This window comes from Manihot esculenta, chromosome 8, assembly GCF_001659605.2.
Source record: "Manihot esculenta cultivar AM560-2 chromosome 8, M.esculenta_v8, whole genome shotgun sequence".
Taxonomy (NCBI): domain Eukaryota; kingdom Viridiplantae; phylum Streptophyta; class Magnoliopsida; order Malpighiales; family Euphorbiaceae; genus Manihot; species Manihot esculenta.
In genome coordinates, this window is record NC_035168.2 from 36,186,261 (window position 1) to 36,254,127 (window position 67,867).

General features: G+C 33.3%; 12 protein-coding genes across 23 annotated transcripts; 1 reads left to right on the top strand and 11 right to left on the bottom strand.

Annotated features, from left to right (window-relative positions):
- Positions 1-10,330: 10,330 nt before the first annotated feature.
- LOC110620221 lies at positions 10,331-17,457 on the bottom strand. Of its 3 annotated transcripts, XM_021763861.2 has the most exons (12): positions 16,436-17,457; positions 15,918-16,160; positions 15,587-15,644; positions 15,402-15,502; positions 14,301-14,522; positions 14,157-14,219; positions 13,342-13,836; positions 13,184-13,252; positions 12,419-12,583; positions 11,765-11,981; positions 11,327-11,671; positions 10,331-11,043 (listed from the first exon to the last, which is right to left on the bottom strand). In XM_021763861.2, exons 1-12 carry the CDS (start codon positions 17,357-17,359, stop codon positions 10,931-10,933), a joined length of 3,015 nt encoding a protein of 1,004 aa, XP_021619553.1. In that variant the 5' UTR covers positions 17,360-17,457; the 3' UTR covers positions 10,331-10,930. The 3 variants fall into 3 exon arrangements, with proteins under 3 accessions (XP_021619553.1, XP_043815290.1, XP_021619554.1); XM_043959355.1 differs by lacking the exon at positions 15,918-16,160; XM_021763862.2 differs by lacking the exons at positions 10,331-11,043; positions 11,327-11,671 and having other exon boundaries at positions 11,776-11,977.
- Positions 17,458-20,638: 3,181 nt separating this feature from the next.
- Positions 20,639-21,544, bottom strand: LOC110620001 (uncharacterized GPI-anchored protein At3g06035). The gene is made up of 2 exons (XM_021763538.2): positions 21,321-21,544; positions 20,639-21,247 (listed from the first exon to the last, which is right to left on the bottom strand). Exons 1-2 carry the CDS (start codon positions 21,403-21,405, stop codon positions 20,757-20,759), a joined length of 576 nt encoding a protein of 191 aa, XP_021619230.1. The 5' UTR covers positions 21,406-21,544; the 3' UTR covers positions 20,639-20,756.
- A 1,729-nt stretch (positions 21,545-23,273) lies between these two features.
- LOC110621800 (uncharacterized GPI-anchored protein At3g06035) lies at positions 23,274-24,316 on the bottom strand. The gene is made up of 2 exons (XM_021766105.2): positions 24,139-24,316; positions 23,274-24,000 (listed from the first exon to the last, which is right to left on the bottom strand). The coding sequence occupies exons 1-2, from the start codon at positions 24,218-24,220 to the stop codon at positions 23,399-23,401; spliced, it is 684 nt and encodes a 227-aa protein (XP_021621797.1). The 5' UTR covers positions 24,221-24,316; the 3' UTR covers positions 23,274-23,398.
- A 1,920-nt stretch (positions 24,317-26,236) lies between these two features.
- Positions 26,237-27,892, bottom strand: LOC110621822. The gene is made up of 3 exons (XM_021766129.1): positions 27,744-27,892; positions 27,142-27,564; positions 26,237-27,068 (listed from the first exon to the last, which is right to left on the bottom strand). The coding sequence occupies exons 1-3, from the start codon at positions 27,844-27,846 to the stop codon at positions 26,452-26,454; spliced, it is 1,143 nt and encodes a 380-aa protein (XP_021621821.1). The 5' UTR covers positions 27,847-27,892; the 3' UTR covers positions 26,237-26,451.
- Positions 27,893-29,101: 1,209 nt separating this feature from the next.
- On the bottom strand, positions 29,102-29,984 carry LOC110621379 (uncharacterized GPI-anchored protein At3g06035). Its single transcript, XM_021765649.2, has 2 exons — positions 29,824-29,984; positions 29,102-29,740 (listed from the first exon to the last, which is right to left on the bottom strand). The coding sequence occupies exons 1-2, from the start codon at positions 29,894-29,896 to the stop codon at positions 29,238-29,240; spliced, it is 576 nt and encodes a 191-aa protein (XP_021621341.1). The 5' UTR covers positions 29,897-29,984; the 3' UTR covers positions 29,102-29,237.
- A 1,683-nt stretch (positions 29,985-31,667) lies between these two features.
- Positions 31,668-33,097, top strand: LOC110620147 (NADPH-dependent aldehyde reductase 1, chloroplastic). Its single transcript, XM_021763750.2, has 4 exons — positions 31,668-31,955; positions 32,038-32,414; positions 32,506-32,864; positions 32,958-33,097. Exons 1-4 carry the CDS (start codon positions 31,833-31,835, stop codon positions 32,978-32,980), a joined length of 882 nt encoding a protein of 293 aa, XP_021619442.2. The 5' UTR covers positions 31,668-31,832; the 3' UTR covers positions 32,981-33,097.
- Positions 33,098-33,223: 126 nt separating this feature from the next.
- LOC110620146 (mevalonate kinase) lies at positions 33,224-36,612 on the bottom strand. Of its 2 annotated transcripts, XM_021763749.2 has the most exons (6): positions 36,311-36,612; positions 34,893-35,136; positions 34,559-34,812; positions 33,933-34,346; positions 33,524-33,668; positions 33,224-33,395 (listed from the first exon to the last, which is right to left on the bottom strand). In XM_021763749.2, the coding sequence occupies exons 1-5, from the start codon at positions 36,438-36,440 to the stop codon at positions 33,550-33,552; spliced, it is 1,161 nt and encodes a 386-aa protein (XP_021619441.1). In that variant the 5' UTR covers positions 36,441-36,612; the 3' UTR covers positions 33,224-33,395; positions 33,524-33,549. The 2 variants fall into 2 exon arrangements, with proteins under 2 accessions (XP_021619441.1, XP_021619440.1); XM_021763748.2 differs by having other exon boundaries at positions 33,224-33,668.
- A 1,320-nt stretch (positions 36,613-37,932) lies between these two features.
- Positions 37,933-41,362, bottom strand: LOC110619991 (root phototropism protein 3). 3 transcript variants are annotated; one of them, XM_021763525.2, is made up of 5 exons: positions 40,601-40,756; positions 40,401-40,470; positions 40,148-40,230; positions 38,874-39,989; positions 37,933-38,783 (listed from the first exon to the last, which is right to left on the bottom strand). In XM_021763525.2, exons 3-5 carry the CDS (start codon positions 40,151-40,153, stop codon positions 38,412-38,414), a joined length of 1,494 nt encoding a protein of 497 aa, XP_021619217.1. In that variant the 5' UTR covers positions 40,154-40,230; positions 40,401-40,470; positions 40,601-40,756; the 3' UTR covers positions 37,933-38,411. The 3 variants fall into 3 exon arrangements, with proteins under 3 accessions (XP_021619217.1, XP_021619218.1, XP_021619216.1); XM_021763526.2 differs by having other exon boundaries at positions 40,313-40,470; positions 40,601-40,679; XM_021763524.2 differs by lacking the exon at positions 40,148-40,230 and having other exon boundaries at positions 40,601-41,362.
- A 1,044-nt stretch (positions 41,363-42,406) lies between these two features.
- Positions 42,407-45,941, bottom strand: LOC110620452 (cation/calcium exchanger 5). The gene is made up of 2 exons (XM_021764200.2): positions 44,841-45,941; positions 42,407-43,351 (listed from the first exon to the last, which is right to left on the bottom strand). The coding sequence occupies exons 1-2, from the start codon at positions 45,678-45,680 to the stop codon at positions 42,587-42,589; spliced, it is 1,605 nt and encodes a 534-aa protein (XP_021619892.1). The 5' UTR covers positions 45,681-45,941; the 3' UTR covers positions 42,407-42,586.
- Positions 45,942-46,291: 350 nt separating this feature from the next.
- On the bottom strand, positions 46,292-54,093 carry LOC110620451. Of its 6 annotated transcripts, none has more exons than XM_021764196.2 (13): positions 53,939-54,093; positions 52,933-53,288; positions 52,700-52,850; positions 51,842-52,170; positions 51,624-51,771; positions 50,154-50,494; positions 49,931-50,081; positions 48,800-49,134; positions 48,617-48,731; positions 48,026-48,351; positions 47,796-47,946; positions 47,153-47,490; positions 46,292-46,877 (listed from the first exon to the last, which is right to left on the bottom strand). In XM_021764196.2, exons 2-13 carry the CDS (start codon positions 53,263-53,265, stop codon positions 46,374-46,376), a joined length of 3,222 nt encoding a protein of 1,073 aa, XP_021619888.1. In that variant the 5' UTR covers positions 53,266-53,288; positions 53,939-54,093; the 3' UTR covers positions 46,292-46,373. The 6 variants fall into 6 exon arrangements, with proteins under 6 accessions (XP_021619888.1, XP_021619886.1, XP_021619885.1 ...); XM_021764194.2 differs by having other exon boundaries at positions 52,933-53,397; positions 53,939-54,092; XM_021764193.2 differs by having other exon boundaries at positions 52,933-53,450; positions 53,939-54,081.
- Positions 54,094-55,314: 1,221 nt separating this feature from the next.
- On the bottom strand, positions 55,315-58,656 carry LOC110620455 (signal peptidase complex subunit 3B). The gene is made up of 6 exons (XM_021764203.2): positions 58,310-58,656; positions 58,162-58,209; positions 56,659-56,721; positions 56,018-56,071; positions 55,728-55,814; positions 55,315-55,630 (listed from the first exon to the last, which is right to left on the bottom strand). The coding sequence occupies exons 1-6, from the start codon at positions 58,433-58,435 to the stop codon at positions 55,505-55,507; spliced, it is 504 nt and encodes a 167-aa protein (XP_021619895.1). The 5' UTR covers positions 58,436-58,656; the 3' UTR covers positions 55,315-55,504.
- A 3,293-nt stretch (positions 58,657-61,949) lies between these two features.
- On the bottom strand, positions 61,950-64,199 carry LOC110620453 (heavy metal-associated isoprenylated plant protein 34). 2 transcript variants are annotated; one of them, XM_021764201.2, is made up of 3 exons: positions 63,846-64,199; positions 63,595-63,679; positions 61,950-63,270 (listed from the first exon to the last, which is right to left on the bottom strand). In XM_021764201.2, exons 1-3 carry the CDS (start codon positions 63,873-63,875, stop codon positions 62,015-62,017), a joined length of 1,371 nt encoding a protein of 456 aa, XP_021619893.1. In that variant the 5' UTR covers positions 63,876-64,199; the 3' UTR covers positions 61,950-62,014. The 2 variants fall into 2 exon arrangements, with proteins under 2 accessions (XP_021619893.1, XP_021619894.1); XM_021764202.2 differs by having other exon boundaries at positions 63,595-63,676; positions 63,846-64,197.
- Positions 64,200-67,867: the final 3,668 nt, after the last annotated feature.

The window sequence follows — 67,867 nt, forward strand, 5'->3', positions numbered from 1 at the left end:
TTTTTATATTTAATACATTTATTAATTTATTTTATTTTATTTAAAAATAGAGGTGATGACTCAATTAGTTCAGTTCAAAATTAAATCGAATTAAATAAATCAAAAATTAAAATTGTAATATTTATAAAAATTAAACTGATTTTGGTTAGAAATCAAATCAAATCGAATTGATATGATTATATTCGATTCGATTCGATTTGATCGGTTTAAATTTTTAATAAATTTTTTTATTTTTTACTCTTAATTTTTAATATTTTAAAATTTAATTAAAATATTTTAACTTTAATATAATTTAATTTCTCTATATTATTAAAAATAATATACTATTATCACTAATAAGTTCGGTTTGATTTTTTCGATTTTTTTCTGATTAAAATCGAACTGAACCAAAATAATTGAAATTTTTAAAATTAAAAATCAAATCGAATCGAATCAAAATGAATAAAAAATCAAACTGAATTTTCAAATTAATTCAATTCGATCGATTTTTTTGATTTGAACTGAATACTGCTTATCTTATTTGAGAATATTTTTTTTCAATCTAGCCATTCCATTTAAGCATCTATAAATTGATATTTTGAGCAACTCTTTATATCAACATCTTTGATTGAGATCCCTCTCCAACCATTTTCTATCTCTCTCTCTTCTTTTTTTTTTAAAAAAAAAAGGAAAAAAAAGGTTAAGTAATGTGGAAACCTTCCAAATCTTCATATTTTACCCTTAACCATCGTAGGACGAGTTTCCAAAATTAAATAATAAAATATGTGTAAATGGGTTATGTGAGTAACATATTATAGAATTTAGAAAATGAGGGAGAGAGAGCTGTCATAACTTAGTCCAAAACAAGAAACAAAAACATTGTAAAATGCTAAAAATAGATACATGGGTATGCAGCCTAGCTAAACCCAAAAAGAAACATAAACATATAAAATATCAAAGATGCCTGTTTTGATTCTTCTAAAGTCAGAAACCCTAGCTGCTTACATTTTAATAATTAATACACATGCACGTATAGAAATAAGCACACAGACAAATGCCCTAGAAATCTGCATAAGCAATGACATTAGCATTTTAGACTTTACAACAAGAAACCACAAACAGTCCATGCAAGAGTCAAACCTAAGATCCTGAAATTGAGCACCCTTTTAGAGACCATATTTAACATTATATGACGTATTGATACGTTTTACAAAATTTATTAATTAATCTTTTGTTATATTTTACTATTTAATTTCTCTAATTTTAAAAAATTTTAATAATTGATCTTTCAAATTTTTAAAAAATTTATTAATTAATCTCTTCGTATCAAAAATATTTTAAATTCTTTTACAATATTTAATCGTTAAAATTTACAAAAAGACTAACTAATAGACTTTTTAAACTCGCAATAAAATTTATTAGACTTCGGCTGTATAGTCCGAGATGTTAATGGTATATTTATAGCGGCTAAAGCAGGCTATTTTTGCAGTCAGATGAAGGTTAAAAGGCAATGACTTAAAGAGTGCGGATGAGATCGAGTTCTTTTCGAATCGGATGCTCATGTTTTTATTGTATCCATTAACAATGTTTCGTTAGATGATTTATCACCTTTTGGTCTTTTGATTCAAAATTGTAAATTGCTTCTATCCAGTTATGAAGAAACAAGATATGGTTTTATTCACAGGTATGCGAATGATGTCGCTCATGTTCTAGCAATATCGACTCATTCTGAGTCAGGTCAAGGAGTTTGGGTTCATATCCCTCTTCCTCATATAGTTTCTTTGATCGCTTTGAGTTAATGATATTTCTCTCCTTTTTAATAAAAAAAAAAGACTTTTTAAAATAATATCAACGTTTTAATATATTTTTTAAAACTGTATGATTTTAACTAGTAAATTTTTTCGTATTATATAACTAAATAGTAATTTTTTTAAAAATATATTAAAAAAAAAATTGCACTCAAACTGAATTATAAAATAATTGGAAATGAATGATTGGTCAACTATTTAAAATGTTGAAATTCTATTCATGTAGGCTTATGGAAGTACAAATTTCCATAAGATATAATAGTAGATGGTATAGTATAATAGTAATTAAAGGTCACAAAGAAACATAGACAAAGCCAAGTATATATGTAACACAACAACCTCAAAACCATTTGACTATTCTTGTAATAAGACCCACTTAATTTAATTTCACCAACCTTGCTTTTCAACTTCTCCATTTCTCTCTCTCTCAAGAAGAAGAAGAAGAAGCAGCAGTAGCCATGTTTCTGTCAAAGGGGAAATTAGTGTGGTGTCTCTTGCTGATATTGATGAGCATATCAGCTTTTGAAAACGGAGCTGTGGTGGAAGCTAGCAGCAGGTCTCTGAAAGAGAAGCCAACCCAGATTCGTGGACAAGGTGCTAATGCTAGTAACGGAGGTAATGGCTTTGTTGCGACGGTGAATAGGGCAGTGCCCTCTTGCCCAGATCCTCTACACAACAAGTAGGAGTTTCAAGCAAATGCATACAGATGTAAATATCTACATACATATGATATACATGAACATGTCGTCCCTCTGAGTTTTATCTTTCTTACTTTTTTAGAGCTTACTTATTATATCTAAGACCAGAGGAAAGAGGTTGTTGTTGTTTTTGCAGCATATAATCATCTCTCTCTCTATATATATATTTAAAACTGTTGTTTTGCTTTTCAAATTTTGCTGTTCTTTCATTCTCCAAGAAGAGGAAGAACAAAAAGAAAAAGAAAGAATGCATAGCAAAGAAAAAAAAATTTCTAAACGATTATAATTGTATTCTAAATTCATAGAATATAGTTTCACCAGAAATAATTACTCTATTAATTATAATAATCTATAAAATAATTGTTATGCCTCCGAAATATTTATATATTTATCTTAATCAAATCAAAATCTAAGAAATTTTTTTCATTCATTTCTTCAATAAATAAAATAGTTAAGTTTACCGTATATTTTATATTTTTTGTGCGCCTATTAAATAAAATTAATATATATATATATAAAGAGATAATTGATATTAATACAAGAACTCTTAAAAGCTTAAAAAGTCTAAAGGTATCTTTCAATGATTTAATTTAATCTAAAAAGTCTCTCGAGATCCATTTTAAACTAAAGTCTTATTGGGATCTATTAGGAGGCATTTTTATTTTTCTTCTGAAGAATCTTTAGAACCACTGACTATCAAATGAAAGGCTAAGAGATAATTGATATTAATACAGGAACTCTTGAAAGTTTAAAAAGTCTGAGGGTGACTTTCAATAATTTAGTTTAGCCTAAAAAGTCTCTCGAGATTCATTTCAAACTAAAGTCTTATCGGTATCTATCAGGATACATTTCTATTTTTCTTTCGGAAAATCTTTAGAATTACCATTAGAATTACCACCGCTTAGCTTTCAATTCGCGTCTGACCATCAAATGAAAGGCTACCAACAAGCTATTTAAAGGATCAACCTCCAAATATATGATTTGTATGATCTTTTTTCTAAATTTATCTTGAATATTTTACTGAGATCAGAGATTTTATCCACCAAATCACTTGTACTTTTTATTATTTTAACCTCTTTATCCTTGATCCTAACCATGGATAACAACGGTGCCTAAAGTAGTCAAGAATGGAAACCTTGTTATTATCCATTTATTTTCTGCAGATGAATCCCTAATACCGGAACAACTTCTAGAGAAATTAAAGATAAGATGATATATATATTTTTTTAATTAATAGTTACGATTTTGAAATTTGAATATAAAATGCCTTTAAATTAAAAAAGTATTGTATTTCTTTAATGATTTTTCTCAATATAAAATTAAATTAATCGGATTAATGAGTTTCATATATGAAATGAGTTTAAGAAAACTGTACTATTATTATTTATTCTTTTTTTTGAAAAATATAAGGCAAAGACATGTGGTTAAAAAGCAAACACCTTTTGTAAGTTGAAAAAAGGTTAGAAACAGTGAAAATGTCATGAAAATGCTCTGTTTCTTTCATTATCTTAGTAGAACAAACACACCCCACATAATACTCACATTAAGCTTTAGGTGGGTTTTTGAAAAGATAGAAGATAATAGATGAGAAGAAAACCTATCAAAGCACAGAACAATTTTTAGAAAAATCAAAAGCATAAATACAAAAATTTCAATTATAAATAGGAAATAATGTTTTGATATTGAAAAGATTGTGGACCCTAAATTGCTTAAAACAAGAAATTAAATGCAAAATCAATTGTCATTTATTCTTGACTCTTCAACACAATAATTCAAGATACAGCTTTCTAATTAATAATTAAACCCTCAATATATATGCTTCCAAACTCTTTCAACTACATATGTAATGTGATATGTCTCCTAGGTTTCATTTTCATCATTCTAGGTTTTTACTATTTAGTAATTAATTAATTAAGTATTTCTTTTTATTTTTAATATATATAAGAATTATCTTGTTATATATTGCTTCTTTATCCCTAATTAATAATTTCCTAAAAATTTAATTTAACTAATTTTTTTAATAATTATTTTGTTCGAAATAAAAGAATTTATTTTTTTAATTTAAAAATTTTTTATTTTTAAAAAAGTTAAAATCTTTCATAATTATATAAAAATTTATTTGAATCCTTACAAAATAAATGATGTTAAATTAAAAGTATAAGTTTGTAGTACATTCAAATCAATTATGTCAAAAAGTATAAGTTTGTAATAAATTCAAATCAATTATGTCACTTCTCATATTTGAAAATAAAGTAAATAAAATAAAATTAGTTAAATATATATTTGTACTTGATGTTGCAGAGATTAGATTAATGACGTGGCCGGAATAGAGCTACATTGTACTTGGTTAGAACCCGCAAGGAAGAGAATGTGAGATGGTGGTGGATACCCACGACAACTCCTATGATGCTCAAGTCAATATACTGAAGAAGTGAATGAATGCAATGAATTGTTTAGAATTTTTGTGTGAGAAAATAGTGTAGTTTTCTCCTTTTACATTGTAAGAAGGTAGAGGTAAATATAGTATTTCTCGATAATCAGACGATAATGTGGCCGACTGCTTGATAAGAGATATCGCCAGCCAATACGTTGATAATCCTGCGATTACAAGCGTATTGAGGATATGCTGGGCTGTGTTTGATGATGGTAACTTCGTGCCGAAATTCGCCCTATCGAGGGAATGGCGAGTCCTTGATAATGAACCGGGTGTTAAGGTGTTCAGATCTTTCTTTTTTCGAGCTAGACTGCTTTTCCTACTTATCAATCCCTGCCACTGGCTCTGTCTTGTGATGATAGCTCATGACTTATTTTGGGCAATTGTTATGCAGTATCAAAGGTCTCCCCATTGGTTTTTGATTCTTCAGATTCGAAGGAGATAGCTGTTCTCGAGATCTGGAGCATGTGGCCTCCTGAGATTAGTTTAGAAAATAGTGATGTAATAGACTCAGGCAGAGGAACATGAAGATATTTCTCCCCCTATATAATCTTTTACACTTTGAATGAAAACATTTTCTTATGTCTTGTCATTATTTTCATTGAGTGTCCTTATGCCCTATGCTCGTCCACACCCCTCATTTAGAACTTTAAATATATTTCTTTCAAAAAATTGCTAACACTTGCCCATCATGGTAGTAATAAATAGCTTGAAAATCTTTGGATGATGGGGTTATCACCTGGTAATTTTTTTTTGGCAAAACCTACCTCTTGGCCCGACATAAAACCCTCGACTAGTGCGGCCCTTGCTCGTTCTTTAGGCTTGACTTATACTAGCCTTATGACCTTAGACATGTCTTAGGATTTCTTATAGGGGATTAACACCTGGTAAGACTCGCCCTGTGATCCCTTATGATTGCTTTTTAACTCATGGGACCTACGCTTAGATCATAGTCTTGGCGGTACTAATCTTGTGACCAACTTGACAGAATCTGTCTTATGGTCTTATTTAGTAGGACCAATGCTCCGGATGGTTTGGTGAAAATCGCCTTGTGATCTTATTTAGTGCGACCAACCCCCGGATGGTCTGGTAAAAATCACCTTGTGACCTTTTTTAGTGTGACCAACACCCGGATGGTCTGACGAAAACTGGTTTGTGACCTTCTCTAGTGGGATCAATGCCCACATAGTCTGGCGAAAACCATCTTGTGACCTTGTTTAGTGGGACCAACGCCCTGATGGTCTGGCGAAAATTGCTTTATGACCTTGTTTAGTGGGATTAACGCCCAAATAGTTTGGCGAAACTCGCCTTGTGACCTAGCTTGGCAAAATCTACCTTATGACCTTATTTTGTGGGTATGGTCTAGCAGAAATTGCCTTATAACCTGGTTTGGTGGAATCCGCCTTGTGGTCTTGTTTTGTGAGACCAATGCCTAGATAGTCTGGTGGAATCCGCCTTGTGACTTAGCCTGACGAAACCCGCCTTGTGGACTTTTCTTATCTCCTTTTTCCTTTTTTGGAGGAAGGCAATCCCATCGTTCCTTATTACTAAAGAACACAACATATGAAAATACTCATTAACTTTATTGACAGAAATTTCTTATGTTACAAATATATCGAGAATGGAGAATTATTCAGCCCTCCAACTTGGCCAGTTTATAAGGCACCTGGGTGAATAACTTTTGAGACTTTTCAAAAGGTCTTTTTTCAACTTACCGGACTAGCAATTATATTTGTAGTCTGTTTACCTTCCCTGATCGTCACTAGGTCGTTCTGTTATTATATATATATAACCCTTATAGACTCTCGATCAGGGGTGGTTTCAGAAGTTATTTCCTCGGGTTCAAGTCTCCTCTCTTCCCTGCCCTTCCTGGTGAATTTCCAAAGAGTATCGTCCCTTATCAGCCTCTCGATCTCATGCTTTAGTTGCCGACACTCTTCTGTTGTATGACCATGACTTTGTTCTGTCTCATTTCTCAGCTTTTTCAAGGTTGAGTTTGGGTGGTCACCTAATTTCTTTATCATTTTTCTTAATCCATATCAAAATATGAGTTTGTGAGTCATTTAATGGAGTATAATTTTTATACTTACTTTGATCATCCCTCCTTCGATAGATAGGATAACTCCTGTGATCTCCTTCATGTTCTCGCCTCTCGGACTTTTGACTTTGCTTTTGATTCGCTCTTTTATTCTCTTTCAATGCTTGAACCTCGTCATCCAACCTGATATACTTTTGAGTTTTGTCTATCAATTGTTGGTATGTCGCAACTGAATTTTTAATTAAGGAATTCATGAACTTGACGTTGTGAGTTTCTTTTTTTAATGCTTCACACACTATCTCATGATTTAATTCTTCTACTTGTGTGGCTTCAGTATTGAACCGTGAGATAAAACTCCTTAAAGATTCGCCATCTCTTTGGTAGATCTTTCACAAGTCAGAGAAAATTTTTTTAGGAGATATACAAGTAATAAATTTAGATTTAAATAGCGTAGAAAACTGTGTAAAATTTTGAATTAAACTCGAATTTAGATATTGGTATCATTTCTGAGTCAAACTTGTGAGTGTTAATGGAAACACTCGGTACAATATAAAGTTGTTGACATATTGAAACTGCATGGTCATCCTGAAGATCGCTAGGTGGCTTATGGGATTTGTTATTCCGTCATACTTGCTTAAAATAGGCAGTTTGAACTTGGTTGAAAAGGTTTCTGTTAAAATTTCTTCCGAAAGAGACAAGGCACCATCTAGGCTAAAGTCCTCCTCTTGGTCCTTTTGGTACCTTTGCACAACTTGTACTAGTTTATAATCTATGCCCTTCGGACCTTCGTTTGATTCATCTTTGGACTCAATTTTTCCTTTAGGCTGCCTCCCAGTCGTTTTTGTTCGAGCCTTTAGGGTGTCAACAGAGACTTTTTTCCTTCTTCCGGGAGCCATGTTTGATTCCTCCTCCCGAGCCTTATACTGCCCGAAGGTAGCCTGCAGCTTTTGTATGTACTGGAATATCTGTTTATTATTTAAATAATTGAAGTCTGCTTCATTGACCACTGGGGCGTGTTTTCTCTATTGTCAAAGGCGGAAGAAACGATGACACCCTCGTTGGTAGCAATATTAATGAGTAGAAGACCAGATGTAATCCAAATGAATAGAGAGGATCCAAGAGATTTTCCAGCAATAGAACTAAATGATGTTGCAAAAATTAGATTGATAACGTGGCCGAAATGGAGCTGCGCTGTGATTGGTTAGAATCTGCAAGGGAGAGAATGTGAGGTGGTGGTGAGTATCCACGACAACCCCTCCGATACTCAAGTCAATATACCTAAAAAGAGAACGAATGCACTGAATTGCTTAGAGATTTTGTGTAAGAGAATAATGTATCTCTACCTTTGTGATTCTTCTCCTTTTATACTATAAGAAGGTAGAGGTAAATATAACATTTTATGATAATCCGGCAATAATGTGACTGGCTGCTTGATAAAGGATATTGTCACCTAATAGGTTGATAATCCCGTGATTACATGCGTATTAGGGATATACTGGACTGTGTCTGATGATGGTAACTTCATGCCAGGACTCGCCTTGTCGATGGAAGGGTGAGTTTTTGATGATGAATCGGGTGTTAAAGTATCCAGGTCTTCCTTTCCTCGGACTGAACTGCGTTTCTTACTTATCAGATTCTTATTACCCGGTCCTATCTTGTGATAACAGCTCATTACTTACTTCGGACTGATTGTTATATAGCATCAATACTCTACACTATTTAAAATTAAACTATTAAAAAGCTAATTTAAAATTATAACTTATTAAACACTTAAATTTATAAACATGCCAATTAAACATAAATTAACTTTATAATTAATGACTTGTAAAAAAAATTAAAAATACTTTCTATGAAAAATATTATCGTGTAACTTTATTAATTTATAAAAAGTTAGAGCAAAATCAACTAAAATTTAGAATCAAGTCAATAAAATTTAAAGTAAAGTCAACCATATATAATTAATTTTTTTAATAAATTATTAATAATATAACTAATTTATATTTAATTATTATAACTTTTAAAAATTCAAATATTTAATAACTTATTATTTTAGCCCATATATTTGATGCATTAGTCACAACTAGTATACTCAGATAAAAAAAAAAAAAAAGAATTTCAGTATTTTAACTTACAAGAAAGAATAATTTTAAAAGAAAAACAGTAAAAATAAATGTTTAATTATATAAGAGCTAAATTCATTTATTTTTTACACTTAATTTATTTCAAACGAAACATAACAGTTGAGGTGGAGAGTGGAATCAAACTTAAAACATGTGGATTTTAATTATTTTTTTATATAATATTCTCCTTATTTCATAATTTTTGTCAATTTTATTTTTTTATATATATTAAAAAAGATATTTTTTATTAATTTTTTAATTATATCCATCTTAAAAATATTAATTTTTATTAAATATTAAAAAATTATAAAAAAATAATAATTAATGAGAGGTTATTTTGAGAATAAAATAAAATAAAATAGAATTATAATAATTAATTTATATATTACTATAATATAAAAAAATAAATAATAATTTTAGAATAATAAAAAAATAAACAAAAATTGTATAACTGAGAAGAAAAAAAAATCGTATTGATAATTGGGCTAAAGCCTACTATCTCCAACAGCAAAACGCAATAGAAAGAACCAATGATGACTTCATGGCTATTTGGATACTAATGAACATCATGGTTAGGGATTGCAAGTTCGATTTTGAATAGAGGGATTTTTTTACGTATATCCTCCTATTAACATCTCTCATCATTAAGAAGTAAAACGACTGCTATTTTTTTTTTTATAATATATATATATATATATATTTTCTCTGCTTATGTAACTAAAATTGCTTTCCCACTTCCTCAAATGATTCACCAAATGCAGCTGATTTGGTCCCGGTTCTCCTCTTAAATCAGAATTGGTGGTTCTGGCCCAAAACCGGCAGGCCTACCTCTAAGTAGTATGTTCATTCAGTGGTCATCATACCAAATTCTGTCAAGGCAGTCCATAGGAAGGCAAAAATCTCTTCATCCCATTGCTTTGTGTTTATTTATTTATTTTTTAATTTGTCTTATTTATGCAGTGGGTTTTGATTTTGAGCACTGATATCTGTTGGGTATCTTTCTAGTACTGTTAAGGCTAGCTTGGGAGTAGAGGCAGCAAAGGGAGGCCATTCTAATTCTGCATTAGCTAGAAATCATTAAATGGCTTCAAATATGTTGTTTCAGAATGTGCTCGGCCTCCCTCTTATTGATCTTCATTCCAGCAGCTGCTTTCCTCCTCTTCCTTTTTTCGTGTGGGGATTTGGCGGGGGGTGTTTGATTCTCTCTGCCAACACTTGGGACAAGTATTAGCTGGCACATACTTGAAGACATCTAATAAATTCCTCTGCAACTTTGGTTATTGCAAACAAAATATGCATTTTGCTGAAGTAAACAATGTGGTAATTTGATAGTAGAATTGCTTACAACATCACTCATAATGTAACAGGAAAAAAAGGGGCAAAGAATAGAGAGTGGGCGGATTCTGGAGAGAAGCAACCGTATACATGTCACAATCCTATCTGTTTCTAGGTATATGGGTGGTATTTGATATACCCATTTCATAAACACCACGACTCTACATCCAATTGCTATGTTACATATTCCTTGTAATGAATGGCAACCAGTAAAATATAAGAAAAAACAAAAAGAAAAAAAACAAAGAAGAAAATAAAAAGAATGAATGTGGACCTGGATTCTTCACCTGGTCACTCCCAAGTACCTATTCAGCCATTTACATCTTCAGTTTCATACTGTTAATCTGACATCCCCGAGTCCAATCCTTGTGATGCAGCTTGTGGTTTATGCCCAGGAGCCTCATCGCAAATGGTTTGTGCTCCGCAAGGCTTGTCATAAATGGCTTAAATCGATTAGATGGTTCCTCTGACAGGTAACTAGCTGCTAAAAAGATATCCAACTTATCCCAGCACTCTCATCAGCCAACATGTATGCATGGTAAATTTGGAGGTTCACTGCTAACTAAATTTGCCCATAAATTGGCGAGAGTGAGAAAGCAATGCTGTCCATTCCAGACCACTGTTTTCATCCCTGGTTCAAGGAGATCAAGACAAGACAAAAAGATATATTAATTGTCAACCTATATTATAAGCTCTAAGCGTGCATGTCAACATCTCGTACTCTGTAAAATGGCTCCAAAAGGGGCCAACAATTAGCAATTAATAAATGTATGATAAATAACATAATATCTTGGCTCATTTGGATTATGCCAACAAAACTTCAACTGCACACAATCCATAACACACACAGACGAAATAACTTCGTTCTCTGGCCTAGCCTAATCCTATGCCTAAAGAATATTTATCATGCTTACCTGGCACCATTCCGGCAGTTAAAGCAGACAGTTGACAGATAGGACCTTGTCCAGAGACAACATGATTATAAAGTGTGTGGGAATCCAGATCATGTATGTACTTAATAGATTCTAATATTGTCTTGAGACTTTCCCCATATTCAAAATCAGGTGAATTCAAAATGCCAAGCAGGGCCATTTCAAGTCCTGAACTTGACCATATTAAAGAACACTTGCTTAGAAGAGTAAATATGCCCATGGAATCTGTTGAACTTGCTAATATCCATGGCTTATAAAGTTCTGCTGACAATCGAATAACTTCAACAACTCTGTAAATTTCACCAAGGGCAAGGACATATTTCTTCCCTGCAGCCAGCCATAACATCAAGAAGGTTACACGCCAAAAAATGCATGCTATCCTTGTGAAATTTACTGTATATGAATGATGCTAACGGTTACCTTGAGGTTTAGATAATATTTGGTCATGGACATTCTCTTGTAATGACCGTTTCCAGATGAAGGCACCGTGCCTCAGTTCTTGTGCACAAACAGACAGCATTTTAGACCATGCAGAAATATAACTAGATTGCTCCTCCCTTGGTACTGAACTTAAAACTTTTAGTGTGAAGGAAACATATTTGAGGAGTTCAAGTGCTGACCTAAAATCACTCTCTGCCTATCAATGAAAAAAGGTCAGAATTCTAAGTAGAATAAAGTCAAACCACCAAACAAGCAAAATCTTCACATAAGAAAGTGGTTGTCAGCCATGTCTATAAACATGTTTCTTTTCAATGATTAACGATCAGCTATCATCTACTCTTTTTCTGGAGCCTAGATGAGCCACAGGCACAAGACTATGCACAGCATTTTTCTCTACTGCAGGAGATCTTTTAAGAAATATAGAAACAGCTTGTCTGCTACAAGGTTTTAAAATCGTAAAAAATGTAAAGTAGTACTCGAAAGCTAAATGAGGCTACATGCTGCAACAATAGATAGACAACTCCAAAGTTGAATAGCCAACTTATTGAATTACTGACAAAAGAATGACAATGCTTCCAAAATTCATGAATTGGACAATAAATGTTCCTCTCATAAAGTAAAGCACAAACTTACTAGTGACAATTTTTTTGTTAAATGACATTCTGACTCTAAATCTTGGAACTTGGGTTCATGCAAAACTTTAACAAACATATGGAGGCTTATATTTTCCTGTGAGCGACGCTCTGAGTAGGCTTCACCCGAGGAAATACTATCTTTGTGCAATTCATTAGTAAGATCCTGTAACAGAAAAGAAGAAAATGTTAAAAACCCAAATATTCTTATTCGGTGACTGCACAAGAAATCACTAGATTTCTAGGAAGCATAGTAACAGAAGCATTAGAATATTGAAATCAGATGCAAATTGGACATGGAATCAGTTTTCGTTCAGCACTATTAAAGCTATTTGGGTGGCATAAATCCAAATAAACAGATGTGAAATAAGAAGACCGACTATGGAAGGAGGAAACTGGGTGCAGAAAAAAAACGATATTAACTAAGCTATGATCCAAAAAGAGTATTGCCACATACTTATCACCAGCTACTGGGTGATAGACGCTCATGCAAATATTTTTTCAAGAAGATAGACAATCAGATTATAAACCTTTTTCTAACAATTAATCCCTCCATTTATCTGCTAGAATGCCTTATAGAACAGAAAATAAATGCAAATATTTTTCCAAGAAGATGGACAATCAGATTACAAAACTTTTTCTAACAATTAATCCCACTATTTATCTGCTAGAATGCGTTATAGAACATAAAACAAATGAGAGCATGTCTTCACAATAGTGAGAATGACAAAGAGAAGTAAACCAATTATAGTAAGTAGTAACCAACCTGTATTTCTCTATCAAGAGCTTGCACTTTTGCATCTTCACCAATGAGAGCAGCAGCACTTTGAGTTTTCTATCAGAAAGCATATTTCAAAATTTAATGCTACGAGTGATTCAATTTTCAACTGGGAAGGGGGAGGGAACGGCTGGGCAGTCAACTACCTTTAGATTTTCCAGATGGCACAGTGCAATATAGTACAATTCTTTCTTCAATTTGGAAAATAATTCAACATAATCATTTAGCTCTATTTTGGTCGAATATTTTGTATGAGACTCTTGAAGACCAATAACAGAGAACTGATCTTCAGCTCTGGCTCCTGCAGAGGCATCTTGAAATTCCCAGGAATCATAATCAAAATCATGATTAGCATTTCCCAAATTAGAGGACATCACAGTTTTGGTGGAATCTAGTCCATTTTCACTCAGACTTTGTTCCCGATTAACTGAAGTACTCTGCTCAGCTTGACTGTATAATCTTGAAATTAGATCATTGATAGGAATATTAAAATAGGGATTCTTAACGCCAACTCTTTGATCAGAGGTGAACTGAGCTGAAATGTCTTGATCGATCACAGGATCATCTGCTTCTGTTTCTTCATCACCAAAAAGGGACAGGGGCAGGGCTCCCTTGTGGTTGTCTGCCCTTACCTTGTTCCCCTGGAATAGAGAAGGAAATACATCACTGAAAGAACAAAATTTTTCATGTTTCCACCTATGAACTCCACTCTGTCAGTGTCATGCGCTAAATCTAGCATGATAAGTCAGTAAATAAGAATACATGTCCTGGTGAAGAAATTATAAGTAGGTCTCAAAATGGAAACCTACTGCATTACATCTCACGCTTGAGATGGTTAATATGCATGTTTTAGAACAGAACAATATGCATGTGTTTTGCTTGTAAATGCAAGGAACAGTTTTAGAATTTCATCTGGACTGCGTTCTATCAAAACAGTAAGCATATAAAATGGGTTATCCACCTGGACTTCATTAAATACCAATGCTTCAACAGCAAGAGAAACTTCAGCAATGTTGTGCTCTTCCTGCAAGAAAAATAAACTCTTAGTTGAAAATTCTAGCAAAGTCAATGTTGAGAAAGAAAACAAGTTATGTTAACCCATCACCTTATCCTTTGATCCAGCTTCTGGAAATGCATCCTTAAATGCCCAGGAGTTTTCATCAGAACCAACTTTGGCATCAACTTGGGGATAATGCAACTTCTTTTCAATATCATTCTCCTTATTTTTATAGCTTGAGTTGAAATCAAATCCAAAATTCGATATACCATGTACGCCATTGCCAAAACTAGATGTGTACAGTGCTCCCTCGAATTTTTCTGGCATTTTCTGATCATCATAAAAGTTACAAAATGTCAAAGACCCATATCCAAATGAAGATTCTTCAAATATTTGCCTATACATGTTCCAGTGTTCCTCATCAAGCAATTACATAGCAAAAAGAATGCAAAAAAAAAAAAGGAAGTGAACTATTTCAATGGGCATGCAAGCACCAACGCTCACCCACCCACACAGAGGAAAACATCACCTAAATGTCCCAGTCTATTATCAATTTCTGACACTCAATCTTTATACTAAAGAAGACTCTAGTCCCTCGTATACAGTGAGCAGTATAAGCTCATGCTAAAATTGGCTGCTCAGAAAATGGGGAAACCATATTATAGAAAATCAATCTTAGATGTTTTATTGCTAATTAGGCCTGAGAAACTAAATAAGACTACCTATCAGCTTCAGCTCTCAAAGATAGCACTATATCAAAATCAGTCATAGTCTTACTTTTACAAATCAAGTTATAATCTGACTTTTATACTTTTATGGAACCAACAGAAAGCAAAATAAAAATAATGCACCCTTGAAGCTCCATCAGCATCACCAGAATCCTTATTTTTGTCAGCTATGTTTGCAATAAACAATTTCTCATCTGATTTCACCCAACTTGGACTCAACCTAATGGAATCTGAACTTAGCACATCCCAGCTTAAACTAGTCCTATTAATATTAAAGGTTGGTATAGGTTCAGTCTTCATCTGGCCATCCTAAAATGATGTCATCGAATCAACAATCAGAACCAAAAAGCATAATAATACTATTGCTTATTTGTATAAATGAAAGTGTAGAAATTCAGACTCCTAATTTTTTCATGGTTTTCTAAGAACGTAAAGTTTTGTGGCCTAAAGATCAATTTAACAACATAATACCTTTTTTTACCTTATCAACTTCAACCTGAGGCTTGGAATCTGCAACCTTGAATTCCCATTCATCATCCCCATCACCATCATCAACAACTTCTCTATTTTCAGCAACCAGAACTGGATTCATAGAATTTGTACTTGAATTAATTCTATTACCATTTGAGTTCCAACCACTAAAATCGAAATTACATTCATTCCAACCTGGATTAATTCCATTAAGATTGGGTAATAGCCCATTCTCAATCTTGATTTGTTTCACCTGACTCAATAAATTTGCAAAGAAAAAGTAATTAAACCATTGCCCATGTTCAATTCCCTCAGAAAGAAGAGAAAAGCAAAAATGATTTTTAAAATCTCAAAAGACTGTTTAAAAAGCAAGCAGCATCAATAATCTTTGTTAATACCTTATCAACATAAATGTTTAAGTCATGGCGATGAAAGCAGTTTCTTTTTCCTCATTCTCTTAACAACCAAACAAGAGTAGGGACAAGAATCTTATGACCAGCCATAAACACAAGAATCACATTATTACCTTAGAGACCTCATCAGACATTAGAGTTTTGGGCCGAGCATCCTTGAACTCCCAATCATCTTCATCACCATTATCAACTGCCTTATTTTCATCAACCAGATCCGTATTTATTGAAGTTGCACTTGAATTAACTCTATTAACATTCACGTTCCACCCATTAAGATCCCAGCTCAGTTCATTCCAACATGGTTTTAATCCATTAAGATTAGGTACCGGCTCGTTCTTAGTCTTGATTTGATTTGTCTGGATTAAAATTTGCAAAAGATGAATCTTTAAACCAATGCCCACGTTCAAAATTCCACAAAAAGCAGGAGAGAAAAACACGATACTTTTTCAATTCTCAATACTGTAATAATAAGGAGCAGCGTCTAACAAACTTCGCTACCAGCTTAATTGACATCAATTTAAAGATGTAGGAACCAGAACAGTTTCTTTTCACTCTCTCAGCAACCAAACAAGAGTAGAAGTAATAACCTAGAGAGTCAAATCCTCGATCAAAATAACAATAACATTTTTACCTTGGAAAGCTCATCATCCATCGGAGTTTGTGCTTGCGAATCCTTGAACCCCCACCCATCATTATCTCCATTATCAAACCTCCCATTTTCAGCAGCCGAAACAGAATTAGCTTTATTTGTGCTTGATTTTGCCTCTCCTGTAACGGAAAATTTCCCGTCTTTGTTTGAGTTATTTATGTGTGTATTCAAATTCAATAGACTCCAATCCAAATCCAACCACTTTGAATTCAGTTTCAGCCCATTTGTACCATTCTCATGCAAATCATTCGCATTCGAATTTACCCAATTCCAACTCGAATCTGGTGGTCGTGCATTGGAACTAAGTTCAGCAACACCTAATTTCAGAGAACTTATATTCAAATCTGAATTTTTGTCGTTCTTATTTGTTTTATCTACAGAATTTGACCCGTTCAAATCCGTTATACAATCGTTTTTATGATCAATCTGTTTATATGAATTAGCAACCAAATCATTCACATTTAAACCCGATCCCTTCTTCATAGAATCAACATTTTTACTGGAGAATAAGCTGGCACCACCATCGCCAAAAGATGGATCGCCCACACCAGATTCTTCATCTTCGTCCACGTCCCCGAAGATTGAAAGAGGCAAAGCTCCTTTTAGTCTTTCCCATCGAACCATGCCCGAGTTAACCCGACCGGGTGCTGAGGCAGGCTGGTTCGATTCCGAATCTTTGTTTTCCAATTTTTTATCTGTAGAGAATCCGAAGGCATCAAGGGGATTCGAGGCTTTGGGGTGCGACAGGCCAGAGGAGTTGACAAAATCTCCCCAGTCCTCATCATCGTTGGCAGCAACAGTTGAATCTCGGCCGTTAACCGTAATGGAATTGGAAAGGACGGTCCGACTGAATGGCGCAGACTTGAAATCGCCGAAGCCCTCGTCGTCGTCGTCGTCGTCCACCATTATTGAGAAGTGGAAAATGCTGCGTTTGAGGTTTTGCGCCTTTGTTTTGTGTGTTTCCGTGCGAAGCGCGCGTTAAATTTGCGCTCGCAGTCGCATTGGTTTTGTTTAGATTTTCTTCGCGGAAAGGATCCGGTTCAGAAAATATAAAAGTATGGGTTGGATCTGCGCTGGCATGGGCTTGGACCCGGGTCCACCATTACGCTTAGGCCGCCCGCCTAATTTGAGTCCCATCACTTCTTTATCTTCTCATACGAGCTTTAAATACAAAAACAAATGCCCTAAAATCTAATCATCAATTATTGTTAATATTTCTTATATATATTTATATTTATTATATGAAATCATTTTTAAATAATTATTAGTATCATAAATAATAAAAAACAAATAATAAAATTTAGTAATTTAAATTTTTTTTGTCAAAATTATAAATTATTGATAAAAATAATTTATGTAGTGATTATTATTATTATTATTATTATTATTATTATTATTATTATTTCATATTAATAATGTCATTGAGATATATATTATTTAAAATATAAATATGTTTAATTTATTTTTAGTTCAAAAAATATTCAACTATATTTTATTGTAAAAAAATGAATTATTTAAAATTTCAATAAAAACTTTGGAAATTTAAGATATTTCATTGATATGAATTTTTTTTTTCAAATTATTATATAGCATAAACTTGTTTTTCATTCACATATTTTTATTATTTTTAGTTCATAATAATTTTTAAAATTTATAACATTTTTATTTACATAAATATTACAATTTATAACATTTTACTCAATACGTTTTATGATAATAAAATTATTAACAATTCTTTCAATTATCAAAACATACTTATTGAAATAGATAATTAATTTATCATCCTATATTTAAAAAAAAAATAATAATAATATTAAATAAATAAAGACATTTTCATTAGTTATCAAATAAAATATTACAAAAATAAATTTAAAATATATAATCATTTTGAATAATTCTAAAAAATTATATCATTTTCATTAACTATCAAATAAAATATTATAAAAATAAATTTAAAATATATAATTATTTTGAATAATTTTAAATTTTATTTTTATATTTATTTTATTATACGATATAATATATATAATAAAATTACCATCTAATTTATATTTTTATTTTAAAATTTTAATATTATTATATTATATATATATAAAATATTTAATTTAATACTTTTGTAAATATTCAAAAATTATTTTTATATTTATTTTATATTAATTTTATTATATGATATAATTTTATAATAGCCATATATATATATATATATATATATATATATATATATATTATCTTAATTTTAAAAAAATTTAATGTTTATACATCTTTTTAAAATTTTTTTAATTAATTAAAATTAATATAAAAAATAAAATTATCAACTATATAAATAATTAAATATTATTGTAAATAATTTAAAGGTATTATGACAATCTCTTATTCTACCCTCTTCCCACTATATAATAGTATGAATTTTAAAAAAATTATAACAATTTATTTAAAATACTCTTTAAATAATTCTATTTTTCATAAATTTAAATTTAAAAATTAATAAAAACATTTTAAAAAATAAATATTATTTTAAAATTCAGAAATGATATATAAAAAAATAATTTTAAAAATAGAAATAATAAAATATAACTATTCAAAACTACATACAAGTTAAAAGTCAATAGCATAGTCAAGTTTTTTTTTTCTCTACTTTTGCTTTTGTTTTATACAAATATTTTAAAAAAAATTATAATTTTACCGAAAGAATTATAATTAATTCAACCCAAATAATAAATTTTACTCCTCTAATTTTTAGAGTAGAATTGTTCTTAAATTAGCAAATTTTATTTTTAATACAGGAAATTTATTAATAAACTAATATATAAAATTTCCATTAATATACTTAAAAATAATAAATTTCAGTTAATTTCCTTAATATATAATTTACTCATATTAGTCGGTTAAAAATAAAGCTCAGGTCACAACGAACGGTGAGTGATGTGTTCTTCATGGCAATTTTCTTGAGAGTGGTGAGTAGTGTGTTCTGCGAGTGGTGTGTTTTTCATGACAATTTTTTGCTGCAATGGAGGGGCATGTTTTGTCTCCTTCACAGGTGGATTAAAGTTAATATTGACGCATTTTTAAACTCGCAACGAAATTCGCTAGATTTTGATTATATAGTCCAAGATGCTAATGGTAGATTTATGGCGGCTAAAATAAACTATTTTTGCAGTCGGACGGAAATTAAGTGTGATGAAACAATGGTTTTTTGAGAGGCATTAAATTGGATTAAAAAGTGTGGATGAAATCGCTTGCTAATCCAGTACAGATAGAAATCGATTTCTTTTCGAATTGGATGTTTAGATTCTTATTGTGTCCATTAACTATGTTTTGTTAGATAATTTATCATATTTTATTTCTTGTTGTGTCCATTAGGAATGCTTTGTTAGATCCATTAAAAATGCTTTGTTAGATGATTTATCACGTTTTGTAGAATGTTTTGTTAGATCCATTAAAAATGTTTTGTTAGATGATTTATCACTAAAATATTTTGTTAGATGATTTATCACATAAAATATTTTGTTAGATGATTTATCTAAAATTATTGTCCCTTTATTGTGTCCATTGCTTTGTTAGAAGATTTATACCGTCCATTGCTGATTTGTTAGATGATTTGTCCATTGTTTTGTTAGATGGTGATGATTTATCACCATTGTTTCGTTAGTACTCTGTCCATTGTTCCATTAGTACCGTGTCCATTAACAATGGATAATTTATCATCTTTTAATCTTAGGTAATTTATCATTATATTTCTTAATATTTATAAAAAAAAATAAATTTATTATTAGTATTCAAACTTTTAAATCAACAACCTCTGGATTTGTTTTGTAAGATCCCGACCAAATCTGACGGCCCAAGAGAATCTAACCCACGGTTCAGCAAGGTCAAAAGCTTACCAGCCACGGAGACATTCCCACTTGATTAATCATTGATCGTCTCGCATTCTTTTTGTTATTATTTCCCTCAATTAATCCTTGGATGAATTTGATTCACCGGAAAAAGTCGTAAAATCCCGCCGGATCCTCAAACTTGTTCCTTTTTAAGGCATCTACCCCGCCGAAGCTGGGTTTTTTAGTCCTATCCACTTTTTTTTTTATAGTGATACCCAATGTTTATGCCTTTGAAAATCTCTTTTTAGTCTATGGTGGACCTGTATTTGCCTGACTTGCATCAACAGACAAACTCACCCCTCTAATCAATCCACCACTCAAACTCGACTCAACCAAGAAATGGAAATTTCATTACAAATCCATTACATTACAGACTGAGAGAATGTCCAGAACAAACCTAATACAAAAAGATTGAACTTTGACGCGCTTCAATAAACTAGCACATAAACAAGCATCCCAACCAACAGAGACACCAAGCAATGACAAAAAGCAACCGACGACATCAAACTGACTGCACCGGAGAAGCTCCCGGACGAAGTGTTGGTGCTCAAAACAACCACCATCCAATCATCCTCAGACCCCAGTCCTACCCCTGTAAACCTTGAATCATTCAAGTACTTGGCATACTGGGTTCGTGTATAATTGGTAAGCACCAGAGTTGGAACCAATTTGCGCACGCAAACAGGCAAGACTGCACCATCTGTAGTGGAGTTGATTTTAATGTTACACTTCGATAGTAGTCCTGAGTAATTGTTTACTTGAACAGAGGTGGCACCAGTTCCATTACATGGTTGGTTCTCTAGTTTGTCAGCAATTTTATCTGCCAGACATCCTGCGTTTTCATTCTTGGACAGGGTTGGAAGACGCAACGATGACCTGTAACTGTTTATACCTTGAAGAACATTGTCTTCATCCTTGTCTGCAAAAGAGATTTCGAGTTTGAAGCTCTTCATAAAATAAAAACATCGGAGAGAGCTAGAATACGCACTTACCACTAGAGACCACCGGTGAAGGAAGAAAGAAAATGGCATGAAGCAGACCAAAGAGGAGAATCATCAAGAGTTTCAAGGAGGCCATCTCTATATCTTACAATCTTTGGATGCCAAAAGAACGTCTCTTTTTAGATTGATCAAGAAGATGGGCTCTTTGAAATTTGTATATATAAACCTGCAAGGCTTTGTTTGAGTTGGATACTTACTCCTTGTCTAAAATTTGCCGATGGGTCGAAGGGTTCTTATGGCCTTAGATACAGGTGCCTTTTATGTGTTTATTACACATTTCGAATGTGGTTGCTAAACCGACAGCTATAAACAGGTTCGACCTGCACGTGGCAGCCATGCAAGATTTGGCCACCTTTCATATATCTTCCTAAATTTCCAAATGTATTATTATACACAAGGTTTAGTTAATAATTAAATAATTGTATGAGTAAAAAATATAAAATTTATTTTTTAATAATTAAATATTAACCAATGATATCATTGATTATGGTGAAAATATAATTAATGATAAATTATAAAAATTTTTCAAAAATAGATGGAAAAGGAATATTGTATTTTGAGTATTTTAATGGCTAAGTAAATATTTATTTTTCATGTCAAAGGATTTATTTGTTTTTGCCTCGCTAAATATATAGTTCTATATATAATATATATTCGCAATATAATAATATTAGAGAAATAATTTATAATCAATTAAATAGAAGGATAACGGTTATTTGTATTTTAATGGATATATTTTAAATTATAAAAATTATTTAATATATTTTAAATTAATTATTTAAATTTATTTATATTCTACAATCAAATTTAACTATTAAATTTAATAAAAACACTACGTTATTATTTTAATAATGATTAAAATTAATATTTTAATATAATTATAATTATTAAAAAATTTTAAACTTTATAAATTTTAATAATTATATTTTAATTTTTTTAATAAATATATTTAAAATTAATTTAATTTAATTTTTATTTTTAATTCAATTTATTTTATAAATATATTTTTAAAAATTGATAATTCATTTTTTAATTTTTTTCATCGATAAAAAAAATATTTTATATAGTTATAGATTATAAATATTATGATAATATTAATTCTAATAAATTAAGAAACATAATTCTTTTTACTTAAAAATTAATTATATTTATTATATCTAATTAAAGTTACTAATTAATTTAATAAATTTAAAATAGTTAAATTAATTAAATAAAATATAAATTATGGTCATACAATATCTTGATTTAATATTTTGTATTAAATGAATAGATGATTAACTTTCGACTCTATTTAAATAAATATAATAAATATAATTAAATTTTTAAATAATAAAAATAATAAAAATTTCAAATAATAAAAACAGTAAAAATTGTGATTTTTAATTTATTAGCAGTATTACTATTATAATACTTATTAGAAAAAAAATTATATTTGTTAATATAAAAAAAATCAATGTAAAACAATAAAAATAAAAAAATAGTTATCAACTCTAAAAATATGCCATCAAAAACTATAAATAAATTGATTCAAAATAAAATATTAAATAAATTAAAAAATTGATCAAATTGAAAATATAATTATTGAAATTAATAAAATTTAAATTTTTTAATAATTATTTATTTAAATTATATTAAAATATTATTTTTTTAGTATTGATTAAAAAAATGACATAACATTTTTATTAAATTTAACGAATAAATTTAGATTAAACTTAATAGTAAAATATAAATAAATTTAAATTAAACTTAACAGTAGAGTTAATTTATAAAATATTATTTAATTTTATAATTTAAAATATATTTATTATTAATTCAGGTTTTTTAACCATTTTCTCTTAAATAAAGTAAATTATTAATATATATATATATATATATATATATATATATATATATATATATATATATATATATATAAAAGAAATATGGAAGGATTCCAACCAAATCAATTTCAAACAGACTAAGCCTGTGTGCCCTTTTAATTCATAATAATAAGACAGCACAACAATCGATCGATAATTATTTAATTAGTCTTTTTCATCGATCAGTAAATACCATTTTCTGGGCATTAATTAGTTCCACCAAGCCAAAGGAACTTCCGCATACAGAGCTATCCCTAACAGGAGAGACACCAAGCAATAACCAAAATCAACCTTGGAAACCAAACTATTGGCTCCGGCAATGTGCCCACCTCCTACGGTGGAAATCAGACTATGGCCTTCTGGAAAGTCCTCTCCCGTGGTCGTGCTTGAAGTGAAGCTGCTTCCTCCAATATCTGTGACGCTGCCTTCAGGGTTGTTTGTGCTTAGAACCACCACCATCCAATTATCCTCAGAGGCAATTCCTGCTCCAGTGAACTTCAAGTCTTTAATGTAGTTTGCTCTTTGTGTTTTTGTATAATCGGCAAGCACAAGATTTGGAACTAATTTGGGCACGCAAACGGGCAAAACTAGGCCATCTCTAACATGGGTAACGTCAACTCCACAGTATTGTAGGAAGTCTGGGTAGTTAGATAATTGAATAGAGTTGGCATTTGCAGAACATGGCTGGTTCTCTAGTACTCTTTCGGCAATTTTATCAGCTAGACAGGACGCCTTCTCATTATTGGCGAAGGCTGGCAACCCTGAGGATGTTCTGTAGCGGTTTAGGCCTTGAAGAACAATGTCCTCCTCACCTGCAAATGACATATAAAGCAAGAACTGTTTTCAACACAAATCGACTCCGGTAAAAGTTTTTAGTTATTTATGCCACATTCCCATTTGGGAAAACAACAAAAAAAAAAGAAGTGAAAGACATAAAAGAGAGTAATTACCATCAGAGAGCACAGCTGGGGAGAGCAAGAAAATGGCATGAAACAGCACGAAGAGGAAGAGGACGAGTTTGAGAAAGGCCATATAGCTAAGCCTACGACAATAGCTTTCGCATGAAACGAGAATCAGAGTATCATAATTAAAGAAGAAGATAGCTGTGTAACCCACGGTCTTGTTTTTCTTGAATTTGAAGGGGGCTTTATTATGTGTTACAGCTACAAACTGGTATTGGTCCTGCAAGTGGCAGCCATGCACGCATGCAAGTTTTTGTTCACCTCATATGTCGCCTATGCATGCATTCCAAATTGCACATAGACAGGGCCCAAATTACCAATAGAAAACATAGATAATTCTTGTCAAAAATTAAATAAAACCCACGTATCGGGTCTAAATATTTTTTTCCATGTTTCATATCTGTACAAATAAAAATGTTTATTATATACAAATAAATAATATAGATGGGCAGATATAGTTTGGCTGAGTGCTCCTCACCTCTACTGTGCTCCAGTTAATTTATAAATCCAATTAATTAGAAAATAAAATATTAAATAAAATTAAATATATCTTTCGAACCACACTCTTCCCATGGTTTGGTGTTCTTTTCTTTCTCCCTTCTGGTATTCTTTTTTTCCTTCTTAAATGAAATAAGTGGTTCAGTACTCTTCTATATCTCATTATTAAATGAGATTAGCGGTTCATTATTCTTCTTTTTCTCCCCTATTCTTCTTCTTTATTTCAAATGAGATGAGTGGTTTGATACTCTTCTATGTTGAATGAGATGAGTGGTTCAGTACTCTTCTATGTTAAATTAGATGAATAGTTCGATATTATTCTTTTCATCCCAATGAGTGGTTGGGTACTTTTTTTTTTTAAATTAAGATAAGTGATTCAACCCTCTGAATTCTCTTCCTCCTTTAAATAAAATGAGTGGTTCGGTACTCTACATTTTTTAAAAAAATTAAAATAAGTGATTCGGACTCTGAATTTTTTCTCTTTAAATGAGTTGAGTGGTTCGGTATTCTTCTATGTTAAATGAGTTGAGTAGTTCGGTATTCTTCTATATTAAATCTTCTATGAAATGAGATGAGTGGTTCGATATTCTTCTTTTTCTCTGATTCAGTACTCTTCTTTTTAAATTAAAAGATAACCAAATAATCGTTTTTTTTAAATTAAAAACTAAGTGATGAGTGAAATTAAAAAATAAGTGATTCGGAATTCATGAATAGTTAAGACTGTACTCTTCTTCTTGAAATGGAATGTAGCCTTGATTTGATGCTGCTTTTCTTTCTTCTCATTAAATGGAATGAATGGATCAAAATTGCACTCTTCTTCTTTAAATAGAATTTAACTTTAAATGAAATATATCCTATATTTTTAGAATCTATTTAAAGAATTTAACCTTAAATGAAATCTATCTCTATAGAAATTTAACCTTGAATGGAATCTATCCCTCCCTATCTCTATAGAAATTTAACCTTGAATGGAATCTATCCCTCCCTGAGTGATTCGATATTTTTGAAATCTATTTAAGACATTGAATCTTAAATGGAATCATTTATATTCTTAGAATCTATCCCTAAGTAAAATGAGAGATTCAAAATTCAAAATGACACTCTTTTTCTCTTTTTTTTCTGGAGTATTAAATAGAGCATTAAATATTAAATAGAGCATTAAATGGGCACTCAGATTCTTGGAGCATTAATTCCTGAAACATTTTTTCTTGGAGCAGCATTAAATGGGATGGATGGTTCAGGATTGCACCCTTCTTCCTTAAATAAATGGAATGGGATGAATAGTTCAAGACTGAACTACTCTCTTCTTCCTTAGATGGAATCGAAGGATCTGTGTAATAAAAATTTAAAAATACTTATATTTATTAAAAAAAATCTATTACACTACTATCTCATGCTAGATTATCAACCCCTATAACTAGATTGTTCAATCAGCGGTGATGAAGAATTAATATACCTTTTCATTTATAAAAATATTTTTTAATAAAAATTAAGAAATCATCAGTTAAATATTAATTAAATAATTTAAATTTAAAAAATATTAAAAATTAACAATTAAAATTTCTGTCTAATTAATTAAGTCACCAGAGACAAACACATGCATTCATTATTTATATACGTATAACTACATACATCACAAATACGTACACATATAAAATTACGTATATACATATGAACTGCTTCATATATCAAACACAGTCAGTGATAGTGCACTTTAATTCATAGTATTATTAGATAATCGACTGCCAATTCAGCGTAAATTCGCCAAATTGGTGATTCTGAGTCTTCGTCACGACCACCAGGCTAAAGCACTCCACCATAAGCAAGCATCCCCAGCAAGAAAGACATCAAGCAATGACCAAAACCAACCTTGGAAACCAAACTATTGGCTGATCCAGCTGCAAATTGCCCTTTCTTGGTCGTAACCAAAACATTGGCTAATGCAAAGTCTCCAGCTACGGTGACGTTTTGAGCAGTATTTGTGCTCAAAACGACAACCATCCAATCACCTTTAGACCCAACTCCAGCTTCAGCAAAATTCGAATCATTTATGTATTGGGCATAGTCGGTGCGTGTGTAATTAGTAAAAACTTTGGTTGGAGCCAACTGGGGCACGCAAACAGGCAATGCGACGTCGTCTTTAGTGTTGTTAATGTCGATGTTACACTTGGATAAGATTTCAGGATACTGGTCTAGTTGAAGAGGGTTGCTAGCGCTGCTGCTATTGGCCTCATTGCATGGTTGGTCTCCTAGTTTTTGAGCAAGTTCACCTGCAAAGCATCCTGTTTCTTTGTTCTCGACGAAAGTTGGGAGGTCTAAAAATGCTCTGTGACAGTTGAGTGATTTGAAAAGATCGACGGCATCACTTGCATTTCCTTGCTGCTGGCCACCTGAATCTACTGGTGCTTGTGGCATCGTATCTGAAACTTAGTCAAATAAGCTATCTGATCTAGCTACATTTTATGGACAACTTCGACAGAGTTCAAGAGCTACCATTTGAAATGAAGGTGTTTATGTCAGAGCCGAAGCTACCACCGGGGGTGTTGGTGCTCAAAATGATCACCATCCAGTTATCTTCGGTGCCGAGTCCGGCACCGGTGAACTTGGCGTCAGTCAAGTATTTGACATACTGAAGGGCATTTGTCAAATTGGAAAGCAGAAGATTTGGAACTAATTGGGGCACGCAAACCGGCAGAACTGCACCTTCTCTAGTTTGACTGACATCAACGCCACAGTAGGCTAAAACGTCAGGGTAGTTCTGCAACAGAGGAGAGTTTGAAGAACATGGTATGTCCTCTAGTATCTGGTCGGCAAATTTGTCAGCGAGGCATGCTGCATTTTCGTTAAGTGTCAAGGCTGGCAGGCTCATGGCTGTCCTGAAACTGTTCAGCCCCTGAAGAACGATTTCTTCCTCACCTGCAAAATATGCGAATTTTGTTGCCATTTCACGCATGCAAACAAGAAAACAAAAGGAAAAATCTAATTCAAGAACCATAAGATCACATTTCCATTTAAAAAAAAAGGAAAAATAATGGAAACACAACTATGTCAATCAAGTCCGAATGAAAGCAACATCTAGAAAAGCAAGAGCATACCATCAGAGAGCGCAGGCGAAGAAAGCAAGGAAATTGCAAGAAGGAGGAGAAAGAGGAAGGCCCTGATGATTTTGAGAAAGGCCATAGACATAGCTGATCTCATCTCTAACTTTCTCAACAAAGAAGAGATGAGAATGAAATTTTAATGGTTTCAGCTTGTTTAAGTGCCTGGAATTTATAGAGGGGTTATTTGTTTATATAGGTTCCAGGTGCCTGTTATGTGTTTATTACACATCCAAACTGGGATTGCCAAACCGACAGCTATAGCTGGTTGGGCCTGCAAGTGGCAGCCATGCACATGCAAATTCTTGTGCTCCTCTCGTCTAGATTGCCTGATGCATTAACGCGTTCGTCCCAAAATATGCATGAAAAGCCTCCCATTCAGGGACATAACCTAATACACAACCCTCAGGAATGTACTTTAATTCATTGATGGTAGAGTATTTTTAAGAACGAATGGTTTCGAATTCCAACACCAAGTCAAAATTAATTATAAAAAAATATATATTTCATTTTAAAACCGTTATATTTTATAATTATATATATATATATATATATATATTAAAGTGTGTATATATATTCGATTAATATTATTTTATTAATTTAAATTTAAATATACAATATATCATAATTTTATTATGGATGTGTAAGGATTTTTCATTAATTTAAATTCAAAATTCTCACTATATTCTTCTGATTGAACACATGGTTTCTTACGTCCGATTTGCCTTTCAAGTGAATGGTTATCCCAGATGCCCCAGGAACTTCATTTACCAGCATGAATTTTGGTCAAGTTTTTAGAACAATTTTCATCCAGTTTGAGATAATATCCCTCAATTACTTTTGATAGACGCCCCAAAGCTGCCGCCGGGGATCATCCCCGGAGCCAATTAATGCACCAGTGAATCAACCTCCAGTCATTAATGTAGTTGCCAGCAAACTGGAAGAAGGCATAATTGGTAAGAACCAGAGTTAGGAACCAATGTGGCTTGCGAAACAGACAAACTGCACCTTCTCTATCCCTGTCTGAAAGTAGGCCAGGTAGTACATTTTCTGTAAGAAAACTGTCTGATTATCCAATATTTTTTATTTTATTATTGAAAAGTATTTATTAGATTAGTTATTAATTTTTTCTCTTCTTAATTAATTATTAAATAGTATACTTTTTAATTAATAAAATGAAAAATATTAAATAATTATTTTAAAAAATAACTGTTGATAACATTTATCTAATTTTGGGCAATTATACACACCTTATCACCTGCATTTTTCATTATTGTTAAAGACCAACAGACCCAAAAATCATCTTAAATTGGAAAGGATGACTAATTGAAAGCAAAAAATTTAGTAGCAATTAATAAATAATTAAAAACAATAAATCCAATTTATTATTATATGCAAATTACAAGCACAACACAATCAATATAATACAAAAATCACAATTAATACATTCAAACAATTTAGCAAACTTGTTGCCATGTGGGAATTAGTTAATTACCACCAACCCAAAGGCACTTCAGCAAAAACAAGCATCCCCACCAAGAAAGAAACCAAGCAATGACCCAAACCAATCATGGAAACCAAACCGTTGGCTCCTGCAAAGTCACCTCCTGGGGTGTTTGTGCTCAAAGCCACCACCATCCAATCACCATTACTAGCAACTCCAGCTTCAGCAAACTTGGAATCATTTATGTACTTAGCGAAATAGGTTCGTGTGTAATTAGTAAACACTGCAATTAGATCCAACTTCGGCACGCAAACAGGCAACACGACACCGTCTTTAGTGTGACTAACGTTGATGTCACACTTGGATAATAGCTCAGGATGCTTGTCTAGCTCATACGGATTACTGTCTTTGGCTTCTTCACATGATTTCTTCTCTAGATTTTTAGCAACTTCATCAGCCAGACATTCTGCTTTTGTGTTCTTGGTGAAAGTTGGCAGGTCTAAGAATGCTCTGTGACAGTTGAGGCATTTAAGAAGATCATCGTCATCATCTGCAAATCAACAACACATTCAAATCAATCATATATATGTCAAGTCCTTGAGAGAGAGAAAGAGAGAGAGAGAGAGAGAGTACCGCCACACGAGCGCGCCGGAGAAGAAAGGAAGAAGATGGCAAGGAGAAAGAGGCCAAATTTGAGAGAGGCCATAGCTATTTAGGGAGATGAAACAACTGTGTTACATCTTTCTTAAGATGGAGATGAGATTATATATCAACTGTGTAGGAATTTAGGAATAAAGAAAAGATTAAGAAAATTTGAAGTTTGTATAAGTTAAGCTTCCATTGGTATCTCTCTTTTGAGTTTCTGGACTATTCTTCTTTTATTTCTTTCTACTTTCCTTCATTCGTTTATTTGCCTTGGATTTGAAGGCTTCTCCAGATGCCCCGGGGTGTGCAATCTCATGCATATACACACTCAATTTCATTAGTTTGTCTTCAAATCCAATATAAGACTTAACGACCGTTGGACCTTTTACAGTCCAGAGCAAGACTAGGCCCAATGGAGGAAGGCAAGCCTAGAATCCACGCCTTTCTTGAAGTGAGCTAGTCCAGATTGCATGTCCTAACCCGGTTGAGGAAGCAAGCCAGGCAGACCTCATATGCGGGCCCTTTTGCAAGCAGTCCAGCCTAGTAATGTGACTAAAGAAAGGAGAGCAAGTCTATTCACTTTGCAGCCCTACCCGCATGCATGCCGGAGGAATTAAATGGCCGCCTGATATAGAGAGAGACTCTAACATATCCGTACGTACGGACCCGAGTAATAAAAACAGGTGATACTATAGGAGAGAGGCAATTTGACGTTACTAGTGTATATATAAAAAAAAAAAAAGATAAAAAGGAACAAACGTCTTCCTCTCCACTCAAACTTACACAATCATTATAAACTTTTTTTATAGATTACAAAATAATTACCAGGCCATCTTGATGTTTAACCCAAATTCAGAAAGGTCTTCGAGTGAACAACATCTACCACTATTTTGGAGTCTATCTCAATATTTACTACTACTATTTTGTTTTTAACTTATTTATATATTTATGAGTAAATTAAATTTTAATAACTCGTTAAAATGCACAAAAGTTGGAGGATGAATAATAGAATTGCAAAAAATACGTAAAAGAAATAAATTATTGAATATATTTTGGAATCTTTGAATTATAAAATACTAATAAGAAATTGAAATAAGAAATTGAAATATGTGATTACTAAGAATACGTATCATAATATAATAGTTTTGTAATAAAGAATTAATTTTATGCTTTTAATTGGTCAACTATATTTAATTAATCAATATTTGATGTAAATTGTAAACAATAAAATTCTAATAAAGAATAGGAATTTTAATAGAATTTCAAAACCAAAATTTCAATAAAATTAATCCTATAAATTTACTTATATATGAAAAATTTTAATTGATTGGAATAAAATTAAAGTTTTAATGATAGTATATATGAAGGTGAAAAAAAATTATACAACGTGTCTAGTTATAAAAAATGTATTTTTTTTTAAAAAAATATTTCTTTATTTTTTAAAAAATGAAAAAAGTGTTTATTTTAATTTATTATAATTAAATTTTATAAAAAAATAGAAAATACCAAAATAATTATTTTTCATTCTTTTTTTATTATATTAAAAATTAAAAAGTATATTTTTTTTAAAATACATGCAACTTCGTATACAAATAAATAAATAAAAAAAATACAAGTTTTTGTTTGCCATGAATTCTAAATTTTACTCACATTTTACACTACAATCTATAAAAATTTCTTGCGGTAAAAAAAAAAAGGTAAAATATAATTTGTTAGTGTTCATTTTACACCACGTGTTCCCTCCTCTTGCCACGTAGTCCTACGAATTGTCATCCAAGCTATTTATCTGCCTCCTCACACCGCTCTTCTTTCTCGTCACTCCAATGCTTCGCATTGTACCCCTTCGATTTGTTTCCATTTCATCATCCAGGAGGGCCATAACCGCTGCCTTTTCATCTCTGCCTTCAACCCATACTCATCTTAGAACCTACCGGAAAACTCAGTTTCCGGCAATATTTATTTCTCTTCAGAGACCAACTTCTGCTGTATTTGTAAGAATGGCTTCCGGTGATCAGAGTTTTCCTCCTCAAAAGCAAGACAAGCAGCCTGGGAAAGAGCATGTCATGAACCCTCTTCCTCAGTATGTTAGCTCCGATTACAAGCCCTCCAATAAGCTTCAGGTACTCCCAGGTCCCCCCAGTCTCTCACTGTTAACGTACAAATTAAAGGTCGTATTACGTATGTTATATTTCTTTTTTGCAGGGGAAGGTGGCACTAGTGACTGGTGGAGACTCGGGAATAGGGCGAGCTGTGTGCTACAGCTTTGCCCTTGAAGGTGCAACAGTGGCTTTCACTTACGTGAAGTCTCAAGAAGACAAGGATGCTCAAGATACTCTCCAAATACTTAAGAAGGACAAGGCTGAAGATGCCAAAGATCCTATGGCGATACCTGCAGATCTTGGATTCGATGAGAATTGCAAGAAAGTGGTTGATCAAGTGGTAAATGCTTATGGCCGGATTGATATTCTGGTTAACAATGCTGCCGAACAATATAAAACTAAGTCGGTAGAGGAGATTGATGAAGGGTCGCTCGAGAGAGTGTTTAGAACCAATATCTTCTCCTACTTTTTCATGAGCAGGTGTGTGTATGAACATATCTTTTAAGTTTTATCCATTAATTATTTTCTGTGTGTGATTTGGTGGTGGTGGCGGTGGCGGTGGCGGTGGCAGGCATTGTCTGAGGCACATGAAAGAGGGAAGCTCAATAATCAATACGACGTCGGTGAATGCATACAAGGGACATCCTACGCTGCTTGACTATACATCAACGAAAGGAGCAATAGTAGCATTCACAAGAGCACTTGCACTTCAGATTGTGAGTAAAGGGATACGCGTCAATGGTGTTGCACCTGGACCCATCTGGACTCCATTAATACCGGCCTCCTTCGGCGAAGAGGAGGTGACCAACTTTGGGAAGAAAGTGCCAATGGGAAGAGCTGGCCAGCCAAGTGAGGTTGCACCCTGCTTTGTGTTCCTTGCTTGTAACGTCTGCTCTTCGTATATCACTGGCCAAGTACTTCACCCTAATGGTGAGTGCTTTTTTTTCTGTGGTTAATTCACAAACACTTGGTGTGTAAATTTGAATATATGATTGTAACTATAGAGATGTTGGGTTTTTGCAGGAGGCACCATCGTGAACGGCTGATGGGTACCCGTCGAGAGAAAGCGATCGATCCTTTTGTCTTTTGAAGAAGATGCAATGACGCAAGTAAACTTGTGCAGGCGTGAAGAACTTGTGTAAATCTTAGTGTTTTTGTGTGCTGTGTGTCGTATATGATGAGTATTACAAATGCATATTCTGTGGAACTCTGTTTAAGTGAAAAATGTGTGAGCATGTTGAAAGCAAAATGGGATAATATCAAGATTTTCACATCTTGGGTCAAGAACAGACATAAAACAGGATTGATCATTAGATGAACACTAAGATTATGACTATAGAAAGAGGAATAGCGTTCACAAATATCCAGAATTTTCTACAGATTTTTGTAGCCTTAGTGAATGTCCAAAAAATTGAAGATAAATATTCTCGAAACTTCAAAGACGTTCGAGGCTGACCCAAACTAGAAAGAAGAAGAAAAACAACAACAAAATAATGTACATATGAGGTTGGATAAAGAAATAAATCAGTACCAGCAAAGCCTACACATTGGATCTTATTTGAAATTTGACATTAAAGATAAGATCTTACACTAATTTATTGCTGGCCTGGTATAATCAGGATGAACCGCCAATGCAAATCTCAACACCATTCCCACCAATCCCGGAAATCAGACATTGGAATCCGCATGTCTCCAGTTCTGTAATTACTTTATCAACAACTGTTCCTGATAACACTGATTTATGCAGTCAAAGGAACACATAAAAAGAACATGAAATATAATGATATAAAACATGAACTCATTATTTCACATATCAACAAGAGCATGGCAAATTAAAACACATTATGAAAATGATTTAATGCATCTAAGTAATGTGGTCAACGCGACATTGTAGGACAATGAGAGAAATCCTAGGAAATTATCTAAAAGAGAGAATGTAATGAGTAATGAGCCATAGTGAGAAGAGATTAGGAAGAAAAATAAAGCCACAAAGGATACAGGTTGGTAGCAGAGTCAGGACACAACCCCCACCCCCTGCTCCAGTCAGCTTGGAAGCTAACTTGTATTTCAATGTTGTCCGAAGAACAGTTTCTATAGAAGCATGGCTGACCCCCATGCATTGTAGCAAGCCTTGATTCATTTCCATCAACTCTTCTAGCTTCTGTTCCTTCTCAGTTATGGACACATCATCTGGAGCAGGTGACAGGATGATGCTAGCCACCTCATTACTGATAGAATCAACGGCATTAAAAACAACACTCATGGCATTAGGGTGCCGTAGAGTTCTCTCTGAAACACCAGCAATCAGTGCTTTTGTGTTCCTCCCTACTTTTGTATTGGTAACAAGCATTTTGATTGGCATGTTGGACTTGATGCGTGTCAGATTACCAGACGTGAACTTGATCATGTTGCCTGTTAGGAAGCGCAAAAGAAATAGCGCACAGGTCAGGCAGCAAATACTGCAATATAAGGAGCTTGAACTTTTCTGATGCACATTATTATTTGTTCAATGCTTGACTACAGAGTACAAAAACCTAGTTATTATGAATTATAATACAGAGATGAAGCAGGTGGAGCATGTAGATAAAAGAAATTTGTATGTATACCTCACCAGGTTTACATACCATATGTGCTGACAGTGTTGTCTATTCCAGATGGCTTTCCATGAATTATCTTTTCACCTTCAAAAGCCCATTTGTTTAACAATTCAAGGTCAGACTCTCCAAACATTTTCCAACCCTGGTGCTGTTTGTCCACATTTACAGAGTCTGAAAGAGCAAGTAAAGCAGCTGAGAGGGCAACACAAAATGCAGCTGATGATCCGAGGCCTGAACCCAGTGGAAGCTCAGAAGTGACAGCTACAGTGGCAGGTTTAAACCTGACACATTGGAACTGACTTAGGAAAATCAAGTAGGAAAGGAAAATAGCCAACAAAATAATGCAACACTACATGCATACCCTTGAATAGAAGTATATAACCATAGAAATGCCGATACTCCGGAAGCAAGTGCAATTTTTGCCTCTGGGATATTCTTTTCTTCAACCAGAGCTGAAATTGACTTAATTGATTCTATTGAACAAGAGGTGGGCGTTGAAGAGGAAGGAGGACCTAAGTTAGATAATGCTTCTTTGATTCTACCAATTGGCCATGAAAATTCTAGTGCCATATCCTTGAGCTGAAGTTTGAGTGAATCATCATTTCCTATGGGAAAATAATGATCCATCAAAAAACCAATCGTGTAGTGATCAGTTTATCAAAAGAACTTATGACAAAGATGGGAGAGGCTACTATAGAATTATGATGAAAACAAGTGAAAATCCAACAGTGATAGATACGATGAATCCCAATTCATAGTAGATAAGAAAAGACATGGAATTGCACGTTACTAAATGTTTTACATGAACAAGAGAAATCCCAAATTTATTATATCTTTTTTTATTATGAACAATCAATCCCTTTAAACAGCAAAAATATTTTGGGAAATGTTTGATTACGCTTAGCAGTCACAGCTTGCTGGCAAGAGATTAAGTTGAAAGTGACAATTGCAGTTTTTAAATTGACCTAGAAGTGTTGCAGATTGGACAAGTATTTGGTGATGAGAAGTGATGAAAAACCTGTAATTTGGCCAATTCATAGGTAAATTTTGGCTACCATGGTGTTGGAGAACCATCCTGTCCATTTTAACCAATTACAATTCTCCATGGTTTCTTTATATCATTAATTTTAGATAACCCACAACCACCTACATGAAAAAATCTTCTTTTTGCAAGTTATAGTCCACTAACAATTAAACTGAACAGATACTAGTACAACAAGAAATTAATGTTGCAACAAAGGGAAGAGCACAGGAATTATCAGAAAAACTCAAAAAGGTTTTCCTTTGATCATATCTAAACCAAAACTCAAGAACTAAAATCCAAAAATACCCAAGGCTACAAATTTTGCTCCAAATATTTAAACAAGTCCAATCCAATAATCCTGCAGAAAATGGAAGACAACAACACTTGATTCAAAGGTTTCTATTCAGCTAATAGCTCAAAAGGGTATCATTGATCGGCAGTTCAAACAATTCCAGCAACTCAAACAATCTCTAAATGGAAACACACCAAAAAAGAGAGGAGAAGAAGAAAGACTTGGCCTTAGCATGCCTAAAACACGTTGAAAGCAAAACAAAGAAAGGACAATATACATAATCCCAAAATCTCAACAGGGTATCTTTCGATCAACATTTCAAATATCCCTAATTCAAAATAAGCTCAAAGAATCTTCGCATGATATACATATTCAGCTCGCCAGAACCAATATGTCCAGAACAACAAGCAAACAAGAACACAAAAATGAGGAGCCATTAAAGAGCGTATAATCACAAATTTACCAGCAGTGGGTATAGAAACAGTGACATTGGTGTAGAGATTAATGGATGCGGCGACAGCAGTGGATCCGTGCACCACTGCGTGTTCACCGGAGAGAATGATTTTCCCAGGAGCTCTTGCTGTCACTTCCATTGTTTTCCCGTGTGTCTCAAATCCCAATTTCCTTTGTCAAGAAATCCTTGAACGTTGAGGTCAGGTAGTTAAGTTCTCTCTGAGATTTATTGATCCGTAAATTGAGAAACTCATGATTGGGCAGCTTTCGCGGAGAAAACCAAACCAAAGCAACATATTACATATATTCTCTTTTTCCGTCGTTTTTACACAGAGCGAGAAAGTGGAGAGACAACCACGCGCACGCTCTCCCTGGTGGCGCGTAGCAAGTCACAGGGTATGGTTCGTATCCTTGTGGGACCTATTAAACTGGGCCTCTGAAGAAAGGATCGCGTGATCTAGGGAACACTTTCTTTACGGTAGGTATATGCTTTTATTTTTCACGAGTAAAATATTAATATTAAAAAAAAATAAAGCATCAATGCTACTCAATCACGTGCCACCATTAAACACTTGAGCTTATATTTAAAAAATGGGTTTAAGTATTTTTACATTTTTTCACCTAAAACTCATTTATTAATTATAATTATAAATAAATATTTAATTTAATAATTTTAAATTTATTACAATATAAATACTTATAAATTTAATATGATGATAAGTGTATCTGAATAAATATGAGCGATTTTAAATTTTACTTTTTCAATCTCTAAATCTCTATTTTAAAAAAAATAAAAAAAATGTTATTCCAATATAAGTCAATTTTATATTAGATGTTATATATATGTATATATATAATTGCATGTTTTTTATATTTATGTAAATTTTTTAAATGTGAAATAAAATTTCAATACTCACGGGTACAGATCCATATTGATTGTGATTGGACGGTGCATCACAAGGACTCCTATTATTACAAAAAAATAAAAAAATAAAAAAAAAGCCTAAGAATAAAAACAAAGTTTAGTGTTCCAAATTATATCAAATTTGCTCTCAAGTATAAAACCAAAATTAAAAATATTTTATTTTATTTTTTAATTTAAATTTACTTTTAAACTTTCGATAAAAACGAAATAAATAATAAAAATTATTATTTACTAAAATTTAAAAGTTTGAAGTCTGTTTTTCTTAGTTTTTTAGTTTTATTTGAATTTATATAACATTTCTACCAATTATCTTTTATTACCAACCAAAATTGTTGACAAAGCTATTTGTGGGCCCACTTTTTTTTTATCAAAAATAAATTGTTAATTAGTAATAAGGGAGATTTTACAATGCGAATCTTTTTGTTTAATTTTATAAAAAAATGCATTTTTTAATTAATTGTCGTATGTGCAAGTATTTTTTTTATCATAATATATAAATTGCTCATATTAGCATGTATGATTTTATAAAAAAAAATAAATTTTTATTTATTTATAATTTTATTTTTATATATAATAAAAAAATTTTAATTAAAAAATTTTAAATTCTTTTATTTTAAATTAAAATTTTATAATAAAAAATTAATTAAATTAAATTTTTATAAAATTCTTCGCTATAAAAAAGAGGAGAGGCTACAGAAAAGCTCAAATGGAGAGAAGGGGAAAAGGAAGCTCATAGTAACCTTAACATAAAATAGGGCTGAAGCCCAAGAAAACATTCAGAACTCTAATCTAGCTATTGAGATCTGTTCATCAACTGCCACTCCCGACTACCAAACGAGATCACCAACAGCCACTTCTGGAGAGGTCATGGGTTCCCAGTGGCCAAACACTAGTAAGAGCTTCAAGACAAACACAAGCACCAAACTTCCAACGCTGCGTTTTTGTAAAAGAAACGAAGTACAGATTGGATAAAGGATTTAAAGATATTAGATAAACTATACAAGATAACTTTTTTGTTTCTCTAAAGAAAAATTACACAGATACAGAACCTGTCTAGCTTATTTGCTATATTTTCTTCCCCAATCTACAATGTTCTGCATGCAGTTGTTATACCTGGGATTTTCTATTCAGAGAAAGCAACATAAACAGATGCTAACACAGTGCTCTGACAGAACAGCATCTCTTTCTAGACAATGCATCCTTTGAGTACTTGTCTCTGAAGCTGCATTTTACACTTCTGCAATGCATTTAGCTGCATCTTCATGTTCTCAACCTCTTGTTTCATCATACTTATTTCTTTCAATGGTGTCATGCATTCCTCATCTAAACCCTTACTTATTCTGATAATAGTTTGAGTTTTCGTTCTTCGATAATTTGATCCAGTAGTTGTCATTGATTTCGTCATATTTACTTGTTCAAGAAGGACAAGTCTCATTGATATATACAAGGGCAATCTTTCATTCTTCATTGCGTGCTGGCGAGCTTCTTGTGATAGTTTATGATAATCCATGGCTTTGCATATACTTGTTCTTCCTTCTTCTGTCAGACTAGGATGAGCCTGCAGAATTGGTCAATGTTCTAGAAATCTTAGTATCAGCTTTAACTTTAACGTATAAAACTATTAAAGGAATGGTAAACTTTTACGTACCTTGAGATACATGTCCATGGCTCTATAGAGATTGTCATCACAATATCGGGCATCTTTTGGTAATGCTTCTGTAAGCAATTGGAACTGTTTGATAGAAAGCTTCTCATCCCTGGCAATCATTGCAAGATATCCATCCACCAACTTGCCAACAATGTATATTCTTTGTGTTGGATAAAGTAACATTGAAGAAACATATGACCTGACCACCCTTCTGATGATTCTCACATCGTAGACACTATCAGTACTGCCATGATTCCTCACTAAGAGATCTGAAGCAGAACACTGCTCCAACATGTGAGCTATCCTTTGTTCCAGCTTATTTAGTAGTTCAAACTTGATTCTCATCATCCTTCCTAACTTCAGAAGGTGAAGCAAAAAATTGCAGGAAACTGAGTTTTTCTCTTCTGGAAGTACCTTAATTAAACTTTCTGCAGTAACTTTCAGTAACTGGTTTGTTGGCCGATTGTGTTGTCCAAAAGGAATTTGAGAAAGCCATTTTTCTGTCCAGTGAGCTATGCATGATCCAACAAGCTCTGGCCTTACTCCTTTTGTTTTAATAGATTCAATGACTTCAAGAAAATGATCTAGTCGAAGAAATGAAACATCATCAAACCACCAATTCTCAGCTACACAACTATGTTGTGAGTTTCTTGCATTGTTTGATTGAGCATTAAAGCACAATGAATCATCATCATAAGCAGTAAATTTCTTTGGGTCCATGGACGCCTTCCAAGCAATAGCTTCAGAGCATCGTTTCAAGACTTGTAACTCCTTGGCCCATGAAGAAATTGCCTCACAGCTTTTAAGAATTTGAAATATGTCTTTCCATGATGTTAAGAGTATAAAACTTAGGAAAGTCTCTGCCTTGGAAATAAGATTTCCTTGTTCAAGATCATCACTCATTTCTAAGAAATGTGCAGCACAATATGCTGGAGCAATGTTGGCTGCTGTCAGATCAACTTTCCATCCATAGCAGAATTTCACCACCAACTCAAAGATTTCAGCTCCGCCAGGAAAATTTTCTATTTGGATCTTAGACACTGTATTCTTCTCTCCAATGCTTATTCTTTGGAATACTAATCTATTCAAATATCCACTTCTTGATACCATGGGAAGCTGACTACCCAAAAATGATATGAAGTTAGAATCTGATCATGGGTTGATCCTCAAAAGAGTTATTCTCTTTCCTTTTTTTAAAAAAAGAAAAAAAGATAAAGGAAAATTGAACTTATTTGAATAAATAGGAAAAATAGCTCGGGAAACAACCAATATACCTCCATGCTTTCAATTCTAAAAAGAAAGAATTGGGAAAACTGGCCTAATTATTTTCTGGTTCCAAGTTGTTTCACCTCAATTTCTGCTATGAAAGAGTGTAATATGGTCTAATCAACAGAACACTTCTAGCAACTCAAGAAAAAACTTAAAAATTTTTAAGTTACCTATGTAACAGTGATTCAGCAAGTAGATATCAATTTCCAAATTCCAATAGGAGGTTATGTACATTAAGAGAAAACATATTCAGTTCACCTTATGCAAGTGAAAAGTAGAATCCCCAACTTGTATGATCAAATCATTTGCAACTTTTGTGTGAACAATCCTGCAGAAGCAAAATCAATTACAAATCACAACTGCAGAAAGAAACATTGTAAAGATCATAGCGCTATTCACAATTTCACACACATATGCACAAGTATATGCATGCAGGAACAGAGACAGGGAGAACTTACCAATTCTGATTTCTTCTCTCTAGAGCTTCAGCAGCCATGCTCACTTTAGAAGGAAAAATAACACATTTATTGTGCTTAAGACCATTGAAATTTCCTTTATCAAGAATTCTCTTTCCCATAGGAGCCTTGTCATGTACAGGGGAAAGAAACCTATACTTCATTCTTTTTAGCTGCTTTTTGCTCCACAGCTCCAACGATGCACCAAAAGAGTTGCTAGTTTGATAGAGAATTATAAGCTAAGGCAGAAGAGGAAATACTTGGTGGAAAGTAGTTATGCCATTAAGAGGGTTTGTTATCTTTTGCCATCTCTGGTCACTGTAAGCATAGATGTGGGCAGTGGGTATTGGGTAGACTGGAGCCAACACCATGCCCATAATTGTTGTACATTCTCGTCCACTAAAGTTTGAGACACAATTCCTGCTTTCTCTATCAGTCTTGCTACCTAAAACTACACCATAAATGATCACCAATCCTTTCCACCTAAGCAAATTATTGAAAACTTCCACCATAACCATCTATCCCTTATCCTAATCAACACTACATAGGTATAGTTACCAAATTAGAACTACTCAGGCAATGTTATATTTACAAGGGTTGTATTCTAGCCTTTAATTATGATGGGTTTTATATGGGTTCCATCATGATTAATAGTCAACATGTAACTGTCGTATGCATTCAATAATTTCTTTCACCTATTATAAGGCCACTTGCATATTAAAAGGCCCAAACTCAATGTGTCAAGCATATTAAGGATTTTTTTCTCTTTTATTTTTCTTTTTTAAATTATTAGTGAGAGTTTTTAATCTCAATTCTTCCATAATAAACAAGTGATTTGGAATTTTTAAATTTATAAAAAAAAATAAAATTTTAATATATTTAAACTAAAACTCAATTGCATACAAAATAGTGACACAATGAAATAAAATTGAAATAGTTCAATTGTTAAAGGGTTTGAAAATAGGTTTCATCTAACTCATTCAAATATTCAAACATTATTGTTCTTTATATAATAATATAATATACTTAAATTCACATTCTTGAGATTGATACATATTGTATCGACTTAATTAAATTGATAAAAGGAAGTAATGTTTTTGTCAGAATATTAATTGCAAACTGTTTTTCTCTTAGAGGCCTCTAAGTGTCACCCTTGAATAGCTTCACTTGGCCTTGTAAGATTTTTCCTCTACTTCTTTTACCCTTTTTTTCCCTTTTCTTTTAAAGTTCCGGTTCAATGAGGTAACTACAGAGCTAAGGTATGATTATCTTACGAGCAAAGCAAAGCAAAGGCCTATTCAGGAAATCTTTCCTGAGAAGTTCTGTAAGCTTATCAAAAAGGACATTTTAACACACTGTTCAGCTTCTAGGTTTCACAAAAATATATAGGAGAGCATGATAATGCATGGCAAGACTAAAAATAAAAGTCTTTAAACAAGAAAAGAAAATTCATTTTCAGGAATGATAAATAGAATTAAGGAAAATAAAGAACCAGTAACCTTCATATGATTAATATCCTAACATTTTTTAAATAACAATAATAGTAATAATAACAACAAAATTTCTCAATGATTGGACTCTAAACTTCCTATTTATAAAATAAATATAATTCTTAAATTGAGTATTCTTCCAACATTACATGGCCTACAACACTAAGACCAAGTCATATAAGCTAATTTTTTTGTTCACATTAGCCAGAGTATCAAATAAATACAAATAAGCATGATATTTAATTGATAGCGCATAAAACTTCAGAAATTAGTGTGTATGCTAGGAGGACAACAATCAATTGATGAACATAGAAAAACAGAATACAAACTAAAATTTTCAGATTACAGACTAAAAATTCCATAATCTTTGCAATATTCTCTTCATATCAATGCGTATACACTGCATAACCCCTAACATACAGGGTGAGAGATTTACTATAAGTGGCGTAAAGTATTTAGCAATAACTGAACAAAACTTTGACATTACGGATTGAATGAATCATCCTGAATACTTAGCAATCACTAAGCTAACTACCATGAAAAATACATAAAGACCTACGAGGCAAAAGCCCCAGAACCTAGGCACCCGAAATCTGGACCAAGTTATAACAAGCAGAGATCCCATCAGGCTCAAGAGCAAGAACACAAATGCAATCACAATACCAGTGTGGAGATCAAGTTCATAAGCTTTTGGATAAACATCAGCTGTTTGCACCACCAATGCTGATCCAAGTCCAACAAGCATATTAAACATTGGCCCAGCAAAGCACCCAGCCATGGCCATTGCTGGTTGCCCAGCTCTGGCAACTGCAACATCAGCCACAAGATCACCCACTGAGTTTCCCCAAGCAAGTACTGTAAGGCCAAGGATTGAAGGATGCACTTCAAGAAGCAGTCCAAGGGCAGCCAAGCAGTTTAACAATTCTCCAGCAACAGTAGATATCCAGAAGACGCTCATTATAAATGCCACAAGCACTATAGGCATTTGCTCAGTCTTTGGGGGTTCCTTTTCCAGTATGAAGTGAAGAAGTGCAAGAGAGGAGCTTGCCATGAGTACTATGAACCAAAGTGGGAAATGGGCGTTTGAAAGGAGGAACACTACGGGATGCTCTAATGGCATGAATGAATTGCAAGTATATAGAAGCGCTAGAGGGCAAAGAACTATATTGGCAGATACATAGAACCTGCTCCACTCTGAAGGGGAAGTTTGCGGAATTGTGAGCTTAAGGAGAAATGAGATTGGACACTCCCATACTTTTGAGATCTGTAAGAAATGCACAACCAATAAAGAAAGAATTAGACAGAAAAATGATCATACCATATCTTTCCCATAGAAATCAAAGGAAATAAAAGTAAACTTAACTGCAAGTCCCAAATTCAAGAAATTCAGAATCACCAGATCCATCCATCATTTGGCCTTAGAATAGAGGATGACAATGAAGCAAAAAATATATGCATATCACATATGAAATCCACACAACAAATATAGGAAGGGTTTGCTGAGACAGAGGAGCTTCTACATAAAAAAGTTCCCACATTGCCAGCAAGATGAACACCTAACACCTACAAACTGACTTTCGATTATTGGTTTGAGGTAAACCTCGAAGCTTCAATTCAGCCTTTAAAAAAAAATTCCAATTGTTTGAATGCCCCATGTATTAGTCACATTCATAGTAGTCAAAGGTACACCGAGGCCAAAGGCCTGTGCCCTTAAAGGGATGAGACAGTCACAGGAGATGTCACAGAGGTGTTGCCTGTTGCAAGGTACAAGGCCTGGTCTCGCCCTAGCCTCAACCAGACTACCACCATCTAGATTGTTCACCAATAAAGGCCACCGGCATTTCAATGGCGACTCTCTGATCTACCATTATGCAAAGTCCACACTCTGAAAAGTTGCTGGAAATTCTATTGCCTCATGTATCTCTTCTCCCACTTTATTCTGATTCCTCTGTATCCTTTTTCCTTCTTTTCTTTTTCTTTTCCTATAATATATATACATACAGCAGCAATACTGATTAGCTGCCACAAACCCAGAATATGCTTCAATGAACACAGTAGATTCTCTGTAAGGTGCAGCTCTATTTTGCCTCCAACCTCTCCCCACTCCCAAGTGGGTGCCTGCACCGTTTGCCATCAATAACTACGGTAACTCCTATGCCATTTTCACTGCATAGTCCGCACTATGTTAAGGCTAAATATAGGAATACCGACACTATTGCTAACAGCTCAAGTGCCGCAATGCAACACATCTAAACGTCCCCTAAAAGAAAATAGTGTTCTTAATATGAGCTGCGTAATGCACTAAAGGGCATAAGCCAGGCTGCAGTCTAACATCAGAAGAAACAAACAGAAGTTGCTCACAGGTGAAGGAGATTGCAACTAGATCCTCTGCGCAAAGTGACTGCAAGTTTAAACATCTTTGAAACATATCCTACTTTGGATTCCAATATGGGAACAAATCTAGAACCATCGAGAATTTTATTAGCAGTTTTTGCAGTTGGTTGAGTATTAAAACATGAAATGTCCTACCTTAACCTATCCAAGTTCTGCCGGTATTGAGTACGATATAATCCCAGTTTAGAAGAAGAAGAAAAAAAAAAGAAGATAATGCCTAGTTAACAAAAAAGGGGGGGGGGGGGGGGGGGAAACGAGCTTCGCAAACAGAAAATAAACAGACATCTCACAGCTAAAACATCACAATTACTCACCAAATTAATCTAAAAATCGCATTACTTCCCAAAATAAATCATTACCTTTCCATAAGCCATTTCGAAGGGCCCAGAACCATGCTTCTCATCCTCCAAATTGCTCACCACCACTGCCCCGCCTTTCTCACAATCCATTTCTCCTCCATCCTTTTTATGAACAACGCCAGTTCCCAAATCCATCCAAAATACAAACCCAACAAAGAAAATATAAAATCCAACAAATCCAACAGCCTGCCAAAAAGTTATCTCCCCACTCAAATACACATAAAATAGAAACAAAGCTCCCACTAAATAAAACGCAACATCCCTCACAAAAGACCCAGGATCCACATTAAATGGTGCTGCATATATCGCCACGAATCCAACCACGAACGCAGAAACAAAAGTACCAGCAGACAGTATAGCCCCAAACCCAGTTCTGTACTGCCCAGATCGAACTGCCGCAAGAGATGCAAAAACATCGGGTGCCCCATTGCCTAGCGCCAAAAGGGTCACTCCACCCATGCTTGGAGATAGGTTCAAGTGATTGGTGAGCTTGGTGGTGACAATAGAGAAATGGGATTGGGCTGTTTTGATGAGGATATAGAAATGGAGAAGAATGAACAAAGAAAGGGAAGGAATCGACAGGAAAAGGTTTCCTTCGAGGAGACAAAAGTGGATAGAAAGGTAGTCGATGAGGCCATTGGTGGAGGGAAGAGAGGAACAAGAGAGAGGGAGGAGGGTCTGGTTATGGGATTGTGAGAGGAGAGATCTGCGAGGGATTTCAGAGGATGTTGAGTAAAATGGTGATTTGGAGAAAAAGAAAGCGGAGAGGAAGGTCAAGGACAGTGCTGCAATGGAGTTGAGGAGGCAAGCAGGAGCAAAGATAGAGAAAGAGAAGGCCATGCCATTTCACAAAAAATTTGGGTCTCCTTCTGTTAAGCAATTGAGAGCGAATTGGTATCCTCTCTTCTTTTTTTTTGGGTTATTTTTTTACTGAAAAATGATGAGCTCGCGCTTGACTGGCATCAGGAACTGTTACTCGGTTAGCTTTTTCACAAGTAAATGCGCCATTTTTGTTCGTCTCCGATTGGATCATTTCATTCCATGTTAGACCTGGACGCGTTATTTCCAAAGCCAAACGAAGGATTGAAACAAAACCATTTTAATTTCTCATAACCACAAATTGAAAAGGTAACCTTTTGGGTTAAGAATTTGGGTGGAGAATGGAGACTATAGGCTGCCCATTTCATCGAGACATTTCATCAAGCAAAGTTACCTCACTGGGCCGCATGCACTGTATGCACGCACAGCCCAGGGTCCATCAGAATTCTTTCAGGAAAGGGATCCTATTTGCAATCGTATTCCTCATCTTTCGCCGTGACCCGACACCGGTGAACTGGAGGACCAAGGTCGAATGCAGACTGAATTTGGAGATTTTTTGCCATCATGAATAGCAACACATGAATCATATAATAGCAACACATGAATCATATAGGAAGAAGAAAAGAAAGTGATTGAAATAAACAGCACTGCATTGACATTGGGCCTATCTTACACAACTTTGAACTGTACAATGATAACGCAGTCAGGCAGACACTATCTATGGAGCTTTGTAAATAACCATTTCCTCCTCTGATTTACATCCATTCCCACAAAAACCTTGGCCTTTTTCTCATTTTCTAGAAGTTGACAGGCTTCCAAGAAGAGCTCATCGTCCATATCTGGTATAGCTTGAAGTGCATCAACAATGACTTCTATTGACATATGCTCTTTTGCCTCCTTGCTTCCCATTGTTTTGACCATGTGCAGCTTCCGACCAAGTGCTTTTGAATCCTCCATCTTCTGTCTTTGAACTTTCCTAGAAGCCACTGAGGTTGATGAAGTTACAAGTTTCCGTTTTTTCCTGCGATCAGATGTCTCAAATTCTTCAGTCTGATTTGCATCTCCATTAATTCCATAGAGCCCCATGTCTGTTTCAATCTCCATTTTTACACCCAAATTACTTGATCTTCTAACTGGCAATTCATTACCATAAATCACGCAAAGATCATCATAGCTACTTAAGATTCTATCTTTGTACTTACTTGCATGTGGATGTTCCTGAAGAAAAGTTTCATCATAAGAAAAGCTAAACAAAAAAAAGGGTTATATATTTGAATGCAGACTACTTACAGATCTGTTTCAATCTGTTTCAATCTGTTTCAGAAACAGTATCACTTCAGAAATTGTAAATTACTAGATACTGTTTTTTAAAGGTCGAAGGATATAGAAAGCCAGACAGACCATACCCACAGGAGCAAGGAGAGGGGGGGAGAAGTTGGTAAATGGGAAAATTTTTTCTAGCCCTTGATTTTGTTTGTGAGAAAGAAAAGCACCTGGATATAAGATAGCCAATAATCATCATCAGCAATTATTGTTCGCTCAGTTTCATCCCAATAGAAACCATTCTGATTCAGAAGAACTGTGATGTTGTCATACTCTTCCATCAAACTAAAGTACCAGCTTTCTACAGCATCTCTGTCACAGAGGAGGCCAAACTTCTCATTGAATGAAGCAATTATCCAGGACCATGCATGCTCGTTGAATGTCTGACCAATCTTATTTCCCTTAATCACCTGCTCTAACAGAAGTTCAATGAAATAGACTTCCATTGTCTTTGTCCAATTTATTTGTGAATGGTCAAAGTCAGAAGGGGATAGGCCATCCTCGTCCCCTGCAATTCCAAATAAAGAAATAAGTAGAAGAACTATTGTTTATGGTGCATTTAAAGAGAGATTGATCTTGCACTAGCTTGTTTCCAAAATAGAAAATCAGAATAGCTGTCCTGTCAACAATTACAATGGCTAAACTTGTAATTAACATACGTTACTGCAGTTTTACATGGCCTCAGGCCATCATACTTGTAGCCATAGATTTTATTACAGAATCATAATTTGGGATGCAATCTTGTCCATAAATATAGTGTGCAAAGCCAGAGAGAGAGAGAGAGAGAGAGAGAGAGAGAGAGAGAGAACATACCAAAATTTGGTCCCAGGATATACTCATCAGCCGCCATTGCATGACATGAATAGCTGAGTCTTCCATTATTGTTTGCATCTCCAAATATCAAGAATAAATCATTATAATTTGGGAGAGTTCTATTGCGGTATGACCAAGCATCTGGGTTTTCCTGCACTAAACAGATGTAAGCTACGAGGACCTTGAAGATTTTTATCAACCAGATTATTCAATTAAGAAGAAAAAATCACCTTCAAATAAGAATTCCAGAGATCATCATCAGCAATTATCATCTGTCTCAGTTCATCCCATGCAAATCCTTCCTGATCAAGTAAACTTTTCATACCATTGAATCGCTTCATCAAATCCATAAAATGGCACTTTAAGACATCTTTGTCATGCTGAAACCCAAATTCAGCACTCATCTTTGCAGCCATATCACTCCATGCTTGCCTATTAAATCTTAGATTAACCATACTTCCATGATGAACATGCTCTATCATTAGATCAATGAAATACCGGTCCATTGGTGGAGTCCAATCAGTTCTCCGGCAACAACTATTATTAGGTTTGGTTCCTTGAATCAATTTCAGAACAAAATGAATTCAAAAGTGTTAACCATGGAATAATCAATCACTGTAGTTGATAAACGATAACATCAATTTCTTTATGCGCATCACATATACAACACTCATTCCAGTAGTAATAATAACCTCACTCAAAAATAAAAAACAGGTAGTGAAATAAAAAGAAACAAAAAGATAAAGCATAAAGGCTCACACAATGAGAAGTGCTGACAAATCAACAAAAATAAAACCCACAATGACCATCACAGCCAATACCTGGACAAGATTGGTCACCCCCTCCTCCATCCGAAGCTGAATTTCCATAAATCAAGAACAAGTCATTGTAATTTGGCTTGCAATCAGTTCCATATGAAACAGCATCTGGGTTTCCCTACATTAAGCCAGAAGTTAGGCACTTGCTATTTTAAACATGCATAAAATCAAGAACAGGAAGCGCACCTTTGCATAGGCATCCCAAACATCATTATATGCCGTAACCAACTGCTGTGATTCATCCCAAGAAAATCCTCTCTGGGTGAGTAGATTCTTCATATCATTGAACAATCTCCCCAAAGATTTATGATAATACTTCAGAACGTTTTTGTCAAGTTTTAGTTCAAATTTTTCCTTGAACAACATAGCCATATCTATCCAAGTATGATTATCCAGAGCGTCATCAATCTTATTCCCTCTAATCACTTTATCTAACAAAAGGTCAATAAAATAGCGAAACATAGGAGGCGTCCAATCAGCTCTTGCACAATCACCATTTGTATAGCATTGGACATCCTCTCCTGCCAACACAAAATTCTCACAATTATTCTCAGCTTAATTAATGAACATACCAACATCATGATTCAGATCACCCCTCAGGGATCCAGGACCCATGGTACTTGATGTTAAATATCTGAAGTATGAAAATTGGAGCAAAGCAAAATTTGAGATTGTGATCAGGCTTGAAGTGGTAAAACTTGAAGCAAATAGAAAACTTAGCATCACCCTAACAGAGGGGGAGAGCAAATGCAGATTAATCTTGCATTCTCATTAACTTTGAAGCATAGTAACAAATAACTTGGAATCTCTGCAAGAGTGAAGAAAATAGTAGCCATGTTCAGGCATTAGAAGGAGAGAGAAAGAGATAGAGATAGACCATGTTCAAATGAAATAAGTGACATAAAATCACGACTCCACAAACTTTCAGACAACACTGTGAAATGAAAAGAATATTCTGTAACATTAACACTATAGAATAGAGGAAATATTAAAGATCATATATTAGACAGGCCTCCATCAAAATAATCCAACTTTGGCACACATTACCAATTTTAGCCAATCCTTTCAATTTATCAATTTGCAACTTAACCTTTCATATTTGTATCAATTTTAACAATCAAACTCAAATTGTATATTCATATACATATATATATATATTGCTGAATCAATTAAAATATTATTGTTTTAATTATTTTTTCTTTCCTTTATAGCTGTAACATTGCATTTTTATCCATCAGTCTCAACCAAGATAATAAGCTCTGAATGGTCCAAAGAACATTTTTATTCTAAGCGTGATGAGTGAAACAAGAAACATACCAATCATAAAAGCTGGTCCATTGCTGTCAAGATCTACATTATGAGTGCTGAGACTGTATCTTCCTTTGGAAATTTCTTCACCGAATATAACGCATAACTTATGATAGCTAGGCACAGTTTTATTTCTATGTGATCGAACATCAGGATGTACCTGCTTATATTACATGTAAGTCACAGAGAATACCAATGTGTCTCTGATACAAGAAAAATCATGAAAAATCACCTTGACAAAGGAGTCCCAAACATAATCTTCTGCAGTTACTATCTCTTGATTCTCATCCCAAGAAAACCCATTCTGCTCAAGAAGAAAGTTTACAACATTGTATTGCCTCCTCAAATGTATGTACCGATTCTTCAGAATTTCTTTCTCGTAATGTGATCCAAATCTCTCATTGAACAACTTGATCATTTCAATCCAAGCCTCAGTTGTCAATTCAAGACCAATTTTATTCCCTCTAAGTGCCTGGTCTTGCAGCAAATCAACGAAGTAATGATCCATAGCAGGTGTCCAGCAGGGCCCAAAACCATTACTTAGAACAGAAAAATTAACATCCTTTTCTTCACCTGCATGAGTAATAATTCACAAAATTATAACAGCTTCAAAAGTAAGGTACGTGAATTACCACCATTAGCATATAGCAAGTAATCAGTTAGGATCCCTGTTAGAATTAATGAGATTTATAGAATTGAAATTTTAGAGAGAATGAGAATTAGGGACTCAACCCAGGAAGAGGAAAATAACTTTTGGGACTCAAACCCATAGCTTTGAGAAGAAAATAAAGTAGGGATTTCAACTCTTAGCTATGATGAGTATAATAAGAGACTACAGTCCTTGGCTGTCAAATCATGAAGAAGGAGAGAAGAACAAGTAGAAGAATCCCAAAATTTTTAAATGAGAATAAGAAGAAGCCCAAAAGTTTTAAAGAACAAAAGGAAGAGGAGGACCAGAATTTTAAAGGGAAGATATACTGCAAATTGGATACACCTCGAGCTGATTTTTGTTTCCTAATAACACAAAAAAAAGAACATAAAATTGGGACAAGATGGCCAAGAAATCAGACCTTAAACCCATAATTTTCTGCAAAATAAGAAAGTAGAGTAAGACCTTAAACCAAAAATTAAGAGAGGAGAAGCCTTGGTATTTTCTTTAGGCTCTCATACCATATAGAAATTTAGAAAGAAAAAAGATGGGGGAAAATCACAAAAAAGAAGGTTTTACGTGGTTTGGCTATGGAGAGCCCATATCCACATATAGAAAACCTCAAAGGGCTATACTAGTACACTTATTCACTTGTGTTGTCTTTTTTCATAATAAACAGAAACGCCATTTTTAGAATAAAAGATACATAACATATATAGAATGCTATCAATAAATTATAAATCAATCATAAGATTATGATAATCAATCTCATGATTTACTCATAATCATGAGATTACCATAAATCTTTTCTTAAGATTCTTTATTAAGGAAAAATCTCATAATAAATTTTGGCAAACAGAAGCCATTAGTTCTATCACCCTGGAGCTATGCCTTTAAAATGAATTGAATGCAAACGTATCAGGTTGATATGATTAGAAAATCAGACACAAAGATCAATTTTAGATCAGAGGACATCAAATATCCAGTATATCTTTGTACATCTTGAACTACAGGAAATCAAAGATAACTTGACAAAATAAATAATAAACTCACAAGGCCTAACTTGCGTGGTGTCATCTTCAAAGTTTTTATCTTGGTCTAGATCTAAGTGTCCATTGACAACTTCATTGCCATAAATCAAATTCAACTCCCGATAGTTCAGTAAGGTCTTCTTTCGGTATGAATGTGCACCTGGGTGTGCCTACATCCATAACAGCAAGTATAAAATAAAAAAGGTATATGCTAGCATACAAATATAAGTGATATTGTACCTTGATAATCTTTTCCCAAGCAGCATCTTCAGCCACTATCATTTGTTGTCTTTCATACCATGAAAATCCTTTTCTCTCAAGTAGGCTTCTTATATCACTATAGTACTTGAACAATTTCTTATAACGTCGCTTCAAAAAAGTTTTTCCATATTGAGAACAAAATTTTGCATTGAACAAAGTGAGCATGTCTTTCCACGCTTGTTTGCTGAATGTCTTATCCATTTTATGTCCCTTTTTAAGTTGGTCCAACATAAGCTCAACAAAGTATCGGTCCATGGCCGGTGTCCAATCTGTTTTCACACGCTCACTTCCCACTGGAGCAATGCCACCTATAGCAAATTAGCAACACCACTTATAGGTAAAGAAATAAAGAAAAATGTTGCATTTCTTCACAATATAAATGCTTATTATATAGATAAACATTATAAACTGCTAGAGGATAATAATTCAACTCAAGCTTACATTAACATCTCCTAGTTAAATAACACATTGACTAAGAAATTTGCTGAACCAAGGAAAAAAAATTAAAGTCACTTCAAGAAATATAGATCAATCACTTAACAAGGCCCATAATATCTGGGGCAGTTACTATGTCAGGCCAAAGTTTTTGACAAATTTTGAAGATCTCATGCTTAAAAGTCTCTAATATTTTAGAGATTATGTATTGACATTTTCATGCAACATGGATTCCATATGACTTCATTGTACTGCATGTTTAAAGTTCATAGTTAAAAGAGCCAGGCATGAAAAATTATATGCGCCAATCAAATTGGCATATTGTAGACCAGAAGAAACAATTTTTAAATGCAAAAATACAAAATCAAGAATAAAACATCGAGATCCTTAACTATAGCATACCAATACTGAGCCCCTGAATGTCATCGTCTATGTCTACATCATGACTTGAACGGCTGTATCTTCCATCTGCAGTTGTATATGCATATATCAAGCACAGATCGTTGAAGTTCATCAAAGACTTCCTCTTGTAGAATTGTGCATCTGGGTGGACCTGATCATTTGTACTTTTATCAATAAAATTTTATAAATATGGTCAGAGATAGGGGGAGATAACAGAATAAAAAGCACTGGACCTTGATGAAAGCATCCCAGACATCATCATCAGCTATCACCATTTTCTGAGTATCATCCCAAGAAAATCCATTCTGTTCAAGAAGATTCTTCACATCATTGTATTGCTTCCATAAATTTGTATAATGACTTTTCAAGATATCCCTGTCATATTTAGTCCCAAATTTAGCATTGAACATGGTCAGCATATCTGCCCAAGCTTGCTTGTTGAAGGTATGACCCATTCTATTACCCCTATGCATCTGATCTAGCATAAGATCAATAAAATACTGTTCCATCATAGGTGTCCAATTTGTCCTTGTTCGATCTCCACCCTGAGGGACTTGACTGCCCATTTCTTTTCCCTATATCAATATGTCTGTTGCAACAAAGTTTTGGTTACCAGGTGCTAGCCCGATAGGGAAAGAAAACCAATTTAGTTGCTTGTGCATGAATCTATTCTTCTATCATTGGCAAGAATTCCTACACTGCAGAACATCCAACCATTACATATTACACAGTTCTGGTGACGGGGAGGGACCTGCATTTCCAAACAGAGCAGATATCTTGCACCTCAAACTCACAGCAATGCCAAAGTCTTTTGACATTGCACTAGACAGTAACTTCTATACATTATACAACTTCTACTATACAACCAAATAACACGTATGCCAATATTGGGACTTGTAAAGGATGTTAACCAAAGTACAAGAGTTACAAAATTGCCAAGTTCAAAGAAGCAAGCTTACAGTTAATACACAAATCCAGCCCCAGAGATGACACAATTCAATATAAAAATTTACCAAAAATTTAATCAGAAATACCCTTTGATTGATACTTAAAAATTTGTGATACATGAAAATGGAAAACAGAAAATAGAAATTTTACTTTAACATTAGAAGACAAGACAATAACTTTTCATTTTTCCAACATTTTCCAAGTAACCAAACGCGAATCGCATCATATATGCATATATAAGAGAAGCGCAAAGTAAATGGTATAAGAGCAAGAGATGATGATTTTTTGTACCTTATTTCAAATAGCAGATGAGATAAGAGATTGAAAACTGAAAAATTATCGCCTGGGCGGAGCTGCTTTGTGGATCTTTTGCAGCTGTAGCTTGCAGCCCACAGTCTAGGATGAATAAGTATGGTTGGTTTGGTTGCTTCGCATAGCATACTCCTGTTCTGGGATAAGAATGTCCTAAAAATGATTTAGGGTTTTGTTTATCCTCTCACCTTTTAAGTTTCCCTTTTTGTGTGTGTGTTTTATTGATTAACACCAAAATTTAATTTGAGATCTCAGAATACTCATAACGTCTGTAATACGATTATATTTTATTGTTTCTTGTAGGGATGGCTATCTATTTGATTCGGTTAAATTTTAATAAAATAAATTTAAATAGTTATAATTGATTTTGGAATGAATTTAAATTTAAAAGATTCGATTCAATTTTAATAAAATAAATTTAAATAGTTATAATTAAATTTAAAATGGATTCACATTTAAAAAATAATATTCGTTTAAAATTATTTATTATTCGAATTCGTTTATATAAATAATTAATTTAATATAAAATATATTTTATAATAATATTTATAAAAAAAATTTATATTTTTTTAAAAATTAAAATTTAAATATTTTTTAAATAAAAATTATTAATGAAAAAATATTTTTTATATAAATTATTATGATAATAATAATTGAATTTGTGGCTGGTTGGAGTGATTTAAATTAATTTTTAATCGAATTAGAAATGAGTTTAAATATTATTAATATAAATTAAATTTAGTTTAATTTTGATGAATACCATACCCATTTTCATCCCTAATTTCTTGCATTGAATCAAAATGTAGGAATCAAAATGCAAACATAAAATGGAGGTTAATAATAAAGGGTTTTATCATTTATTCAAAATTTAAATGATAATTCAAGAAATCATAAAATCAAATGCGAATATAAAAAAATGGGTTTAATTAATTATATAGAAAGGTTTAAATATCACAACCCAATTTTACGCATTATATTGGAATTTTAAATATTATGTTCATATATATATATTAATTACCATCAAACCAAACACATTCATCCATGATTAAGACATTATTGAATCTTCACATAGTTTAAAGATTCTCGGAAAATAAAGTTTTTCATCACGATCTGGCTACAAGATTCGAAACAAAAGTCGGTAAAGCACATATGCTATGACAGCAATCGCACCCGAAACTAATTCCCCAAGTGAGCCTTACACCAATTGTTGAGATCTAAACACCTTTTATGGCTATACGAGGACTGGTATATGCATTCTGATCAAACCACTAAAGGCTCAAAACGCCATTTACGTGCCTCCCGACCGCAGAACCCCAGTTCTGATGAATATTTTGACCAAGCTTTGGTACAACATCGACAAGCCTGAATAGATTTTCCACATCTTTTAAATAAAATTATGTGAGGCACCAAAATATCCCAAAAGAATCATTTTCTTTGTCAACATCCATTTCTCTGTTTCTAGATTTTCAGTTCAGCCGAACTTTATCATCTCATATTACTGTCTTAAGTTACAGCTAAAAAAGAGTACAACAAAGACCATATCCTTTATCTATACTCTTCTGGCAAACGATATCCTGACATGACTAGTTTATCGACAAACATCTTGCCTGTCTTGGGCATGACATGCCAGTGCAAAGTCAAATTGAATTCTTTACCACGAAGATTGCTTCCCTACAAATTGTAAAATAAAGTTTAGCACAACAGGAGAAACACCTACGCTGGATCGAATGATGGGCATAAAAAAATAAACTTCATGAGAAAAACACACCTGGTCAACAAACCGATACTTGTTTGCAGTTTGAATCCAAAAGCTTGCGTGCTCTTTGGTTGGTATAATTGCATCCCAGAGTGAAACCTAGCACATAATGTTAAAACAATATAAGCAGTGAACGCAGTCCCTGTAGAAGAACCCAACATTTGGGGAGACAGATGACATGGACTTGCCTAAGATTCAAATGTTCAATACGAAACACAGGTAGACAAACGATTCTAGCTCCCATTATTACCTCACAAATACAAAACTGAAACAGAAAATATTTTATTTCTGGACCAAAGTACCTGGTTCAAGGAATTCTTTGGGGTTTCATACTCTGCAGCTACAAATGCAAAAACCTGCAAAACTTGGTAAGGTTATTACTATGCATGCTTGAGAGAACCCCTAATGTCAGTGCACAGATTTTTTTTTTTTAAAGAAATAAAAATAGCTTTCTAGAACAATTTCAAGAAATTCCATAAAGAAGCCAATGCGTCTGGCATCCCAATGAGTTCAAAAATCCCTGCACTCATGGGTGACAAAATTATGATGTAATTATTAAGTAAACATGTGACATAGCTGGTCATTTGAAGGAGAATGTATGGCATTCAATCCAATAACAGGAATAGAGAGAATCTGAATCTCTGTTTTATTAATCTCTTCCAACACTATATTCTTGTCTATGGTCCTAAAATAAAGTCTCAATCATGACACACAAGAAATTTAACAAAGACTCCAAAATTTTCAAAATACATCTCCCAATTTGCCAGAATAAAAGCAGAGAAACTTTAATAGGAAAATTGCATGTTCAATAGTAAACGATTTGCTCAATTTGATACTCGAACAACTTAGCTCGACACATGAACCACATGATACCCCTAATCTAAATTGAAATGACAATAATCATAGAACAAAGGAAAGTTACAAAGATTTTCATATGAAGTACCTGCTTAGTGTTCCATGTAAACAGTGACCGTAAATCAGCTGTTATATTCATTGTGAGGCTAACCTACACCAAACGAAAAGCCAGTTAATTATCATCATACCTATAACAAGCATACAAAGCAGTCATGTAAAAATTGTCGAAATATAGAGTTATTAAACTATTTGAATGAAGAAAGTGAAGTGGTTGACACCACAACATTATCTTGTGAACTCAACTACAAGAAATGAGGAGTCCTTTTGGAAGAAGAACTTAGACGGTTTATGTCCAAATTGCATTCAATCTACTGCAAGTGAGAAATTTTTCTTGCAACATTCATTCCTCAATTCTTGACTTGCCAGTTAAAAAGGATAATAAAAAGTAACTGATCCAAAATCATTGCAATAGGTGCAAGACCATGATGTGACCTAAACAAAGGTTTTTGATATTTTATAAATTGATAAGAATCAGCTAAGACAAGTAACAAAATGAAGGATGTAACTGACTTTTGGTTCAATGTTACAGAAACAGAGGAAAAATCAAACTTTAATAAGCTAAATTAGATCTTTTTTTTCCAAGATATTCATGCATCAACTTTTACGATATTAAAATTTTGTTTTATCAGGATTCATTAGCTATGTTGAGTACTCTAGTTCAAGTTTTCTGAGAATTGAAACCAAGATAATATAGTTCTGAGGATCAACAAAAATATCAGAGTACACAAGCACATCAAAGAAATGAATAGAATGCCAATCCATCTGATACTCAAAGAAAATCATAAGTAACTTGAGATGCATAAAAATCCATTTTCTTCAAGAGAGTGATTCAATAAGCACACATTACATGTGGTGTGAAACTTCCAAACTCGTAACAGCAATATGAACATTGAATGTTGCAAAGAAAAAGTGAGAAGGGTGGGGGAATTCACTTTCATTAACATTAGATGACATGCAGTAGGATCAAATCTTAAGCAAACAAGTCTCTGAGATGTGAGTGGATCAGAAACTACAAATTCATCCAAAGACCTTTTGAATTTTAATACAATAAGCAAATATAGGTGGACATTACATGATGGCATTTCTACATTCTACAATCAAAAGTTATATTGTGTTATTTCAATAAGATACTGCTACATATCAGCACAAATACTGAGAAGTCAATACAGTACATCACAATAGCTGACCCAGAATTTGGAACCTGATCTAAATGCATAGACATTTAGTATTTTACAATTAGCTGAAATTTAACCCCCCCCCCCCCCCCCCAAAGATGTTTATTTTTCTTTTATTACAGGGCAAGTGGAATGGGGAGTCGAACAGGGTCTCTCCAGGTTCAACATATGCAGAGAACACTGGGCCATGTCTCGGCATGCCAAAATTAATAACAATTTGACAGCATTTTTATTCTTGGTTGGAATGGCAATAAATTCATGACAATTGAGCAAAATTGTCCTCTTAGAAGAAATTTTTTTTTGTAAATCTACTAAAAATTCAACTTCTCTTAGACAAATCAAAAGCCTAAACTTACCTCATCATTTCCATGCGGCTGCTTTTGAAACCAATTGATGTTCAATATCTACAATAGCAAAAAATCAAATAAGGGTTTCAAATTCCAACAGATCCAAAGAACCCTACGCATACGCAGATACATAACATATAAAAGAGTAATCACAGACCTGGATTTGCGAAGAGGGAGAGGGAGAATTAAAGGTATCGGAGAAGGAGGCGATAGCGCACATTAGCGCGAGGATGGTAACGGCGAAAGTAAGCAAAGCGTTTGCTCTATAGCCAAATGAATGCATGTTTGCTACTCCGAAGTCGTATTAGAGAGATTTTCCGTCGCTCCGTTTGGATGAAAGCAGTTGCTAACGCGCCAGAGCTAGTGGTGATTCCGGGACAGTAGCTGTGTTTCTTGCGGCGTCCCTATTGTGGTCAGTGTTGAGGTTTCCGGTCTGAGAAGAGAGAAAGAGACGCTTTGATTGGAGTCGTTTTGGGGGGCTTTGAGTTAGAGGGGAAAGAGGCGCGTGCGAGTCTGACTAGGATTTCTTGCTGTTTTGTCATTGGACGGTTACACGTCTATCTTGTGGGTCCATTTTGCTGATGTGGCAACTGTTACTCTTATATTTTTCTTTAATTTAATAAATTTTGTTTTTAAGAGAAAGTCATTTCATTTGAGAAAATAAATAATTATCAAATTTCTTTTTGTGTAAAAATTGGAAAATATTTTTTTTTTTTCCAAAGGGATTGCATTTCATTTAGAAAGGGAGAATACGAGGTTCAAGGCCTAAGACCAATACCCATTATAACAGCCCAACAGCAAATTAGTCTAGACCTAAAAATGTGAGGCTTTGATTCGAAAAGGATCAATTTGAAAAAGAAAAAGAATACAGTAACCATAGCGTCGCAAGACCAAACAACAAAAGCAGCATCGATTGAAGAAACAATCATCAGAAGGACGAAACAAATATGGCTTCTTCCGCACATAAATGCCAGTCAATCGGAAAAAGAAGATAAAAGTTCCATCACCGAAGGTCCATTACGAGATTTTGGACAGCATCAGAGCATGGTCGAAAACAGAGAAGGAGGAGATTCCTTAGAGACTGGATCATCACAACCTGGATATTGTGAGCGTCTCAGAAAAATACTCAAAACTCGAAACTTCAAGAAAGGTGAGATACCATAAAAAGCTTTGAAAGAGTGAAGAGCCGACAACAAAAACCTTAATCCTCCATGCGCATGCAAATAATGAAAAGGCAATGAAACACATCTGCATATAAAGAAAAACACTAAATAAACGTAAAATAATACAAATATTGCTAATAAATTTTATTTTTTAAATTAAAAAATTTAAAAATAAATTATTTCATTGATAAATATTTTTTTTAAAATAATACAAATTATTTTTCATAAATAAATGAAAATTAAGATAAAATTTTTTTATATATAAAAAAAAATCATAAAAAATATGTATATATATTTAAAAGATCTTGGGTGGCTATGTCCACTCCATCATGTGCCATTGATTAAAAATAAATTTATCATTATTTATAATTATTAAACATTTACACATTTAATATAATAATACGTATATCCAACTAAATTTGATAGATTTCAAGATTTACCTTCTTAATTTTCAATTTTTATTTTAAAAAATTTATATATATATAAATATTAATTATTAAATTTTTTATTTTTTATTTTTTTCCATAGTACAAATCTTTCATTTTTTTATATTTTTGAATAAAAATATTTATTTTTATTATATTAAATAAATATATAATATCATACAAATATCTAGGGTTTTATTCCAATGTTTTATATTTCAAACAAATTAACAATGGAATTCATATTATTTTACTTTTATATATATCATTAATTATAAATATAAATAAATTTTAACATAAATTCATAAATTAGTATCAAATAACTCTCAAATTTTTAATTTATTTATGACTTTAATAAATTTTAACTAATAATAATAAAAAATTATAATTAAATAATTTTAGTTAAATAACAACTAAAATATCTTTAAATTTATATTTTTTTTAAAATGAAAATTACGAGAGTAGAACCTTCACTTTACCATCAGATTAAATCTGTAAGTGTCTCTAAATTTAGATTTAACTCGGACAAAACATAAATTTTTTGAGTTTTATGTTTTAACATGTGAATTTTTTTTTTATCAAAAGAAAAGTACCGTTAGAATATTTATCCTCTTTTTAATAAATAAGTTCTTATTTTTTCAACTAAAAAAAAAAATAATTTTTATATTCAAAAGTAAATTTTCAATAAATAAAAAATTAACATTTCAACAACTTCATTTAGGTAATATTCGTGTGATACTTATGCCTAATTAATTTTTTTTTTTCAAAAACCTAGCATTTTCCAATGAAATTTAGACTCTATTATATATATAAAAAATAGTTTATGTAGAAAATAAATTTTTATTTTTCTTTGTTTAATTATAATATTAAAAAATAATATTATTAAATTTACAAAAAACCGAATTAAATTCAATCAATTTTTTAATTTAATTTAATTTAATTTTTTAGTTTATCAGTGATTTTAATTTTAAAAAATTTTAATTGTTTTATTTGATTTAATTATTTTAGTAAAAAAAAAAAAACTGAATTACTCAAATCAAACAAATTTTTCAAAAGTGATGTCGTTGTATATACATATATATATGCACATCACTTAAAACTCAATCTTTAACTCTCTCATTCGCGTTTTCTTGCTTAAAGAGCCCCTCGTTACCTCTTCATCTTCCTCTTCTCTTTAGCTTTGGTTTGCTCTTTTGCTTCTTCTCCTTCAACTTGCTCCCCTTTTTCTTTTTCTTTTTCTTTTTTTTTTTCTTTGTTGATTCTCCTTTTAATCGCACCTCTGAAAGATGAAACCTAGATCGATGGCGTGGAGATACAAGTTCGGCCGCAACCCCTTTTCTCTCCTCTATCCTGCATGTATTTGATGGGCTGAAACTCAAACTCTTCTTGTGCTTGAGTTTTGATTGGTGGTTATATGTTAATTTCTTTATGTGTAATAGATTTAATGGATAAATTTGATCGTATAATTTTGTAAAATTTTTTTAATATATTTTAAAATCGATGGTCATTATTTAAATTAAATTAATTTAATTTGATTATTCCTCATTTCAATTTTGATTAATATTTTTTATGATTTTAATTTTTCGGTTTGAAGCAATTGATTGCACTGATTTAATATTAATAATATTTTCAAAATTTAGAATATATATATATATATATTAGAGAAAAGCAAGAATCTGATCTCATGCATGCGTATTAGAGTACAGTAATAAGGGAGAGATTTAGAAGGATGAAATATGAGGTGAAATATCAAGTGATGCAATCCCTTATCTAAATTTATAAGATATTTTCTTATTTCTTTGCTTTTAAACAAAGTCTTTCACCCTTCAAATAATTCCATCTTAATTCTCTTTGCAATAATGGCCCCCAAATTTATTTGTTATTTAAAAAAAAAAAAAAAGAATAGTTGTGCTCAATGTTGATTGTTCTATCAAGAGTGGACATACCATAAAATAATTGAATAATGTAACCCCACGAGGTGAAAAGGTTCTCAACACCAATAAAATTTAGAGTTATTGCTAAGAGCAAAAGCCATGGTTTCAACATTGGAAGAAGCAGCAAGGAAACTTCACATCACCAATCACATTCAACATCTTACCATTTCTACAGAAAATCTGAACAATTATAAATTTAAAATACAAATAAATAGACCCATTTATATGAAAATTAAATAAAATTTATTTATTTATATTTTAAATTTACGAAGATGGACTGAATTTAAGCAAATACTTCATATACCAGATAAGCTCAAACAACATATTAAACTATTCCATCAACTTACATTATACTGCAACTATTGGTGTTCTCATCACTGAAGAAGTGAGTGATGGGATCCGCCATAGGATGCGAAGGCATTGGTGGCGGTGGAATATAGTTAACGGCCGGATGTGGCGGAGCATACATCATTGGTTGAAACATATCATTCCCATTTGGCCTCTGCTGGTTCATCATCATCGACATGTATTGTTGATTGTAAGGGTTGCTTCCTCCCATCCCTTGATAATAACCACCGTTCATGGCTGCCGGTGAAGGAAGTCCTTGCACTGCAGGATAACTACCCATTGGGCGCATTTGGCCCACCATCTGGCCCATGTTGTTGGCACCAGCACCACCTCTGTTAACATCAATTTCACTGTTTTGCTTGATTTTGTTAGAATCATGGACCCCATCATTTTTGCCTCCATCTTTCATGGCCCCACTGCCATTATTGAAGCTCTTATTACCAGTACCGCCTTCTCTTCCATTTTTACTCTTCCTACCAAAACTGAATAACCCTCCAATACCACCTTTGCCACCTTTTTTACCTCTGCTTTCTTGTTTTTCACTCCCTCCCTTGCTATTACCATTCTTCCGGTCACCGCCTCCACCTTTATTCTGGCCATCATTATAGTTGCCTTTGCCCTTCATGACCACGGGGATCTCAAAATCACCACCACCTTTCTTGGCATTTCCTCCTCCTCCTCCTCCTCCTCCTCCTCCTCCTCCACCATCACCATCTTTTTTAGCATTAAACATAGGCCCGCCAGTCATACCACCAGGGCCATTCAGTCCATGGCCTTTTCCCATCATGGGCATCATTTTGTTAGGCAAATGATTACCCTGAACCTGAACTTGACCATGTCCATAACCATGACCAAACTCCTCCTCCTCATCATCATCATCATCAAAATCATCATCAAATTCGTCATCAAAATCATCATCACTTGTATCATAACCATCCTGCAAGTTGGACTTGGCAGATTTCTGATCTTTCTGAGGCATCTTTAGATCATTAGACCCTTTGAATTGTTGCATTTGGTGTTGCACTTGCTGGCCTCCTTTTCCACCCTTTTGAGATTTGTTTTCTTTGCCACTTTGCATGTCCTTGAATTGATTGTTGACGAAGTTTTGGTAGTTGTTGAAGCCCTTTGGAGCTCCCCATAGCTCAGCATGCTTCCCTGACTTCTCAAGCTTCTTTATGAGTTTAGCTGGGTCGACATTTCCTGTCACTGTTACCTTCCCTTGCTCCGCATTTATTGTGCTATTATAAACTCCTGGAGAAGATGAGGGAAATTCAATTACTCACTTAAATCTGAAACTAACAAGAAAATCAGAGATATTTATGATGCACAGTATCAAATATTCTAAGCTCACCTGCTGTTCTTTTCAATATATATATAGCTTTAAAATTTCGAACTGCTAAGCAGATAAATTACAAGCAACCACAGGCCAAATAATTTTCCCCAATACATGAGGTTTAGAGATTTGTGTGAGATACCAGTTAACTCTAATTAATTATCAGAAAATAATGAACAAACTTGTACAACAGGATAAAAGAAAAATTTATAGATGAAATTATTAGCAGATGAGGGGCATACCGTCAACTTTTTGCAGAAGTTTCTTTATTTTCTTCTTACACCCATCACAGTGACACTGTATATTCACTTTCAGAACGCAAGTCTGCTATGAAAACCAAAGCCCAAAAAAGAACAAAAAAAATTAGATACAGAAAATCAAGAAATGAAATTGCATACATGTTCTTAAAACTAAAAAGCAAGAAATGAAAAGGGTTCTAATTAACAAGATTTTGGAGCATGAGAAAGGAAACAAGGTGGATAAAGGACGTTACCTGCATCTTCATCAACTCTTGTTTACTCATGTTTAACAACAGAGAACTAAACTCAAAAAATTCCGAAAGCTAAAACGAACTGGGAAACAGAACTTGAGTTGAGAGAAAGAGAGAAAAAAAGAATAAGGCGGTTGCTTCCAAGCTTGGAATAATGAAGAATACACTGCAAGATTTCAAGAAAACAGAGCGAGCTAAAGGCGGTTGCTACAAAAGCAAATTTAAAACTTTCTTCTTCCAAAGAGAAAGAGAAAGAGAGAGAGAGAGAGAGAGAGAAGGTTTGGGGATGATGATGAAGAGGGTTTAAGCTTGGAACCAGCTGGAGGTGGCTATATATTAACAAAGGCAAAGTGTTTTACAGCTTAAACTCAGAAACAGATGCTTAATAATCATAATTATATACAGATAATTAGCAGTGATGATATGATTATATTAGACTGAAAAGATATGAAGAAGGTCGATGGAACAGTATGCTGTTGGTTTCAGATGAGTTGGTGGACTGGGCCTTACCCCAATGGGCACTTGGGCACGTGGGTTAAGTCGGCACAACTATAGCTAAGCTGTAACCTGATTAATTTCCAAATATGAGACAAAAACTGGTTTTGTTGTTTTCTTTGAGATTTTTTTTTAGTAAAATGTGAATTAATTACAAGACAAGAAAAAAGGTTTTTTTCTTTAGTTACAAATGCAAATACTCTTGCATTTTAACATGGCTCAACTGGTTAAGATCATAAATACAACAACAATAACTAGAGGAGAACAATCCAAGCCCATTAACAAAAGGCCACTACAACAAACCTAATTCGATGCAGAAATCATTTAGCTGCACCGCACCACATCGCCTTATACCGTCAGATTCCACTGCCTTACCACTCAAATCAGAAAAAAAGGTAATCACAAAAACTTCTAACTGGAAATCTAACAACCGCATGCCCAGAAAATGATAGAGATAAAGAAATTGCAGTGTGAGAAACGACAAGGTACATCCAGACAATCTATAACCAAGGTTAGATTCAAAATAAAATAATAACTGTAAATCCTAAAATTACATTTTAAACCGTCATGTATAAAAATAAATTTATTTTCGTCTATACCTTTCAACTATCTTAATATTTCACTTGTTCGAAATTGTCTCGAATAAATTTTTTAAATCTTCAAAATTTTCTCAATTAAATCTTTGAATTAATTTCTTAAACATTTTTCTCGATCAAATCGATATATTTCTTGTTCTCTAACGCAATCAATTCTTCTTATACATAAAGTTATTTGAATTACCACTCTCATCCCCAACTTCTTTACCCTTATCCGAATTTTAAACATGCAGCAGATTATAGTTTTTTGAATTTGAATTAGAATTATTCACACTCCAAATCAGACTGGACTCTTTCCTTCTCCATCCATGGAGACATGAATCTTCCTTCCTATTCCATTTTGAATTTCCTCCTCTGTAAGCAGTGGCGGAGCTTCCTTTGGTAGAGCACCACTGGCTTAAAGCGACTGCACTGCTGCGGCACCATCGGCTGCGCCGCTGCGGCACCTTCATCCCCTTCAAAGTATTTTCCGGTCGCTGATACCGTACCCTCCCTCACCATTGACCAACTGTATTTGAGTTCCTACATGTATCAGCACACAGTTCTGGCCATAAGCAAAACGACTCCTATCAAAATTCAGAAACTCCATTACCTTTGAACAAAATTTATCAAAATGGCCTATAATTCCACAAAAGAAGCAGAAGGTCCCTAGACGTATGAACCTAATTCCGAACACCAGCCGAATTCTTCATTTGAATTTTACACTTTATGGGTTTGTTAACATTTAGAAGAACCCTAATACGTAAATAATCCTTCCAAACACTGGAATAGTTCCAGGAATTCGCTTGAATGAACGTCCCAATATAATTACCAACTCCCTCAAAAGCTAGTTCCATCTTTGACCCGATTGGGTAATCATGGAGTTGAACCCAAAAAGCTACCTTATGCAATGGAACTTGCCGAGGGTTTTGACCGGAATCTCAACAAGAATGATTAGGTTTTGCATAAAGTTCCAAGGTCCTGCATCTAACACCTTCATATCCAACCTATGCGAGAGTTGAATTAAAAAAAGCATTTTCATCTAAATCTTTCATCATTATTCCCCTTACTGATGCCATAGTTTGACGAAAAGCAATAAAATTCAGTGGCTTATCCGCCACCACTCTGCCTACAACATAGAATTGATCCACTCCTACACCACCATCACTTTCTTCTCTACCATCCTCCTCCATAAACTCCAAATGCCCGCATTAGAGAAAAGAAAGAGGATGAGAAAAAGAAGAATAGAAATGATGCGAGAGAGAATTAGAGTAAAAGAATAAAGAAATAATTATCAAATGATGGAGAAAAGAAAAATTGGATGAGTAGGAGAGAAAACGTCTTGTCACATATTGAACAAGAAAGGGTGTGCATAATTCTTGAGAATATCTCATTTCCATTACTTGTTCATCAATATGATGATAGTGAGGTGTTTTAGTACTAATTCGATAACAATCAATTACACCTTTTCTATTAGTCTTTTAAAACCAATTTAATATCAATTTGCTATGTTTTTAACCCTAATTATTAATTTAAAATTCAAGTATGATTTGGGTCACAATAATGGCCAATTATAGTCAAGATAGTTGATTTTTTATGAGTAAAATCTAAATATGAAATTAGTTATGATTAACTATACGAATCCTTTTCATTATTTCACACTATTAAACACTGAATATGTATCAATGGAGGGTAAATGAGTTCCTGGATGAAGAGATAGATAATGGAAGGCATTTCTTTAGCATTTCTACTAACTGATAGTCACTCATCTAAAAATAATATTACGAAAATAAGTGTTAAATTTAGATAAGATTTAACTCACTAAAAAATATTATTCTTATTTTAAATGGACGTGAAATTTATCAGTAAGAATACACTCACTTGTTAAAGTTAAAAAGCAAAAAGTAATATTAAGCTAGTAAATTGATAAAATTTAAAGGAATAATCCTCACGGTAATCTATGATCATGTAATTTAGAATGTCAAAAGAGAAATTGTGATCTAAATCAATTTCATAGTATAAAATCCTATACATCCATAAAATTTCATACATCTATAAATTCATAACAGAGATTGTCGTTACTCAGAGGTTAGTTCTTACATAAAATTATAATAGAGATCGCCGTTAGTTAGAGAGAATAAGTTTGTCATTTGCAAAGCTAATTTATTGTAGTGTATCCATTTAGCTTAAAAATAAAAGTTGAATTAGCAAGATTTTAGGTTCTAACATCCAATTTCTCGTTTTTTATTCTGTTGATAGAAAATTTTTTTAAAAAAAAAGAAAAATTGCTCATAGCTTTCCACAGGAAGCATCACCTGATGCATGGAGGTTGGATGGTTAATGGGGAATACAGACATCAGCATTAGAGGACAACTCAAAGATGTAGAGATTTTCTTTTGTTTTATCAGAATTAAGATATACAAAATCCTATTATATGATAATTTTCCTTAACACATGAGAAGCATAGTTTTATATCAATGCTTGAAGATGGAAATTTACTTTTTTGGGGGTCAAATTGAGATAGGACATGGACCCTTGAATTTAGGACAGACCTACCCTACTCATCGCTGTTATGATAAGATAGTAGTTGGTGGCTACCAATACCGTGGTTGAGCAATCCATTTGATGAGACTCACCAGTCACCACACGTACTCCTACTCGGCCAAAACCAGTCTAAGATGCAACTGATTGTTTGGTGACCTTTCTTAATTATGAGCAACGAAGGCTCTCGAAACTTTTTGAGGAAAAAGTAGGGCCGTAAATTATTCGTACGCTGTTTAAGACCCATTGGTTTTTGAGAAGAGAGGAGAATAAAAGATTCAAATTTTTATTGATTTAAATTTTAACAAAAAAATCTTGATTAAATAATTTAAAATATAATTATTTAATTTTGCATATTAACCATAATTTTAAATTTACAAACTAAATCAATTATTTAACAAATTCTCATGCAGC

Coding starts and splice junctions, on each gene's coding strand:
- LOC110620221 (XM_021763861.2), bottom strand. CDS start 17,359: ATGGTGGACGACGACGACGACGACGAGGGCTTCGGCGATTTCAAGTCT. Junction 14,523..15,401: donor CTCAGGTTGAAGTTGATAAG/GTAAAAAAAGGT, acceptor TATGATGATCAG/AAAATGCCAGAAAAATTCGA. Junction 11,982..12,418: donor TAACAAAAAAATTGTCACTA/GTAAGTTTGTGC, acceptor TTTCATTGATAG/GCAGAGAGTGATTTTAGGTC.
- LOC110620001 (XM_021763538.2), bottom strand. CDS start 21,405: ATGGCCTCCTTGAAACTCTTGATGATTCTCCTCTTTGGTCTGCTTCAT. Junction 21,248..21,320: donor TTCACCGGTGGTCTCTAGTG/GTAAGTGCGTAT, acceptor TCTCTTTTGCAG/ACAAGGATGAAGACAATGTT.
- LOC110621800 (XM_021766105.2), bottom strand. CDS start 24,220: ATGGCCTTTCTCAAACTCGTCCTCTTCCTCTTCGTGCTGTTTCATGCC. Junction 24,001..24,138: donor CCCAGCTGTGCTCTCTGATG/GTAATTACTCTC, acceptor TGTCATTTGCAG/GTGAGGAGGACATTGTTCTT.
- LOC110621822 (XM_021766129.1), bottom strand. CDS start 27,846: ATGAGATCAGCTATGTCTATGGCCTTTCTCAAAATCATCAGGGCCTTC. Junction 27,565..27,743: donor TTCGCCTGCGCTCTCTGATG/GTATGCTCTTGC, acceptor CATATTTTGCAG/GTGAGGAAGAAATCGTTCTT. Junction 27,069..27,141: donor AAACACCTTCATTTCAAATG/GTAGCTCTTGAA, acceptor ACTAAGTTTCAG/ATACGATGCCACAAGCACCA.
- LOC110621379 (XM_021765649.2), bottom strand. CDS start 29,896: ATGGCCTCTCTCAAATTTGGCCTCTTTCTCCTTGCCATCTTCTTCCTT. Junction 29,741..29,823: donor TCCGGCGCGCTCGTGTGGCG/GTACTCTCTCTC, acceptor GTTGATTTGCAG/ATGATGACGATGATCTTCTT.
- LOC110620147 (XM_021763750.2), top strand. CDS start 31,833: ATGGCTTCCGGTGATCAGAGTTTTCCTCCTCAAAAGCAAGACAAGCAG. Junction 31,956..32,037: donor AGCCCTCCAATAAGCTTCAG/GTACTCCCAGGT, acceptor TCTTTTTTGCAG/GGGAAGGTGGCACTAGTGAC. Junction 32,415..32,505: donor TCCTACTTTTTCATGAGCAG/GTGTGTGTATGA, acceptor TGGCGGTGGCAG/GCATTGTCTGAGGCACATGA.
- LOC110620146 (XM_021763749.2), bottom strand. CDS start 36,440: ATGGAAGTGACAGCAAGAGCTCCTGGGAAAATCATTCTCTCCGGTGAA. Junction 35,137..36,310: donor TGTTTCTATACCCACTGCTG/GTAAATTTGTGA, acceptor ATTTTCCCATAG/GAAATGATGATTCACTCAAA. Junction 33,669..33,932: donor CCTGACTCTGCTACCAACCT/GTATCCTTTGTG, acceptor TGCATAAATCAG/TGTTATCAGGAACAGTTGTT.
- LOC110619991 (XM_021763524.2), bottom strand. CDS start 40,761: ATGAAGTATAGGTTTCTTTCCCCTGTACATGACAAGGCTCCTATGGGA. Junction 40,471..40,600: donor GAGAGAAGAAATCAGAATTG/GTAAGTTCTCCC, acceptor TTGCTTCTGCAG/GATTGTTCACACAAAAGTTG. Junction 38,784..38,873: donor CCATGGACATGTATCTCAAG/GTACGTAAAAGT, acceptor CCAATTCTGCAG/GCTCATCCTAGTCTGACAGA.
- LOC110620452 (XM_021764200.2), bottom strand. CDS start 45,680: ATGGCCTTCTCTTTCTCTATCTTTGCTCCTGCTTGCCTCCTCAACTCC. Junction 43,352..44,840: donor TCGAAATGGCTTATGGAAAG/GTAATGATTTAT, acceptor CATTTCTTACAG/ATCTCAAAAGTATGGGAGTG.
- LOC110620451 (XM_021764196.2), bottom strand. CDS start 53,265: ATGGGCAGTCAAGTCCCTCAGGGTGGAGATCGAACAAGGACAAATTGG. Junction 52,851..52,932: donor TCTGGGATGCTTTCATCAAG/GTCCAGTGCTTT, acceptor ACAAATGATCAG/GTCCACCCAGATGCACAATT. Junction 46,878..47,152: donor ATTGGCTATCTTATATCCAG/GTGCTTTTCTTT, acceptor ACTTTTCTTCAG/GAACATCCACATGCAAGTAA.
- LOC110620455 (XM_021764203.2), bottom strand. CDS start 58,435: ATGCATTCATTTGGCTATAGAGCAAACGCTTTGCTTACTTTCGCCGTT. Junction 56,072..56,658: donor TTACATGGAACACTAAGCAG/GTACTTCATATG, acceptor CAAGTTTTGCAG/GTTTTTGCATTTGTAGCTGC. Junction 55,815..56,017: donor CAAAGAATTCCTTGAACCAG/GTACTTTGGTCC, acceptor ATTATGTGCTAG/GTTTCACTCTGGGATGCAAT.
- LOC110620453 (XM_021764201.2), bottom strand. CDS start 63,875: ATGAGTAAACAAGAGTTGATGAAGATGCAG. Junction 63,680..63,845: donor AAGAGTTGATGAAGATGCAG/GTAACGTCCTTT, acceptor TGGTTTTCATAG/CAGACTTGCGTTCTGAAAGT. Junction 63,271..63,594: donor ACTTCTGCAAAAAGTTGACG/GTATGCCCCTCA, acceptor CATCTTCTCCAG/GAGTTTATAATAGCACAATA.